A 72,089-nucleotide genomic window follows, 5' to 3' on the forward strand; every position below is an offset into this window, starting at 1 on the left:
TAATACCCCGTATATTAAAAGATATTTAGATTTTTTTAGTTTGGGTTGAAATAAAGATGTTAAAATAAATAAATAAAAGAAAAATACCTCTAGAAGTGGGCCAACATGAGAAGGCCCATAAACCCAGCCCACTAGTCCTCCCCTAAAACCTAGAGAGAGGGGAACCGAATTCCATCTCTCCTTTTGGTGCCACCACCCCTCTCCTTGGCCGTCCTCCAACAGCGCCTCCTTCATCCCCTCCTCCTGTGTTCGCATCTCTCCCCTCTACAGCGAATTGGTCTTCTTAGATCTCCACCTTCATAGCTTGGATCAAGAAGCGAAGTAGAAAAACAGAACGAGGAGAAGGAGAGGAGTAAAAGGAGGGGTTAGATCGGAGTCTCCTCTATTGTCTCCTCACAAGTTCTCTAAAGCAACCCTACGTGAGGCTTATCCCCTTGTTGTATCAGTTGTTCTAGCATGGCTTTAGTGCTTTAATTCGTGGTTAGGGAAGGCTAGAGAAGGAGTTTGGGTAGTTGCGGTTCGGTTTGTTGCAGTTCTGCATGTGGGCAGATTTGCAGTGCTTTAGTTTTTTGATATTTCGGGGCTATAAATGTTATTTTCTGCAAAAGTGTATAACTAGAAAGTTATAGATAATGTTTGGATATATCTTCTGACCGAAGGGTGTGATTTTAGCTCAAGTGGTTTAGGCGATATGAATTTTTGAGTATAACTGTTGTTTTTGCGTCATAATCTGGATGGTAGTAGATTGAACTGTTTTTGGACAGGCTAAGCAGAGGAATCAGCCAGGCAGCCTATGGACAAAGTTGTAGAGGTTTTTCTTAGCTTTCCATATTGGTAAAGTACATCCTGATTGGGCGAGTAGAACTCTAGTTATGGTTGTTTTAGTGTGGACAGTCTAAAATTCTGGATAGATTCTGTAGCCTGCTTTCAAGCGCAAATTAGACCATTTAAATGGTAGAATAAAAATATGATTTCCACATAAGAGTTGTAGGCTTTATACTACAGATTTCCAAAATGTATTTATTTGTGGTCATAGCCATTTCATATTTCAAGATATAAAGGTTTGAAGCAGCAGTCTTGTTTATAGTCCAGGCGGCGTTCCTTGTTTTTGCATTGTGATGGGATGGGGCAGTAGGTTCACCTTTTTCATTGTTTTATACGCATGTTTGAATGTGTTTGCTGAGGTTTGTTTGTGATTAGGTGGTGGTCCATCAGATTGTACATGATACCAATCCTTCGTTGGAGGCAAGTGCATGACGAACAAATTGTGTGATTCATGGATTGTTTACTCTATCAATTTGTTTCTGATATATTTCTACGTGATAATTAACTACTTATGTTCATATTATTGTTCTCGCCATTTAGATTTCAAGTTGATCTTATGTGTACGATGTTATTCTTGTTTTAATATTCTGAATTCTGGTTCTGCTTAAATAATTCATGTTCCCTGCTTGCCATGGATGTTCAATATGGTTTCAATTTGGTTCTTTGATTCCGGTTTCAATTATTCAAGTACCATGCATAGTCATGGGAGTGCAATTTGGTTCTTTATTCAAGTTCCTATGGGTAAGCGCTGATCACGCTTACTCGGCTTTGCCGGCAAATGCTTGGATGTATTCACTATTGTCCGGGATGGAAACTACTATTTCAATTCATGCCTGCCCAGGATGGGAACTACTATCTTATTTGACTTGGTGTTTGAAAATGCGTTTCCTATCAAAGAAAGAAAGCCTTCTTTTCATGTTTTATTGCCAATGTTGTGTATATGTGTTTTCTAGTTCCATATTGTACTTGCTGAGTATTTTTAGACTCACTCTTGTGTTTTATTTGGTTTTAGGTACGCATTGAGACCAACATGCACAGGCGGGAAGTAGCACCCTTATATGCACATTACTTGCACACTATCAAACTATATTGCTTAGGTCCATAATGACACTTAAATTATATCCTAGCTTGGTCTTGTAATAATCTTTTAGATTTCTAATAGTTTCTTCCCCATGGATTATAAGGATGGATCGTATTGTGGGAATGATATTGTTATTAGTTTAACTTATAATTGCCTGTTGTGTATGTCCGTATTTACAGGGGAGACTATGCCGAAATTTCTAATAATTTTAGAAGTTAGTGGTTTGAGTGTTTTTTTGGTGTGGCACTATAGGTACGTGGTTACCTGGGGTGTTACATTTGGTGCGGGTATAATGTTTGCTTATGCAATTACTCTATGTCATGACGATGATATAAGAGTAGTATATAGTAGTTTAGACGTGGTGTCTAGATTACGGGATATCATTATTTAGGTTTATATGCTGCGGATGAGAGGTGGGCCGCTGATGGTGACAGCTCAGTATGGGTATTCCTCCGCGCCTGTATATAGTCCTAAGTTAATTCCCTAGGGAGGGTACTCCTCCGTATTTAGCTCCGGTTGTATGGTCATGACGGGCAATCGTAAGGAACTCGGCAGTCAGGGGTGGCTTCTCGAAGTACCAGGAGGGCATCGGATAGAGGGTATTAGCTAGTATATCGGATAACTAGATTGTATGTATACTATATATACTAGAAGTATAGGAATAGATTATCTTTCTCTTTTCTTTCCACTTAGCTTATATAATTTATTATGAAAATGAGTAGTTACTGCTTGTGTGTATGCATTGCAAGCATAACTAGTTCTCCTCTATTTTAGTGATATTGATGGTCGAAACTGATCGCTAACGACCATCAACAAAAACCCCCCAAGCTTGAACCTTTGCTCGTCCCGAGTGAAGGGCGAAAGGAAACAAAAACTTGGTTGTTGATCAGGAGTTGCTACTATGCTGTATATCTTAAAGGTACAGGTGCAAGGTATATGTATTCTCTCTCAGATTAAATAATCTTTGGCACGGTGGCTTACCCTTACCCCTGATTCCCACGAGACACTGCTTCTCCTTGCCTTGGGCAGTTGAAAGCTAGAACAACAATTAGAACCCCAGTCATCCAATCTTTATTCAACTTTTATTCCGGAAGTTTTTAAATGATTTTGCAAAAGAAAGCCAAGTGCCTCAAATGATTCACTCCGTCTCTCCAGGTTTATTAATATGAATTCCTCACCATTTTTGCCTTTTTAATTCCTACTCTAAGGTTTGATATGTGGAGCTCGGTAGGGATCAAACATGGCGTACTTGCATTCACATTTATTACTACATCACAAACTTAGACTAAAGCAGATGACTAAACATACTCAAGAACAATATCGTGCAAAGTGTGTGTGTGGTGTATGGTGGAAATGATTTATGAAGAAAATAAATAAAATGCTTCTCCTTTGTGCTTACTTTCTTCTCCCAAAAATCCTTCTTTTATTGATTAGGAGAGGTCATGGCTTATTTTTTTTTCAACACCATGCTCATGCTTGTGAGAGCACATTTTTATTTTTTTTTCATATCCATGCCTTTCCCTCCTTCTCTTTTTTTTTGAAAGGATTTTCATTTTAGGAGAAGAAAGCACATGATCGCATGGAGAATTTATTTTGATGGTAATATGAAAATGGAATGGAATGGAATATTGCTAGCTCCTAGTGTAGGAATTTAGCATGTGAAAATATGTGGGTGTATGATCTTGATAATAGAGCATGAGAAGTATCTACACAAGTCATAAGAATTTGACAAAGTTCAATATAATGGCAAGTAATCAAAATGTATATGGTTTATATCATGATGGCATATTTTTGGCTCTGGTAGCAATTTATATCAAATGAGGAACTTTCAAATTTATCATTTTGAAAAAAAAAATCATCCGGAGTTCAAGTCAAACTAGGATCAGGATCATAGCAACTCTTATTTACTATCTCATATCTTGCAACAACTTAGACTCAGATTAGCATGTGCAGCTCGTTTACCTCAGGTTCCCAGATAATTATTAGCTACTTATATTTAACCTTTGAGAGAGCACTTACCTATGAACCCATATATAAGGGATATAAAACAGAGCAACTATTCATCATTTTAACAAAGAGAACTAGTTTGTCATACCTAGCATGACTCAACCTGAAGGTGTACGATGATTAATTAGTAGGGAGCTTGATAAACACTCCTAGAAAAGGCATTTTTATAGGCGGCCAAAAGTAGTTTTTCCAGGCGGGAGAAGGACCATCTGTAGACCAACGACTACGAAAATAGATGATTTTCGTAGGCGGCCCAATGACCCGCCTTGCGAAAAATCATTTTTTATAGGCGGCATCTATTTTCGCAGGCGGTAGATCTACCCGCCTGCGAAATTATTTTCAACTAACAAAAAAACATCCGGCGCCACCACCCAACTCGTCGGCGGTGTCGCCGGCTTCCCCCTCCGGCGGATCCAAGCGAGCCAGATCCAGGCGACGGCGGCGTCGTCGTCGCAGATGGTGGGAGGACACAAGCGTCGGCGTCGCGCTAGTCGTCGTCGTCACGGCCGGCAGCGGAGGGAGACTGAGCTGAGTGAAAGGAGAGGGAGGGGAGTTTGCCGGCGGTGGATCCAAGCAGCGTCGTCCTCATCGTCGCAGTCGGTGCGGGACCCAAGCGGCAGCGGCGTCATCATCGCGGCCGGCGGCAGAGGGAGAGTAGATCTTACGGAGAGGAGAGGGAGGGGAGCTCGGCTCAGCCCTCCGTCTGTGCCGCCGCCTAAACTCCTCGTCATCGCCGCCTCCCCTCCAGCCGCGCCTCTGCCGCCGGCCTCCGCCCGCATTGCCGCCACCGCCCTCCGCCCGCCCTGCTGCCGCCGTCCCTCCCCTCCGGCCGCACCTCTGCCACCGCCCTCCGGTCGCGCCGCCGCTGACCAGACGCCCCTGCCGACGCCAACGCCCGCGCCGCCACCCGGGGGAGGGAGCTCTACCCGCATGAGCCTGAGGGAGATGAGAGAGAGAAGATAAGGAATGAGTGGTGGGGACGATAAGATGGTGGAGGGAGAAGATAAGGATAGGACTTAGATTTTTTTAGGTAGGCATGATTTTTGCAGCCAGACTACGTAAGGTTCCGCCTAGAAAAATCAAAATTTTCAGGCAGACCGCTTAAGAGGTCCGCCTGGAAAAATTGATTTTCGCAGGCGGACGGTGACCTTCACCCCAGTTTATATTTTCGTAGACGGCTATTTGACTCTAAAAGTCATACCCGCCTGGAAAAAAAAGGTCATCACGTCTGCAAAAATGCTTTTTCTAGTAGTGGCATCCCAAAACCAAGACAGCTAATACACCCTGATAGGGAGATTTTTCGGTAGTGACAGCTCCGGTCGCTATTTCGGCATAGAGCAGCTTGCTAGGCCTCCATGAGACCTGAACCGTTGGATCGGGCATGAATTCATGATGACTCTCAACCCTAAGGGTTTTTTTTTCCCTTGCAGCCAAAGGACAGGCAAGCTCTGACTAATGCCCAAGCCATGATTTCTCTTTTAGCATTGGCCAATGAATTGGAAATAATTAACTGTAAACCCGATGCGTTTACTTGACTACATAAGATAGCGGAGATGTTTTCTATGGGTTTTTTTGTCGACTTGGTGGAAGATGTTTTTATAGATTCAGAATACGACCACCAAGCACTGGTGGAGAAACCATCTTTTGTCGGTCAGGCTAATTCCACAATAGTCCCGGTTGCAACAAAAACCGGGACTAAAGATGATCTTTAGTACCGGTTAAAAAGGGTAACGGGCATATTTGATCTTTAGTCCCGGTTGGTAACAACAACCGACCAACCGGGACTAAAGATCATCTTTTGTCCCGGTTCAAATGCTGTCTGGTCTTGGCAGGCCCCCCCGGGATCTTTAGTCCCGGTTGGTAAAGATCGACTTTAGTCCCGGTTGGTGTTACCAACCGGGACTAAAGATCCCGGCGATCTTTAGCCCCGGTTCATAACACCAACCGGGACTAAAGTCCCACCCCTATATATATGTCCTCTTCCTCCTCCAGCCCGAGCAAGCTTCAAAATTTCTTCAAAAAAAGAGGGGAGGTCATGCCAAAATTTCTAGTGAATTTATTTTGGTGATTATATACAAATCGGAGGTGCCTAAAAGGTTAGCAACTTCATCCTCCAATGTTTTTTTTTCATATTACATTTGGAGCTATGTTTTTCACACTTCTTTGTCTCCAAAATTTTGTTGTTAGTTGATGAGAGAGAAAATTTGTTTGGGGAAGAAAGAATATATAGAAATTTAGTTTATTTGCTAGAGAAGGTTTTATAAAATAGTTGAGATGGAAAATATAGTGAAAGTTAATCTTGAATAATAGAAAACAAACTAAAATGAAAAATTAAAATAAGTACAACACATTAATATTAGTTTAAAACTTTATAAATAGTAAATATATAATTATTTGGTGTAATATTTCATAATTTTTGTATGAATAATGATATGTCATTATTGTGTGACTGTTGAAAGAGTTTGTAATTATTTTATAATTACTGTATGACTATCATTATTGTACGAATAATTATGTGTGTACGATTTTTTTTCATGTCATGTAGATGGATCGGCAATGGATGTACGCTGACCGGCGGTCCAAAGAGTTTATTGACGGCGTGCATTATTTTTTGAGAGTGGCCGAAGCTAACAGGCAAAAGGGTTTTATTTGTTGTCCATGCAATAAGTGTAAGAATCAGAAGGAGTATTCTGCATCCAGGACTATTCGTTTCCACTTGTTTGAGTCGGGGTTCATGCCAAGCTATAATTGTTGGACATCCCACGGAGAGCAAGGTGTTGAAATGGAAGAAGATGAAGTGGAAGACGACAATATTCCGGACTTTGCTCAGTACGCTAGATTTGAAGGAAATCAAGCGGGCGAGGAGAAAAGGGATGCTGATGGTAACAACGTTGCGGATGATCTTGGTCAGATGTTGCAGGACGCCAAGGAGGATTGCAAAAGTGAAAAGGGGGCCCATAAATTGGACAAGATGTTAGAGGACCACAGAACGTCGTTGTACCCAGGTTGCGAGCAGGGGCACAAAAAGTTGGATACCACTCTGGAGTTCTTGCAATGGAAGGCAAAAAATAGTGTTAGTGACAAGGCATTTGGCGATTTATTTAAACTCGTCAAGAACATTATTCCGGAGGGAAACAAATTGCCCGAGACAACGTACGAGGCTAAGAAAATAGTCTGCCCTCTAGGAATGGGAGTTCAGAAGATTCACGCATGTCCGAATGATTGTATCCTATATCGCGATGAGGAGTACGAGAACCTAGAAGCATGCCCTGTTTGCAAAGCACTACGATACAAGATTAGACGAGATGATCCAGGAGAAGTTGACGGGCAGCTAACGAAGAAGAGAATTCCTGCTAAGGTGATATGGTATTTCCCTATAATACCACGGCTAAGGCGTTTGTTCAGGAACAAGGGGAATGATAGAATGATGCGATGGCACGCTGAAGAGCGTCAACAGGACGGGATGCTGAGACACCCCGCCGATGGTTCCCAGTGGCGAAACATCGACAGAAAATTTAAAGACTTTGGAAAGGACGCACGAAACATACGGTTTGATTTAAGTACGGATGGCATGAATCCTTTTGGAGAGATGAACAGCGGCCATAGCACTTGGCTCGTTATGATGTGTATCTACAACCTCCCCCAGTGGCTATGCATGAAGAGGAAGTACATAATGATTCCGATTATAATTCAAGGCCCCAAGCAACATGGTAACGACATCGATGTGTACCTAAGACCACTGGTCGAAGATCTTAAACTGTTGTGGAAGAAGGAAGGTGTCCACGTGTGGGATGAGGACAAACAGGAGGAGTTTAACCTACGAGCGCTGCTGTTCGTAACCATCAACGATTGGCCTGCACTAAGCAACCTATCCGGGCAGTCCAACAAGGGGTACAAGGCTTGCACTCAATGTATGGATGAAACAGAAAGTACGTATCTTAAGCACTGTAGGAAGGTTGTGTACATGGGTCATCGTCGATTCCTTGCAGCAAACCACCCGGTACGGAAGAAAGGCAAGCAATTTGAACATAAGGCAGACCACCGTACGAAGCCTAAACATCGCAACGGGAAAACAGTGTTTGCTATGGTTAAAGATCTTAAAGTAGTGTTTGGAAAGGGGCCTGGCAGCTAGCCTATAAAGAGCGAAGATGGTCACGCGGCGATGTGGAAAAACAACTCTATATTTTGGGAGTTACCCTATTGGGAATTCTTGGTCGTCCGCCACACAATCGACGTGATGCACCTCACTAAGAATCTTTGCGTAAACCTTCTTGGCTTCCTAGGTGTATATGGGAAGTCGAAAGATACACTAGAAGCACGTAATGATCTGAAGCATATGGAACAACGCGGTGACCTTCACTCGGAACCAAAGGAGAAAGGAAGCCATTACTTGAGTCCAGCCAACTACACTATTAGCAAGGCAGAGAAAGAAAGTATGTTTGAATGCTTGGAGAGCATCAAGGTACCGTCTGGATACTCCACGAATATAAAGTGAATAATAAGCACGAAGGAGAAGAAGTTCACAAATCTAAAGTCTCATGACTGTCACGTGTTGATGACACGGCTGCTACCAGTTGTAATAAGGGGTATCCTCCCAGACAATGTCCGGGCAACAATAACAAAGCTATATGCTTTCATGAACGCAATTTCGCAGAAGGTCATCGATCCTGATAGATTAGAAGCCCTGCAGAATGATGTGGTGCAATGTCTTGTCAGCTTTGAGTTGATATTTCCACCTTCATTTTTCAATATAATGATGCGTCTGCTTTGTCACCTTGTCAAAGAGATCGGTATTCTCGGTCCTGTGTACCTACACAACATGTTTCCTTTTGAGAGGTACATGGGCGTTCTGAAGAAGTATGTTCGTAACAGTGCTCGTTCAGAGGCAAGCATCGCCAAGGGGTATAGAACAGAGGAGGTCATTGAATTCTGCGTAGAATTTATCGAAGACCTTCGCCCAATCGGGGTACCTGAATCACGCCATGAAGGGAGACTACGGGGAAAGGGGACTCTCGGAAGGAAAGTAATAATGACGGTAGACAACAATTTATTCCGTAAAGCCCATTTCACGGTTCTGCAACAATCTTCATTGGTGGCTCCCTACATCGAGGAGCACTTGGCTCTAGTTCGCGCCAGAAACATTGGTAAGTCCGATGCATGGATTACAAGGCATCACATTGATACTTTCTCCACGTGGCTGCGACAACATCTCATGGGTAACGAGACGATTAACCAACAACTGGCCTTCCTGGCGAGGGGACCATCTGGCTCGATCGCGACATTCCAGGGATATGAAATCAATGGGTATACATTCTACACGAGGGCCCAAGACATAAAGAGCACGAACCAGAACAATGCTGTTCGTATCGATGCCATGGGACACGATGGTACAATTGGCACGTATTACGGTGCCATCGAGGACATATGGGAACTTGACTATGGACCTCTCAAGGTCCCTCTGTTCCGGTGCCAATGGGCTAGGTTGACTGGTGGAGGCGTAATGATTGATGACAGTGGGATGACAACGGTTGACCTTAACAAGGTTGGATACTTGGAAGAACCTTTTGTCCTTGCCAATGATATAACCCAAGTTTTTTACGTCAAGGACATGTCTAGCAAAGGAAAAAAGGGCAAAGGGCCTGACGAGCCGAAGCACCACGTGGTTCTCCCGGAAAAAGAAAAATCGTCGGAGTGGAGGACAAGACTGACGAGGATTACGATCAGTTTGATGGGCAACCCCCTTTCATGGTGACGATTGACCCTAGCATCCTGCTATCAAATGAAAATGAAGACACCCCTTACGTAGAGATCACAAGGAAGGAACAATAGTGAGGAGAAAGTACGTGCGGTGAACCGTCAGCGCCGATGTATTGCCGTAATTGTTCTGTACACAATGTAAACTATGTTGGATGTACTGAATATCCATACAAATCAATTGTTGTATGGCATATGTTAATTATGTATGATTATTAGAATTTTTATCAAATTGAAATCATCCATATGCTAGTTATATATGATTATTAGATTTTTTAAAGGTTTTAAATCATGCACGTGGTATTTACATATGTTAATTAGAATTTTCAACAATTTAATATCATGATATGCTAGTTATATGTGATTATTAGATTTTTTATTAAATCATGCATGTGGTATTTACATATGTTAATTAGAATTTTCAACAATTTAATATCATGATATGCTAATTATATATGATTATTAGATTTTGTATTAATTTTAAATCATGCATGTGCTATTTATATATGTTAATTAGAATTTTTAACAATTTAATATCATGCATATGCTAATTATATATGATTATTAGAATTTTTAACAATTTTAAATCATTCGTGTGCTTATTATATATTATCCATGTATTCTACTACATACAACAATAATTTTTCGAAGGTTTTATCATTAATTGTTCGACTTTAAATAATTGTAATGCATTATTTACTATTTTAGAAACACATATGCAATGAAATTCAAGACACAGCTGCTATTATCTTTAGTCCCGGTTCCTAACCCTAACCGGGTTTAAAAAGAATTTGGAAATAGCGGGAAAAGATCTTTAGTCCCGGTTGGTGAGAACAACCGGGAGTAAAAATATCTTTACTCCCGGTTCATATAAACAACCGTCGCTTGGCGGTCCTCGCCGCCTCTGCCGCAGACGCCGCCGCCGCATCTCTTGGGTGAGAGCCGCCGCTGCCTCTCTCTCTCGATCTCGATCTCGATATCTCTCTCTCTCCACGGCCGACGACCGACTTCGACACGGCCGCCGCCGCCGACGACGCCGTCGCCACTACCACTCTGCCGCCCCCGCCTCGAGCTCGCCACGCCGCCGCACCACGCCGCCAGGCCGCTACGCCACGCCGCCGCGACGCCACGCCGTCGCCACTGCCACTCCGCCGCCACCTCCTCGAGCCCACCACGCCGCCGCGACGCCACGCTGCCGTGCCCCCACGCCACCGCCGCGACGCCACGCCGCCGGGCCGGCCCACGGCGCCCCGACGCCGGCGCCGCGCTGCCACGCCACTGCCGCGCGCGCCAAACATTGCCGAACGTGAACGAACGTGATTGAAACGTGACCGAATGCGAACGAACGTGAACGATACGTGGACGAGCTTTGAACGAACGCTGAACGAACGTCAACGAAACATGCACGAACGCGAACGAACGTAACGAAACGTTAACAAACGCGAACGAACGTGCACGAAACGTTAACGAACGTGAATGAACGTGAACGAAACATTAACGAACACGAACGAGCGTGAACGAAACGCTTACGAACGTGAATGAAACGCTTACGAATGCGAACGAGCGTGAACGAAACGATTACGAAACGCGAACAAACTTGCACGAAACGCTTACGAACGTGAATGCACTTGTACTAAAAGTGTTGAGAACGAACACGTTTATACTAATACATTTTACTGGTAATACATATATGATTATATATGTAACTTGGCCCGTTTAGACTAATATATTTTCCTGGTAATGTTGCAGAGAAGACGTCGTCGTCGTCCCTCAAGCCGAAGTGGTAGCTAGCCATCGAAGGAATTCGCGCAGGCAAGTGATGTAAAGAAGTGATTGTTAAATATTTAATATAAGATTGTTAGACTTAGCATATATGATTATTACAATTTTAATATAAGATTGTTCTCGATTTAATATAAGTTTGTTAGACTTAGCATATATGATTGTTACCGATTTAATATAAGATTGTTAGACTTAGCATATATATATATATGATTATTACAATTTTAATATAACATTAGTAGCGATTTAATATGAGATTAGTAGAGATTTAATATAAGATTAGTAGCGATTTAATATAAGATTGTTATACTTACCATACATATATGATTATTACAATTTTAATATGAGATTGGTAGCGATTTAATATAAGATTGTTAGACTTAGCATATATGATTATTACAATTTTAATATAAGATTATTAGAGATTTAATATAAGATTGTTAGAGATTTAATATAAGATTGTTAGACTTAGCATATATATATGATTATTACAATTTTAATATGAGATTAGTAGCCATTTAATATAAGATTATTAGAGTTTTAATATTACGGTTAGCAAATACATCCTATATACCTAACAAATATTTTTTGTATGCACAGATGGCTGATCGCGATGAGGAACAGATACTATACGATATAATCGCAGAGGGAAGCAGCCAGTACTGGAGTGAAGAAGAGGGGAACGACGATCCAAACTAGTACTTGAACGAGGAGGGGAACGTGGAGACGGATGTGGAGGGGAACGAGGAGGGGAACGATGAGGAGGAGGCTAGTGGAAGTCATCCCTCCGCTGGACAGAAGAGGGCACGCGGACAACGAGGTGCCGCGAAGAAGATAGAGGGTCGGCACATCATAACTGAAGTGGACGAAGACAGCCGACCTAGTGCCCCGGCAGAAGCAGCCAAGAATTTTGTACGCCACAGCGGTTGGGTTGTGAGGGACAACGTGCCTGTCAGCACGGTGTACTGGCGTAGAACAAGGGCACGCGGGGATAATGACAGCTTTGTCCCGGACTCAGAGAAAGAGATGCTGTGGACCACAATGCTCGAGACGTTCACGCTACCCGCGGGTATGGAGAACATAGTGAAACAGTGGACTCTGAAGAAAATGGCAGAACAGTTCCAGAGCTTCAAGGGAGATCTCTACAATAAATTCATCCTGAAGGGACTAACACTGAACTTCGACGTATTTCCAAAGCTAAGGGATCATTGGGACGAGTTCGTTGCTTACAAGACAGGGCAACAAGGGCAAGCGATGATGGCCAGAAACAAAGACAATGCCGCCAAGAAGAAGTACCATCACCACTTGGGGTTAGGCAGATATAGCGTCGCAATGCCGAAGTGGGAGGAGATGGAGGCAAGTTTGATTGAGAGGGGTATCGAACCGGCCACCGCTAAATGGCCGGATCGATCGAAGTTTTGGTACTATGCTCACGGTGGAACGCTTAACCCAGTTGATGGCTCCCTTGTCTTTACCGATCAGATATGCGAGGCTACCAGTCGACTAACGGACGTAGTGGTAGCCTCTTCTCAGGGCACATTCCGACCCGACAGAGAGAAGGATGAGCTGTCACTCGCCCTACAGACTCCCGAGCATCCAGGACGAACACGAGGGAAAGGCGTGATTCCCTGGAAGATTGGATTTAAGGAGGACATCCACACGTACAGGAGTCAGATGAGGAGCAAGAGAGATACCGAGGCGAAGATTGCAGATCTTGAGTACAGGGTATCGAGCTACGAGCTCAACATGCAAGAGGAGGTGGCAAGGAAGGTGGATGAACGTATGGCCGCACATCGGTCCCAGGGTGCCCATCCGTACATTCATCCTGCAATGGTCAGCCCATCAGGCAATCGTAGCAGCTGCGCCTCAACGGGGCAGGTCGGATCACAGAACATGGACGCCATACAAACCCAGGACGAAACCACCTGCCCCGTTGATGAGAACACGCAGCGGACACCATGTGAGCTGCATATTCCCTTCAAGAACTTATCAATCAAGGTATACTCGTAGTTTGATGATTTTTGACTTGTACATTCCGCAAGTTGCTGCTTAGGTTGATTACTAATAGATAACCTCTCATCACGTGAAGGTGGCGTCGGGAATGGCCATCCCAACGGACCCTTCCGGGACTTACCACTGCAGGCCGATTCCAGCAGGATACTCGAGGGTCAAAGTTAAGCTGGTGGAAGCCGCGTACGAGGACCTCGAGTTGGACTACCCAGGAGGACGGTGACACGCATCTACGAGACACAAGCCACGCCATCATACTATGGCGCAAGCGGTACATCATCCTTCCTAGGCAACAAGCGGCGTCTCGTGCACCATCTCCTCCGGCTCTGCCATCTCCTCCTGCACCATCTCCTCCAGTTCCTCCGCCATGTCCTCCTGCACCATCTCCTCCGGCTCCTCCGTCACCTCCTGCTGCACCATCTCCTCCGGCTCCTCCGCCTCTTCCGCCTCCACCGTGTCCGCCTACACCTCCCAAGACAAGGTCTCGCCAAGCTCCACCGCCTACCCGCACAAGGGCAACGAAGAAGGCGAAAGTTGACGCCACCAAAAACAAGGAGCCATCGTACGATTGCAGTCAAGAGGAGCTTGATGCTTATGTGGCAGGAGAGGTGAAGAGGCAACTCAAGCCTCGGAGTCCTAAAAAGAAGATACCTATTGACCCGAGCGTGAAGAACTTCTTCAAGGGAATGTCCACAACAAACAAGGTGGCATTACAGATATCGAACTATGACCGAACACTTCAGAGAGTCTATCACAAGAAGTCCAAACCAGTCCCTCAGCTTGGAGAACAACGAAACCAAGAGGTCGAGCCGTTGGTGACCGGCGAAGATTTTGGCATAACGGAATTCATTTCAGACACCGGTCTAACTATGGATCAGTTGGTTGGAGGCGCACCAATCCCGAAGGCGGAAGTGGCATACAAGTTTGAACTCAGTAAACCGCTTGTCAAACCTGAACAGCTGCAGTCCCTACCGACACAGATGTACAAATTCCATGAACGGTACATGGAAATGAGCGCCAAGGGTAGAGAGATGTTCGGAGCGAGGATCAGAAACGCTGACTTCTTGCAAGGAGAAGATGTTCTCTGGATCCATTTCAAGGATCTCTTCGATCTGTACCAGTTGGACGCCCTCGACGTCTCTCTTCGGAGCGCATGGATTTTGTGAGTATCTTTGAGTTCGATTAGTTTCGTTCAATAATTAGCTCCTGGCATATCTGTAAGCAATAATACTTTCCTTTCATCGTTGTAGAATGGAGATTCAAAGGGCCCGACGGCGGAGGGTCTACGATACTGGGTTCATCGACCCTCGGAAAATCAACACCGAAATGATCGACAAGTATGAGAAAGACACAGAGGATAATCTCGTCCTTCTCCTAACGCAGCAGCATTTCAAGATGTACATACTACTGCCGTACAACACAGAGTGAGTTTTTATTATTGTTCGAACAAATTTCGTTCCCATACATACAGCATGTACATTTTCGATCTTATATATCTCATCTCACGCATATTCCAGATTCCACTGGGTCCTGTTATTCTTCGACTTGGACGCATGCAGAGTCACTGTGTACAACTCAATGAATAAAGAGGAGAAGATTTTTGACAAGGTCTTCAAACTGATAGACAGGTAATATAATGCCATCTATTCCAAAGTCGCGGGGAATCTATTGCTATTATGTTGATCTCAGGTAATAATTAATTAATCATAGCTTGCAACTGCATATGTAGGGCTTGGGATCGGTTCGGTCAATTGGTCCGCGGGACATGGAAAGAAAAACTTGGACGGAGGTTTCATTTTCCAATGAGTACATGCATGATCCAAAATTATATTGAATTGAATCTCTAATTACAGTTAATATAAAGAGTATATTAAATCTCTCATCGTTTCTCATGTAGTGTGCAAAGCAGGACCAGGGAACTAACTTATGCGGCTACTACATATGCGAGTATGCCCACTGCCTATCAAACCAAATATGCACAACACGAGAGCTCGATGTACGTACACATAAAACCATTCAAAATTTCATTGCGTATCGATTTGTTAAGTTGTTTATTAATTTCATATATTGATACATCATTATTTTTCGAACGATAGCGTATTCACATGAGGGATAATCTCCCACACAAGGATTTTAGCACGACTGTTCAAGAACAACTGATGGGATTTAACAACGAAGAAGTCCTTAATCCCGATGGTGAATTCTACTACGACGGATCGACAATTCATAACATCGGTCCTTCCACTTCTGATATAACGCCGGCGTCGAAGTCGTAGCTATAGCTACCGAGCAAATGAATTGTACTATATATGCATGTATATATATATTTATATATGTACACATTTACTTTTGTGTTAATATATATTTTGGTAACATATATATATATATATATATGCACATAAAATGTTAAGTGCTTTAAATTGTACATATGTGTGTGTAATATATGATTTATACATATGCATATATATATATATATATGCCTATATATTATGCATATATATGTATTGAAACATATGTATGTATATATATATATATATATGTATATATATATATATATATATGTATATATATATATGTATATATATATATGTATATATATATATATATAATCAACCATGCAGCAAACAGGCCCATGCAAATAAAAAAAAATGGTGCACCGATCTTTAGTCTCGATTGGTAACACAAACCGGGAATAAAGATGGTTTGGCCGGCCACGTGGCTGATCGATCTTTAGTCCCGGTTGGTAACACGAACCGGGACTAAAGATCGATCTTTAGTCCCGGTTGGTAACACGAACCGTAGTCCCAGTTGGACAATAGGGACTAAAGGGGGGTTATCAACCGGGACTACACCAGTGAAGGAATCCTTGGCAAGGATGGCTCATCAGGATGTCATATATGGGTCAGTCACCTGTCACGCAGCATATATACTACCTCCATCCTGGATTGCTTGACGTTTTGCCTCCTAACATTAACATTAGTTCCTAAATACTTGACGTTTTGGCAGTAAAGTAGTACTAGTATTGCTTGTATAAGTGACACTACTTAATTTTATGCTTAAAATATTCTTGTGTGGCTTGCGTGGCTGGTGCCAGTTGTGCTAATGTCCTGATTGAAATGACCACCTGCAACTAGTACTGGTAATAATTTGGGGTAACTTAGTAATTTTCATCTCCCGCTAACGTAGCTCATCAATCTAAAACGACCAGCATATTGGGACAGAAGGAGTATATAAGTGCCACAGGCATGGTGTCCATGGTGAGCACTAATTGTAGTATTACATATATTGAAAAAACGGATGTAGTACTAGCCTGCCTATGCCTGAACTTCCAAGTCTCCAAGGTTGGCATTGTGTGCCAGTTGTTGTGAAAGAACCAACATAAATGTGGTCTTATACGTACAAATGGTCTAATCGGCACATATTGACCTACTCACTTCATAAAAAAAAAATTCCTAGGTTTCAATCTAGATAGAATATATATATATATATATATATATATATATATATATATATATATGCGCTAAACCGCACCCAGGGTGCGTTATAACTAAACTACTCTCCTCACAGCACCCCCTCCCCCCCCCACCCCCACCGCCCCTCCCCCCCAACCCAGCCATCCTACACAAACACTCCCCCATCCCTCCCTCTCTATAAAAAAATTCTTTCATTAAGTAAATCAATTACTATCACTGCTTTTCTTTCGTTAAGTAAATCAATTACTATCAGTGCTTTTAGTTCAATAAGTAAACAAGTTACTATCAAAAGATTTCCCACACCATCAATCCCACATAACTAGCGCGTACCTTTTTTCTCTCCTTTTTTATTTCCTCCCACACTTCTTTCGTGATTGTCTCCTTAGTAACAAGATTACTGATTCTATCAGCTTATGAGTAAATGAGTTACTAACACTGCTGTACTCCCAAATTGATTCCTTCTCTTAGTAAATGGATTACTCCGAGGTTGTTTTCAGTTCTTCTCAATTTGGTTAATCCTTTCAGTAAATGAATTACTCTCAGGTCGTTCTCAGCTCTTCTCTTAGTAAATAAATTACTTAGGATGGTAGTGCTCCCAATTGGTTCATATACGTTCTCTTAGTAAGTAAATTACTTAGAATTAGCGTATTGGTATTGCCACAAGATTTCTCTTAGTAAATAAATTACTATTACACCAATGGACTCAACATAACATATTGATGTTGCCATAAAATTTCTCTTATTAGAAACCAAGTCACTATTACACTGATGGTTCTCAAACATACTATTAAATCGATGGCTGTCAACATTGCATCTGAAACATACGCAAACACAATGCATATCATGAAAACATTTTAGGCATGTGCATCTCCAGAATAAACATTACAGGCAATAAACATAGTAGCTTGTCAATGAATCCGCTCAAGAAGACCACTTTCCAACTTCCCAATGTTTACTAGAGGCACAAAATCATATAGTTTTAGCCTTTTGAGCAGCAGAGACGAGAGATGCGATGGATGCCTTTCCTCTGCCAGTACCTAGGGCTCTTCTGCATGTACCACCTAAAGGGCAACAAAACAACTCCACACAAATATTAGCATGGGGTTTGCACTAATACAGGAAACAAAAATCATTGAAGCATCACTCAAGCTAAAAATTAAATGTGACATTGTTACATTGTCAAAAATATCTATAGTAAATTGAGAATCAAACACACATAATCATATTGACATGCCATCACCAAAGTAATTAATCCTCACCACTTAATTTATTGTACATACCAATATTTGCAATGTTCTGCTGCACACATATTGTGTTGGTTGTGCAATTGATGGAAATGATGTAATATAAAGCTAGTCATTAGTGTGATGGGAACAACTCTGCCTAACAAACATAGATTCATTTCTCAGAGTTTAGTTCATCAAGCAAAATCAATTTCAGAGTTTGTTCAGTTGACCATAGCAAAACGATTTCAGAATTTTTTTTTACTAAAAAATGATTTCAGATTTACTTACACATCTTTGTTATCCATATTTTTTTTATACAAATACAAGTAAATAGTTACTCTGATCTTGAGAAAGACCCGTGGACGCCGGATAGTGCAAGTGCCACGCATCAATGTCGAGCCCACGCAGTGTTGCAGATTCCTTAATCTTCCCCGCCAACATTTATCCATCAACCATGCCCGGTTGTGATTATTCCTGTTCGATAGGACCTTATATAGTGAGCGATTCAGAGGAAATCAATCGATCAGTTGTATTAGATAGGACCGTATGTAGTGAGCAGTGACCAATTTCAGAGTAAAATTACTTCTAATTGTGATTATTCCTGTTGTGTTCACGGACCCATCAATCCATCATACATGACATAGTATATATAGTGTGTTTATGCTTGCAATGGTTGCTGCTAAAACGATACTGCCATTTTTCATTTCAGTAGGTTGTCCATGGTTGTTAAATTCATTTTAGCAACCATATTATTTAACATTTCCAGGGAACTGACTAGCTAGTGCAATTATAGACTACAGTGGAGGTATTCTCTTGCTTACTATTCCTAATCACAAGGAGAACTGAGTTGTTGGCTGTGAGTATTGTGCACAACGTCACTTAAAATAACGAAAATCATACCGATGGACACAGACCACAAGGTCATCAAAATTCTTCAGTATTTATCAACCACATATCTTTAACCCCACTAATCATTGTCATTAAGTTGCCATGCATGGAAAAAAAAATTCCAAACCTTAACCTCCTATAGTGCTCCACATCAACTGGAGTTACAAAAACATCATCTACATAAGACAAATATCACTTACAGGTAGCTAAGTTTAGGCATGTTCCCAAACTCCAGGGTAATTTCTCACAGTAAGTCTGAACAAAAATGGAGCAATGAAGTAATTAAGTAATGGTGTTTTCTTCTCCGTTGCAATTTGAAGATCTACCAATAAATTTCAGAAATTATAAATCCCTTCAATTGACAATACAAACTACAGGTCTAGAATCAGAAAGATTGAGAAAAAAATGCCATACTTACTGACTCACTGTTGGAACCAAAAGAATTCATACAGGGAGAAGCGCTAGGTTGCTCTGCTCCCATCTGACCACCTAGGCGCCCGGCGCGTTTGCCCCTGCCAGGCTTCCCCCAGAAGCCCAGCTCCTTGCCGCTCCCTGCATGCCGTAGCGCCCCTCGCGTATCGCGACTTCGCTGCTTACTGCCATCGCTGCCGCAACCAAAATCAAGAAAAGATGAACATGAACCAAAATCAAGATCGAAGGAAGGAAGGATGCACTGAATTCATCATCAAAACAACAGTATAGCAGCAGCAGCAGCAGGCCTAACCACAATTATCCATGGTTTTGATCCCTGTGAAAACAACAGGTGTGTAAAAAGAAAGAAAAAAAATGAAGACAACAGGAAAAGGGAGCAGATCCGATGGGTGGTGGAGTTGATGCCGGGTGCACGGAGGAGACGTGGTGAGGTCTCTGGCCGATAACGCAGGTGCACGCGCCACCGGGGATAGATCTGAAGGTGAGTAATTAGCTGCCAATCACGACAAACAAGCGTGGGCGATGATGGCGATCTTGCGGCCGAGCGGACGAAGGCGTAACGGCGGCCGCCGATGAGGACGAAGGACGTTGGCTCCTCCGTATAGCTCGCTAATGCGGAGCAGATCGGCAAGGGCCGGTCGGGAGGGTGTGGGGAGGAGCTCGATGCGGCGGCGGAAGGGAAGCCAGTGGAGGCCGTGGGCGAAAAAGGCAGGCGCCCATCGTCGTGGAGCTTGCTTCCAGATCCGCGGGCGGCATGGTGGCCTCTCGTCGGTGCTTCCTTTTCTTAAATCGCCTCTGGCAACCTCCTCGCTCCAGATCCGGAAGAATAGAAAGAAATTAACGGAAAAAAATGAGTATATGAATGCTATATATATGAGGAAGTTTAGTAGTAACATAATTACTATTATTGTATGGGGTGGGGGAGGAGGTCGAGGGTACAGGGTGGGGGGTAGAGGGTGGGTTGTATTTTAATACAACACAACCCATCTATAGTCTAGTATGTCTATATGTTTATATATATATATATATATATATATATATATATATATATATATATCCAGATTCAAAATTAGGATTGAGTTATTTTTAAGATGGAGGAGTATATGCCTAATCAAGTATTACTTTAGTGGTATCACTGCTGTCTTCGTGATGGTGGCGACAAATCTGACACCTTTGGAACGGTAATGATTAGCCTTCCAGAGATAGTGATGTTCTCTGTCCCAATTCACCTTTATATTAGCAACTTGCATCGGAATTTATCTAATTTGTGAATTGACTGTACCATTATATTTGTTAAAATTAAATCTTAAAAAAACTCAGATGATTATATTTTGATAAATATATATATATATATATGACAAATAAGTGTCACTATAAGTTTTTATTTATTTCATCCATTCCATGTCCCTCCAACCGATTTGTAGAATTAGATTATCCTATCCAACAAAAAAAAAAAAGATTAGATCACTATAACCAACAGGACTATATTTCACGCATAAATGCCTCTGAAGCAGACACACCATCACCATGTGCCCAATTCAGCTTGTTGTATCATGCGCTCTCCCCAGTGACGACGGCCGGCTTCTTTTCCTGTTTCTCGGCCTGTGTGGCCCATTAACTGGATGAACCTTTGGCCCATACACAGCTCTGTATTGTACTCCAACTATTTGATAGGATCACTTATCCCAATCTTTTTTCTTTTCTTTTTATACAAGTTATATTTCAAACTGAAATTTGTTATAGCTATTTTATTTCTAAAAAAACCTTTGGTGCCGGATATTAGTAATACGAACTGATCTTAGAGAACATATATATGAACTCAAGTCATTCAAATCCGGACATAAATCAAATGAAAAGTTTCAACATACTAATCTATCTATCTATCTATTATACTAGCAAAAGTGCCCGTGCGTTGTATCGGGTGATTACAGAGTGTGTATATTAACCAAAAGTGTTGTTTGGTTTAGCAAAAGTGCCTGTGCGTTGCACCGGGAAGTTTACAGATCAGAAAAATATGCAATTAATTAAAATACAAATTCGCTGAAATATTTGGTATTTTTAAGTAGGTATGTGTATAATTAAATAAATTTACGAGTAAAATTCTCCATTCTCCATGGTTAAATAAAATGACATGGTTAAATTTAATTTTATTGAATTCTCCATAATTAGTTACGCTCTTTGGAATTTTATTGGAATTTTCAGAGCTTAATTGCTAATTTTATTAATACAAACATCATTTAACAATTATTTAATTGGAAAAAGAAAGAAAATACTTTCTTTTAGGTTTGCTTCGAAATAAACATATTCAATATAACTATAATTGTAATGCTTCTGAAAAAATGAGCACTAAAAATGAACTTATTCTCTCTTTTTTTCGTCCCGAGAGACCAAAAATAGACTTATTTACGACCCATGCCAGTCCGCCCACGGCCTTTTGCGCACGCGCGGGCGCACTTTTCCTCTCCCAGGCCGCAACCTGGGCTTGGGCCAGAAAAGAGGCCTCACTCTCGATCCCTCTTGGGCCGATTTTGGCCCGGATGACACCGGCCGTCCGATCTCTAGGGTTTTGATCGGACGGCCGAGCGTCGATAGTGGGGAAACAAAACCCCCTCCCTCTCAGCCGTCGAACCCTAGCCCATTTCCGTCCCTCCCATCTCACTTCGCCGCCCTCCCCTCCACGCCCCCGAGCAGCGGCGGCGACGACGTCGCCCCTCCCCCACCACTGACGGCGGCGGCGGCGGCGCCCCCACCACCCATGGCGGCGTCGACGGCTTCCTCCTCCACCATGGCGGCGGATCTAGCGGGAGGGGAGGCGCCCCGCGAGCGGCGGCGGCGGCAGAGTCCTCCCCCACCACTGACGATAGCGGCGGCGGCGTTCCCACCACCCACGGCGGCGTCAGCGGCACCCTCCCCACCACCGGCGGCGGATCTAGCGGGAGGGGAGGCGCCCCGCGAGCGGCGGCGGCGGCGGCGGAGTCCTCCCCCACCACTGACGGCGGCGGCGGCGCTCTCCCCCACCACCGGAGAGTGCCCTCCGCCGCCGCCGGCGGCGGATCTAGTGGGAGGGGAGGCGGCGGCGGCGCTCTCCCCTCCACCGGATCCACATCAACGACGACGGCGACGGTGGTGGTTCGACTACGACGGCGACGGCGACGGCGGTGGTTCGGCAACGACGGCAGCGGCGGCGACCCCCTTCGATCTAATTTTTGGTTTTTATTTGGATATATATGTGTACATGCATCATGATTTGTGTGATTGAACTCCGATTGTGATTGTGATTTTTTTCTGGGGTTTGATTGGATTCGGATTGGGATTTTGGGGGAGGGGGGCGACGAATCAGGACGAAAAACCAGTGTGACGACAGGAAAAATCCAAATATTTATATTAGTCCATTAAACTTTCATAAACGCTCTCAAGCTGTCATGTGGCGTTTCAATAAATTAGAAAAATTCTGAGAAAAAAACAAAATATTTAACCGTCGATTTTCATTTAATCTGGTGGACCCATTATTTTCAACCATCAGATGAAATCTCATACCTTAACATATATACGTACTTCTTCCATCTCCCCTCTCCATACGTATGTACGATCACAGACTCATGGTCCCCTCCAAATTAGTGGATCATTATTTTCGGTCATTAGGTTAATATTCTAAATTTTCTATAATTTATCTCAAGCATAAGATTGAGTACGTATAACTTCAATTTGGTGGGGCCATTACTCCTGCCATCGGATGTAGAAGCATATATATGCTATCTAAAAGATCTCTTTTTAATTTATATCTCTGTTAATTTGTTGAGGATTTCCTACTTAAGCTGGATGAGTTACCCTACTTATTAAGCACGTCATTGTCCATGACATTGTTGATGTTTAAGATCGTGACTACGGTATTTGAATAGTATGGGGATCGTTGGTACCAGGGTATATGCGAGATTGAGGTAAAAGAGATGGAGCAGGGATTTTTATACAGGTTCGGGCCCCTTATCTGCCATGTAATAGCCTACATCCTGTTGGGCGAAGCCGGTGTTGCTCTTTATTTATATGGATCACACAAATACAATATTTGGGATAACCTATCTAGCTGTCGTCGACTTGGCGGCTAGATAACCAACTCCTAGTCGATGACAGCACAGTCTTCCTCCTTGAATCCTTACTCGGTGAGATCAGAGATGGTGCTAGATCCCTCTTGCTGGTCTCCGTAGGAGCCGGATGGGGTATGTCTAGACTAATCTCTGATGTTGATATTTGGCGGCGTATTGGTTTGTATTGGCTTGTGGCTTTGTGGCGTCGTAGATTGTGGTGATTGTCCCCTCTCCTCCTAAGGGGGCTTGTATTTATACCCATAGATGACCCCTTGTCCAAGTAAAATTAGGGAGATAAATATCGATATAATCTGATTAGTCCTTGTCCTTTCCATATAAAACTCTACTCGTCCTTCCTTATCCAGAACTCCTTCTATATACGAGGTTTGTTTCCGTATAAGACATGGTATGTGGTGGGCCCCGCCAAGTTTAGTCGATTACTATTGGGTATGTGGTATCCATAACCATAACAGACATGTTGCAAAGAAAATTTAAACAACTGTACAATTTAAATTATAGCGCTAATATTTTTAATCTGATAATATTTTTTAAATCATCTGTTAATTTGTTGTTAGTTTGCTTAGGATTAAATTACGGGTAAAGTCCCATATCCACTACATTTTGAGTTTCAACATAAATATGTTACTGTTGGGTTATATTTTCTGACTTTTGAGTGGCACTAAAACACTTATAAAAATATAAAAAACTTATAAAAATAAAAATAAAATAATGATGTAGATTTTATCATTATACATAACTTCAGAATAATTAAATCAGATCAAGAATGATAAAAATAAAAATAAATCTTACTACGTGTGGTTCTTATAAATCATACTATTGTGGTATAATAAATTAGAAAAAATATATTAATTTTTCATTAAATCGGTGGATCCATTAATTTGAACTATTAGATCTAAAAATGGGGTAGCCTCACCCTCCACTATACAAACGCAAGTACGTATACGAATACTCCCTCCCTGGCTACCCTCCAACTCTCCCCTTCTCTCTAACTTTTCCTTTTATTTAACTAACATAGATATATCTTAAGATTTTCAAATTACGTTCATCTGAAAAATGAATCACACGTAGAAAATGTCCTATATCTCTTCATGTGGACGTGCACGTACATATGTACGTACCCTCTTTGTTCTTACTTTTTTTCTTTTCTCCCCTTCTTCGTTAGCCGAGATAGAAAATTAATATTCATATATTTTAAGTTGTAAAAATATACTCTAATAAATTAGAAAAAAAATCTGAAAAATGTGAGAAAAAACTAAATATCAAATTGAGACCAATAGATTAAATCTATTAATAATCTCTCTCCTAATCTCACTCAGCGTACCGACGAGAAAAAGGTACGTACGTACGACTTGTAGAAAAGACGAAAATACATACACAACTGTAACGTACAGTTTAAAGTGGGAAAACATATCAATATAAATTACTTATATCATTAAAAACATACATTTGCTTCCTTCTTCTTCTTCCCTCTCTTCTCCACATATAGACGAAATCGTAATTATTATTAGTGATTATAAATTTTAAGAAATTGTAACTTTATAAACATAGATTATATATATCATCATATATATGACTAAATGAGCTCCACAATGTTTGAAAATAAATTTTACAAACTATATTATTTTACCCATGATATTAACAATATAATTTTTTTTACTTAAACCGATGTACCTATTATATCAAACCATTATTTTATATCAATTTTTTAAAAAACACGCTGTTTAAAATAAATGTTACACAATTATATTCTGTACCATTAAATTACCAATTTATGATCTATATTAACTAAAATTAATTTAATTAGTGAACCCACTATTTTATACTTTTTTAGGAAAAATATCTTGCCATCGGTTTTTGGACCTATTAACTAGACCGTCATATTTATCTTTTGAAAAAAAAAGAAAACAGCTTCTAAAGACAGGTGTGCATATTTCCCTTTTGCACGTATGACGAAGCGTCGTACTTGAGGCAGCTAAGGTGATTTACCAAGGTGAACATAACTGTCGATAAGCACTATACATACCAATGAAATTTATATAATTCTGCTCTTATTTCAAACAAACAATGTTTTGAAGAAAACAATCAAACATGCGGAAAAGAAAAAAAGAATAGGTTCAAATAATTGCTGATATTTTGCACTACCCAATGAAGCAATTGTGCAAATGATTTGTGTCCTAGCATAAATTCTTTAAAACTTTGGAAAAGAATATGAAAATTTTGAACTTCTAATGAAGGGAAAAACAATCCAATCGTTAATCTATCCTTCATTTGGTTGTCACTAAATCGTGCGTCTTCCTGAGACGATTCGATCATAATAACATTGAATTCCTTGTATCGTAATTTTTACCTGTAGCAATAGTGTACGGTATGTGTTCAAATGGTATGCATGATATAACCTTGAATGGTTTTTGAGATATGCCTGACCGATTGTTTGGCATTATAAGATAAAATTTCAAAAGAACTGTAATATTATGTTATGATAGTATGGATGTAAAAAATGAAAAGCAGCTAGTTAAACCATATAAAAAAATGAAAAGCATCATGTATTTAAAATCGAGGGAGTAATTAATCAATAGCTATATATTCGAAGGACTTTGTCCTCCTAGCAACACGTGTCAATCACCAAGCTTAAAGCAAGCCATCCTCTTCGTCCCTAACTCACAGTAGCCATCGTTCCCTTTCCAAGATGCGGCGCCGGAATTCCTCCGTCGAGTCTGTCCTCGATACCGACAACCAGCCGTCGTTCACCCTTTGAGGATGAGGATGTACCTCCAACCGCCCATGGTGAGATCCTGAAGGAGTGAAGACATTTCTGGTTGCATGCTGTACTGGCCCGCCACCGGGGGGGGGGGGGGGGAGGCTGTGCCCACGAAGTGAAGGGGCCCAATCCCATATATGCTGTACATAACAGCTTATAGGAATTTGGAAGCCCACTAGCTCAAGAGAGGAAGAGGCACACGTACTGGAAAAAAGTTGCATCGATTTGGCTTTCTTCCGTGATTCCATCCGATCGCTTCGCCTTCGCTCGCAATCGCCTCTTCGCCTATTCAGCTGTTCGCCGCCCTTCAAGGCTCCAGCCACGTCTCAGCTATGCAACGCTATGTTGACAACTGCGTGTGCCTGCGCGTCGACGGCGTCATGCTCCATGCTCGGTGGCAAAACGGCAGCCGACAGCGAGATGCAAATATCTGATCTTTATCTGTTCAGTTCTACGAGACCACGAGGTACCCAATTGCTGTCCCCTTTGATGTATGCTAAGTTTATATGTTTAAATTTTGTGATACATGCGGTGCAGGCGTACCCAATCGCTCTCCCTAAATTTCTGAAATTTTGATTCAGGATTTAGGGATCCATGCGGTGGAGGCGTGCAGCTGTGCAACTAGGGCAGTGAATAGTCATTTTCTCTAGTTCTCATCTTGGTAATTTACCATCACTCATTTTTATTACAACTAGGAAGATAGCCCGTGCGAATGCACGGGCATGCATCGTAGACTATGTTTGAGAACTTATAATGATGAAATATTAATCTGAACTTATAAAAGATCATTTTATTTATTTGGATTATTTGAGCACATTTAGAAAAAAAAACATTAAGTAATTGGACCATTTTCTCTAATTAAAGGAACTCGATGTTTTATGCAGCGGCTCAGACTATTCATATTTTAGTTAGTTATTTTTTTTACGAAGTGTACGTTTAATTTAGCTATACATGTTTCAAAACATAGCATGGTGCGACTCTATGTTGTTGAGTTATTTCTTTTTCTTTTGGCAAATTAAATATGAAAATTTTATTCTGGTACTAGTGATTTAATTTAGCTATGCATGTTTGTAGAATTTTTCATAATGACAAAATATTTGTTGTCAAAATTTTAAGGTATTTAGATGTGGTGAAAAGTGCATGGGTGGACTGTGCCCAAATGATATAATTCTTATACAGCAAAATATATGCATATATAAATATTACATTGTTAGTTTAATTATAAATAGAGAATAATTAGATAGAAATCAGACATGTATAGCTTATAAAAAAATTGGAGTTGTTTTAACATTGATTGTTTCTTGTCTAGGTTAGTAGCTAAAAATATAAGAAATGGGAGGGCAGTGTTCTCTACATGTGAGATGGAGGAGGAGGAGGAAGGATTTTAGTAAAAACCGATGAGAGATGTTTCTTTTTTCTCAGCATTTCTTTTATTGTTTTTATAACTGGTAAGACATGACACGTGTTGTCTTATGTTTTTTTTTTCTAAAAATAGATGACATGTCTACGTATGGTTCTTTCAAAAATAGATCTAATTCATGAAAATAATGAAATCCATTGGATCGTTTTCTATTTTTTGAGACATGTATCGATACATGGTTACTTACAAGTGCAATATGGGACGTTTAATCAAATTATATCAAGTAGACTGATTTAATATAACATAATGCATATAGTCAAACTTTTCGAAATGTCTCATTCCTATTTGGTTTCCATGCAAAACAGAGGTGCCAATGTTCAAATGATGTATTTAAATTTATAATAAAAATATGGATAACATGGAACTTGAATTATTTATTTAGTTATAAATAAAACAACAATTGAAACTAACTAAAAATAAGATAAAACTTTTAAAATTATAATCATTAATCTTTCTAATTGTTGTTTTTTTACATAATGTTGTCCATTGAAAAAAAGAGAGGATGTGAAGGGAGAGAAGCAGAGATAATGTACGTATGGAGACGTCACTTGAACACATACGTGACATGTGAATGGGTGGGAAGTGGGTCTTTTCCGTTTTTATATTGTTAAGATGGCATTAGAAAATAATAGGTACACCATGTTTAAGTTAAAATAATCGATGGTTAGGTGTATTATGTAATTTCTTTAGAATTTCTAGGATTTATTGTACACTACTAGAGAAAACATCTTTGGTCGGTTAGCCAAAAACTACAATAGTCCTAGTTCGAATAGAAACCGGGACTAAAGATTATTTTTAGTCCCGGTTAAAAACTTTTTGATCTTTAGTCCCAGTTGATGTTTCCAACCGGGACTAAAGATCATTTTTAGTCCCGGTTCAAAGAAGTTATTGGGACAAGTTAGGCCCCAATTATCTTAGATCTTTAGTTCCGGTTCTTTATACCAACCGGGACCAAAAATCCTTCCGAGCGCACGTCGAGTCCTCTCTTATCGATAAGACCGATAAAAACCATATGCACTTCCTCTCTCATTAAAAACCATCTCCACTCTCCAGCCTCCTCGATCCCATCTCAATCTCAGGCGTTCTCCTTCTCGATCGGCCTCCTCTGTCCGATCCCCCTCTCCTCTCCCCTTCCTCCCACTTCCCCTCTCCTCCCCCTCCCCGCCTCCTCCTCCTACCACGGCCTCTCTGGGTCAGCGGTGGCCGGTCGAGGTCGGCGGCGGCGGCGGCCAGCTGGCCGGGCTGGGGAGGCGCGCACAACAGCCTTCGGAATTGATTTTCTTGTTTTGAGGATTTGTGATGATTGTTTTTGAGAATTAGTTATGTGATTAAATGTGGGAAAAAAACAATTACACAGTTTGCGTGTAAATTGCGAGATAAATCTTTTAAGCCTAATTGTGCCTTTTTTGATAATGTGGTACTACAGTAAACATTTGCTAATGATGGATTAATTAGGATTAATAAATTCGTCTCGCAGTTTCCTGGCGGAATCTATAATTTGTTTTGTTACTAGACAACGTTTAATACTTCAAATGTGTGTCTGTATATCCGATGTGACACCCCAAAACAAAATTTTTTTGAACTAAACCAGGCCTTAGTAGAGTTCTTTGTGGAGGTTCAGTATTCTTTTATCTTTATTAATTTATAATCGGATGAATTCATATTGTTTTAATTTACTTAATACTATCGTTCTAATTTATTTGTGATGGTTTTTCAAAATTTGTGATGTAAATTTTTTTAGAATTTATGATGAATTTGATATGTGATTTGGGGATTTCTCTTTTACGGGATGTAATGATTAGTGAAATCCATATGAAAAAAAAATTAAAAAAAAACTGCCAACCACCGGTGCTGGCTCTAGCATTTTTAGTGTCGGTTAGTAATACCAACCGGGACTAAAAAATGATTTTTTTTTTGTCCCGGTTATTTCACCGGGGACTAAAGATTCATACTCCCGGTTGCAAAACCGGGAGTATAGGGGGTTATAAACCGGGAGGAAAGACCATTTCTCCACCAGTGGTAGTGTCACATGGTGGCTTAGGTGTGTTCATAGGAGTCCCGCGTGGGGGTTTGAGAGTATTTTGTGGGAATTTTAGTTAACTTTTAGCATATAATAGATAGATATGGCATGCAAGTTGTCGAAATGTGCCTAATATATATCTACATGTTTCTTAAGGGAATATATTTCTACAACTAAAATTATACTGGTGTAAACTACATTTTTCTGACATTGTAGAACTATTTTAGTTACATGCCAGTGAAGTTATTATATAGCATGAAACAATATAATAATGGTCACTTTCTTCTCATAATTTTTACAAGCTAAATTATAGTTAAGAGGTGTATTAAATTCTAATTTGTGATTTTAGTCATAATAATGACACAATAGAGCATGTAATTTCATCCGATAGCAAAAAAAAAAAAAAACTTCCTTAAAAGAGAAACGGAGAGGAGTTATGTACATGCGTATACACAGGAAGAGGGGATGCCTCTTTGTAAGAAATAGAAAAATCAATCTAATCTAAGTATCCAACGGCTTGGAGTGATGGGCCTATTAATATTAATTTTAGTGAAATTAAAGGCTAGGTTTTTTTTCTCAGATTTTTACTAATTTATTGGAGCGCCACGTGGCATTATAGGAGCATTTATATAAGCATCATGTGACAGCTTAGAAGCATTTATAAAATTTTTCACGGACTTTTACTATATAATAGATAGATTGAATATCATCGATATAATTTAGCGAAACATATTTGTAGAATTATTTAAGGTGACGTATAATATGCCAACTGGAGATGAGGGGAGAGAGGGAGTACGTACGTACAGAAGGGGCAGGAGAGAAGGCCAGGAGGGGAACGTACAGGTGGTGGGGACCGGTGTGGAGAGGAGGATTTTATTTATTTTATTTGATCTAATGGTTAAAAATGTTGGACCCACCAATTTAAAGGAAAATCAACGGTTAGATTTTTAGGTTGCCACTTGGCGTCTTAGGAGCATTTGTTGGAGAACACGTGGCAGCTTAGGAGCGTTTGTAGGAAGTTTAATGGACTTTTAGTATATAATAGATAGATGTTGAATTGAATCTAGTATGACATAATTTTCATAAATTACTTACTTATTTCTAAATTTACATTGAAATCATGTTGCCAAAAAGCACGCATCTGGAAGTGAGAAAAGAAAAAAAGAAGAGAAGGATGAAGGACTTGATACAAGCACAAAAAGGAGCTATTAATAATTTTTTTAAGAGTAATACAAGCACTTCAATAAATACAGATGAGTGGGCAATAGTTGCTGTGGAGGAACAAACTATGCATCCAGCAGATCAAGGCCCTATAGAGGATAATGTCAGAATATTGATGGCATCGTCGATGACTTCACATCAGTACATGTTAAGAAGATATTTTAAGGTAAGATATATAACTTGTTTAATAAGAATTTTTTTATGCATTAAATTTATTAGAAACATCGTTATATTATTATAGTTGTATTAAAGGGCCTATTTTTCTAGCTTCGCTCTACGCCACCAAATTGACAGGACCGGGCCTGTGCTGGAGCAAAATGGACCACTTCTGTTGTCTTTCTCTAAATCTCCTTGCTGATGCAAAGTTGAGTCCAGCCATGGCGAGGTCCCGGCCGGGCACACCGGCCTAGATTTGCGTCGCGATTGCGCTGGTCGTCATGGGCATGGTAGCAATATAGCAGGTCCTGGGGCGGAAGCAAATTAACCGGAGCTGTGTGCTTCCACCCGTCCCAGGCTAGACACCGTGACCTCGTCGGAGACATCATCCTCTCGGACGCTACAAGAACGCGTCGTTTGGTCGGAAGTAAGGAAAACAGAGCAGACGATTTGTTGGAGATAGACATGTTGCTTTGAGATTTGTATTAGACAGGTGTCGCACAAGGACGCAAAGTCTTACAGATGAGTAAAGGACTCAAGTCCTGTGTAATTTTCTTCCTCGAAGGTAGTACTGCACACTTCATGGTCGACACGCATACATCCAAATCAAAATAGAAGTCTACATCTGGAGAAAACAACTTAATTTCAAATAATCATGACTAATCCGTGACAAAATGGTATAATCACACAAAATTAATGATAGGACAAACATAAGATGACACTAGCTTAATTTGGGAAATTCCAAGCTTAGAACAGCAGCAGCGAGGCAACGAGAGGCACGAGCATCATCGTCATCTGCGACATAGCCGCCGCCGCCGCCGCCGCCGTCTCGAACGTCAGCCGCCCGGCGTCGACGTCGTAGATCATGTTGGTGCCCGTCTGCAGCAGCGTTCCCAGCACCGAGCCGCCCTGCGACGGCAGCATGGTGAGGCACTCCAGCCCGGTGTCGTTGTCGATGTAGAAGTAGTTCGCCGCCGAGAGGTCCATCTCGGCGCCGCCGTCGAACACCAGCGTCAGCTTCGGCACCTTCACCTTCGCCATGGACGACGCGTTGTAGCACAGGTCGAGCTCCAGCGCCGCCGAGCCGTTGACGGCCGGCAGGTCGATCCTGCTCGCCACCGCCGCCCTCACGACGCCGTACGCCGCCTCCTCGAGGTACGTCACCGGCGTCGTGCTGCTGAGGATCACCCCGCCGGTGCCGTTCGCCCTCAGGTCGAACGTCCCCGCCGGAATGGCGTCCAGCCTGTTGCCGTCGACGCGTACGCCGGTGAGGTTGACGTAGTAGAAGTCCGGGAACAAGGTGCTCGACAGCAGCGGCGTCGACCGGCCGCGCTTCGTCTTCGGCACGGCGTCGTCGCCGAACCGGATGACGCTGTCGGCGCTGCCGTCGTCGGTGGCTTCCGGCGCCAGCAGCTGGTACGAGAACTTGCCGAACTGGAGCTGCGAGATCAGGGACAGGTTGCCTCTCCCGATGCCGATGACGCCCGACGCACCGGCGAAGTCGCCGTAGCTGGCGTCGCTGCAGCCGAACACCACGCCGGGCACGGCCGTCGCGCCGAACGTGAACGTGTCGGTGGCGAGGTAGCCCGACGTGTTCGCCGCCGACCCGCCGTACGTCAAGCTGTAGCTGTCGCAGCGAGCGCCGGCAGTGGCGTTGGCCGCCGCGCCGGCGCGGCCGCACGTCTCCCTCAGGACGGGGAGGCACATGTCGCTGGAGCAGGGGAGCGGCGAGAACGTGGCGGAGCCGTTGGGCCGGAACGCGGTCGCCGGCGGTGGGAGGCACCCGGCGGCGGCGGCGGCGCACGGCGCGCACTGCGCCCACACGAAATAGCTCGTGATGTCGACGAGGCCGGAGACGGTCTGCGCGACGGGCGTCCCGACGGTGATGTTGATGACGAGCGGCGGCGCGGCGCCGGACGCCGCCTCGCCGCCGAGCTGCTGCTGCTGCTTGTTGCCCCTGTTGCGCAGCTGCTTCTTGAGGAATCCGGCGACCAGCTTGGACACCCATGGCCGGCTTTTGGCGGAGTAGCCGCCGACCTTTGGTCTGGCGCGGACGGCGGCGGCGGAGGCCACCGGCGGCGGGTGGAGTAGTTGCAGGCTGAGGAGAGAGGCAGCTGCTAGTAGCAGCAACGTCGACATGGCCATGCTCCTGGCCATGTTTGAATTTTATGTGTTTGCCTGTCAAGCTAGCTAGCTTGCTGTTTGTATGATAATTATGTAAACTTAGCTGGGATGTTTGATGAACAAGGCTAGTTAAATGAGTATATATAGGGTTTCTGGTCGTCCTGCCATGCATAGCTAGCCACTGGCAGAATTTAGAATATTATATTGCTCGATTGTGTTAACATTAATTTTATTTCATCGTGCTGAACTATATATATTGAACAGCAACATATGTGATGTAACGAAACAGAGTAATACTTTGCGTAAAAAAAAAACAGAGTAACACGCAGTTTCTGAATGCATGACGTTAGATCCTAAATGGTCGAACTTATTATTAGTCACCTAATTTTTTTGTAGCTATGATGATTGTTTTAATCTCTTTGTCACCTAGACGTGTCAACTAAACAAATACAAGGTGTACAGTTTAAACAACATCTCCAGTAGACGCAGTCGTACGTCCTGGCCTCCCACCCCCTCGCACCCACCGCGTATAAAGTCAAATACTTTCGTGAAAACCTACTTCCGCTCCATATTTTAATGTATGACGTACTTTTTAATTAACGTTTGACCACTCGTTTTATTTAAAATTTTTATGCAAATATAAAAATACTTATGTCATGCTTAAAGAACATTTGATGATAAATCAAATCACAATAAAATAAATTATAATTACATATAATTTTTGAAAATAAGACGAAAGATCAAATATTTGTCAAAAAGTCAACGGCGTCATATATTAAAATACGGAGGGAGTACGACCCACCTCTCCTATCCATACCACCCGTCCCAAAATTAACAACCTATTAAACCATGCAGAAAAAAAATATCAACCCTATAAAACCATTATACTCTATTATTTCAAATACTAGAATAAAATTATGGCATTTCCTCAAAGAGTTGCAGTTAATTATTACATAAATCCACTCAACAGCGAGGGCACACCAACGAGTCAGTAATAGCACACCCAAAAACATAAAGCAAATCATAAACTAATGACCACCAAAACTAGACAAAGAGCACACAATTATTAAAACCTATTTGTGTATCTCAATCTGTACTTGGCGAGAATCTGTATAACCTTTGTCTCAAGGTTATGCATAAGTTTGATGTCCTTATCACACGTTTGTAGTTGGGCTCAAAACTGAAGCGAGTACGTTGCACTAAAAAATACCTATATATATAAGATTTAGATGATAATTTGTCAAAAACTATATCATTTCTGCTAAGCCATAGAACCCAATATATAGTAGATGGTCCTACCAGAATAAGTTTCTTTGTTTTTTTATCAATACCCACAAGCCAATTCTTAAAAATATATACTATATGGATGATATAAACCAAAAGAGATTTGTACTGATCTCCAGTGAAATCTGGCAAAATGATAATCTAAAAATAAATGATATATCATTTCATTTTTCATAAAACAAACAACATATCACACTAACATTCCAATTCCTACTAACCAAATTATCCTTAGTTAGCACTACTCCTTAAGCAGATACCACATAAAAATCTTAATCTTAAGAGGCATCTCAAGATTCCATATAATCTTATATATTCCTCTCAATATAACCTTTTTAATCCAAGCTAAATGCATAGAACGAACCGAGAATTGACTATTTTGATGAAAATTTTATTTAGATATGTCATTTCCTTCTGTTAAACGAAAATGCACAATTGAAACACATAAATTATGCCAATTGATCAAGTTCTAGTCTACTAATGCTCTTCTAAAAGAAACATTTGTATCTATCCTAAAAGTATGTATTTTCTATCCAATTATCCTCATAGAATCCTAGTTGTTCACATTGTTAACTAACAAGGAACCCAAATTCAAAATTCTACTCTTGACTTTTATAACTCCCGACCAATAATGAGAATCCTCTTGTTTCCTCTCAACTTAGTTAAATGATTTATTCTTGAAGTATTTTCTTTTTAATAATTCTTACCAAAGACCTTACTCATTTATTAATTTAAACAACCATTTGCATAATAAACATTGGTTTTGAATTTCAAAATCTTCAAAATACATATACATAGTACGGTGGCGTAAATTAGTTTGTTTAACTCATATGCTGTATAGATATTCGACGCTCTACTAAATTTGTAACACTAATTCAAGGAGGTGCAAAAAGTTATAAATTCTCACGTTAATAAAAAATCTTAATCACTAATTTAACTGAGAGAATCTATTATATTTCATTGAGTTTATCATAGGACTACGATTTGCCACTGACTTTTTCACGTTTTACAATATGCTATCGAATTTTGCTTAATTTATACTCCCTCCGTTTCTAAATATTTTACACCATTGACTTTTTTAAATATGTTTGACCCACTACACCATGGCCTAGTGTTTATAGCAATACAACTGCCCTTAAAAATAGTTTGTATGGCAATTCATCTGCCGGTAAAAGGCTTTCCTGGCACTTACTAACTGCCCTACAAAGACCTGTAGGGAATGCTCTTAGCCGGCAGATAACAAGTTCCCGACATTTAACTGCCGTAGTTGCAATTCGATTTCCCCGGTAGATGTTCAGATTACCAGCAATTAAATGCCCTAAATGTTTGAAACATCCTCACCACATCATTCAAGCATCATTCAAGCATCCCTGGCACTGGCAGTTATATGTGTTTGCTGGCATGATTTTTGCACAAGGCATGCATGCACCAAATCAATTGTACGATTTGTAAAATAGATAAAAATTCAGATTGTAGACATTAATTCACCATGCATTCAATAGTTCAGGTTAAACATACATCCATCAATACTGTATAAAACATTCCACTGTAGAATTCCAAATCAGAACTTCAGAAAAAACAAATTCATAAGTAACAATTCTGTTGCATCTAGGATAGCAATATATACATGCATCTGCATAGAGCATATGCATACAAGAGTACAGACAACTCTTAGCATTCATTAAATTTAAGTCATAACTTCACAACAAAGTTTATCGAATTACTCTACATTGAAGTGGCATCTCTTCTAGATAATATAAATACAGAGAGAACTTCATTGGACAAGTGACATCTTAAGCAGGTCTTTATTGGACACGTGATATCTTTAGCGGGTCTCCATTCATAAATAACTTTAGCAAAAAAATCTTCAATGGACAATTTCTGGGACAAGTGACATCTTTAGCAGAACAATTTCAGTAACCCTTTCGATTTTGACCTAAAAATAATAGTTTGAAATCTGTGAGCAATATTGCAATCATAATATAAATACATTCTTGATCACAAACTGACAAGACACCATGCAAACTGGCCAGGATCAAAGAAACAAAATAGCTACATATGCAATCAATGTATATTATTGAGGTCACTCGATCATGCAGCACCAATAGGGAGCACTTCAGACTGTCCAGGTTAACAGTCTATCCAGACAACATAATATCACAAGGATAGTGTGAGATATGAAATCACATCAGACCATGAATGGTTCTAGCTCCATATGCCCTTCTCACTGTAGCACATGATCAACAACATAACCTCCCAAAAGGTTTCATGTGGATAAAATGTTCTAGGTGCGGTCAATTTGACAAACAATCATAGGCTGCGGTCCTAAAATTATCAGGTAGAATTGTATCTAGGAAGGTCCATCCATCTCTTATCCATATAGCTGATATTGACAATCAAATTTCACAGTTCACCTAAATTATTCTGTGTTTCAGTGGTGTTTTCTGTGCACGCGTACAAACCATTGTGCTCATGGGAAAAATAATAAAAAGACTTTGCACAAGACAAACATAACACATAGATATAACATTTCAGCCTTTAAGCACAGTACTAATGGCAAGTTGGATGATACTAATCGTGGTACGATGTTTTTTTAGATCTCCTGCTCTGTAGATGCTCAACAACGTAGGTCGATTGTAGCAAAATCGATAGTGGCAAACTAAATTGCACCATAAATCCAAATAGTTCACATTTAGAAACATATTGTAACACTGACTTAAAATTAAATGCTTGCGTTAATAATTTCAAGGAACTCCCAAGGTATCAATCATGGTACAGAGTGCTAGAACATTTAAGTGGTTGCCCATTTCCAGATCAATATAACATTTAACGAAATCGTTACGTAGGAGTACAATAGGTTACCTTCCTATAAGCTATGCTCATTACATGACTGACTTTATTGAAACAAATCAACTTCCTATAAAAAACTATATTCATCATTGAGCATAGCTTATAAACAAATGAAATTGATCGATGAAGACAACCAAATTACCAACATGTTATATGCAGGGCATAGATATAACAAACAGATTTGTAGCTTGCATATAAGGTGCTTTATACTTATATGTAGACATACAAGACAGAGGGTTCCTCATGTGTGTAATATTGGCTAACACAAGTATTTAGCCCTAACGCGTCAGGAGTCATTGCTGCCATGATGCACATATTCAGGGAGTGAATATGAAATCTCCAAATTCTAAAGGTATCAAAATTCAGGTGAAAACTACAAGAACATAGATGGCTCTGAAAAAATTCAGGTGAAATCTTTGTACTACTATATCTCTGAATTATGTTCATGTATGTAGCTACATATTCAGAGTTACAAGCTGCCAAAAAGCATTCCATGGTTCACTGTTTCGTATCAAGACATGTGCTAAAATTAGTGAGCTGGTAGCCCAATCTGGCTGGTGCAGTGTACTTACATGCAGACTAATTCAGGTAAATCACGGGCTAACCAGGCCTATCAGTCAACAAGTATGAAATATGTCAGGTAAAAAACATGCAGTGCTAAGGGATTACTGTACATTAGCTCAAACAACACCATGGTTATCTCGTTGATCTAAGATTCATGGTTACCTCCCTTGTCATTCTCCCAATTCTAACACCTGAAACAAATTCTGATTGCAATCGATGCTAAATTCGTTAAAGTACAGAACAAGCAACCAGGTCAATCAGTTACCCTCGACTTCTAAGCAACTAATGGCTACAAGTTCCCCTCCAAATCCATCATGCAAGCACCAATATTAGACAAATTGAGTAAATCACATGGCAGACATACAGCTTATAGGCAAAGGTTTTAAAAGAAAAATACATATAACCAAGAGATTTGATTTTTAACTGAATAAGGGGACTTCCTTGATGACAGAAGAGGAGGTGGAGGCAGGCACCGGAGGTGGAGGCGATGAGGAGGCGGTGGAGGAGGTCGGGAAGAGGGTGGAGTCAACTGCAGCGATGGGAAGGCGTTGGGCGGAGGAGGAGCCGACAACGGAAGCTGGTGTGTGGGTCGAGTCGGAGGTGGGGAGGAGGGGAGGGTTTGGGTGGAGTTAGAGGTAGGGAGTAGCGGCGGCCGGCTGGTGGAGTCGACGGGCGGCGTGTGGCGGTGTGGGTGTGGTGGAGGCGGGGCGTGGTGGGAGAAGAGCAAGCAGGCAGCGGGCGCTGGATTTGGAGGAGGAGGAGGGGCCCGTGGTGGATGGGGTGCGGCGGTGTGGGTGAGGCGGAGGGGGCTGCGTGGTGGAGAGAGGAGGAGGGGCGGCGCGCTGTGGATGGAAAGAGAGGTGCGCGCGTGGTGGATTTAGTAGAGGAGGTGCGCGCGGTGGAAGGTGGCGGCGCCTAGGGTTTTTTTGGCGTCGATTTTCTTTTTGGCGTGGATTTTTTTTTGTTGTAGGCGCCAAAATATTTTTAGTCCGCCAAATCCCGGTAACAAAATTCCCGGCATATTACGTGTTGTCTTAAATTATCTACGGCAGATCAATTGACCTGTTATATTAGTTCATTGCCAGCACTTAATTTGCTGCCCTATTTTTTTAATTCCCGGCAAATGAGATGATGTCCAAGATTATTTCCGGCACTTGATATATTCCCGGCAAATAGTTCGCCACTAACTTCATTTTATTGCCGGCAATTAAGTGCCATGAATACTTGGTCATGGTGTAGTGACCGTTCGTCTTATTCAAAAAATTTAAGTAATTATTAATACTTTTCCAATCATTTGATTCATTGTTAAATAAACTTATATGTATACATATAGTTTTATATATTTCACAAAAGTTTTGAATAAGACTGTCGACGAGTGATACACGCGGACCGGAAGAATAGGGTATTGGGGTACGTTGGAACAGGGATCTACGTAGTACGACATCAAAACAGACAAAAGACAAGGATTATACTGGTTCAGGCCCCTTATCAGGTAATAGCCCTAGTCTAGTTTATATGGGATTGATGATGATGAGAACAAATTACAAAGAGAGTAACCGAACAGGCGATACCAATGAGATCGTAGTCGACGGATTCGACGAGACCTCCCGGCGAGTTGGCTCCGTGGATTCCGGCCTCATAAACTTTGGTGGGTGTGTTGGCGATAAGGTGCAATGCCCTTATCCTCTCCCTAGGGGTCCCTTTTATACCGTGGGATACCTTGACCCTCAAGTAAGACTTGGAGATTATGTAAATCGACACGATATACTAGAGATCTTACCCTTTCCGAGTAGGACTTTGGCAATTCCTTAACTCGTAGAGATATCTCCCATAATTTGAGGTCAGTTTCTAACGGCGTATACGGAAACCAACCGTATACGTGAAGGTATACCTTATCAGTATATTCCATAAGTCGTAGGACAGACGGTATGCCTTATCCGTAACCCTGACAGTAGCCATAATCGACTCCTCGTCCGGAAACCAAGAAACCGATCAGCTTCCATGATGGTACTCCGAACGTACATTTCTCTGGGATGAGCTTCATTTGGTATCTTCGGAGGTTGTCGAACATTTCCCTGAGGTCGTCGATCAATGAGTCGCTCTTCTTAGTTTTGACGACAATGTCGTCCACGTATGCCTCGACGTTTTGTCCAAGCTAAGTACTGAGTGCTCCCTGGATGCCGCGCTGATATGTGTTGCCTGCGCTTATCAATCCAAAGGGCTTCTTGGTATAACAGAATACACCAAAAGGCGTGATGAACGCTGTCTTCTCCTTGTCCTCTTTTGCCATGCTGATTTGGTGGTAGCCAGAGTAAGCGTCAAGGAAACTTAACAGCTCACAACCAGCCGTTGAGTCTACCAATTGGTCTATTCGAGGAAGAGGGAAGTGGTCCTTGGGGCAGGCCTTGTTGAGGTTGGTGAAGTCGACGCACATCCTCCACTTCCCGTTGGCTTTGCGTACCATTACTGGCTTTGCGAGCCACTCTGGATGGAGGACTTCTCTTATGAAGCCAGCTTTGACAAGTTTGTCGAGTTCTTCTCGTATGGCTTGTTTTCGGTTGGGTGCGAATCTCTACAGTTTTTGCTTAACTGGCTTGACATCGGGTCGCACCATTAGTTTGTGCTCAATCACTTCCCTAGGTACTCCCGGCATGTCTGATGGTTGACAAGCGAACACGTCCGCATTGTCTCGGAGGAAGGTGATGAGCGCGATTTCCTATTTGTCATCCAGCGATGCCCCGATCATAACGGTTTTGTCGGGGTTGGCGCTAGACAACGGAATGATCTTGATAGCGCCATCTGGTTTTGGCGTCTTCTTGGGCTTGCTCACTTTCTTTGGGTTCTCGGTTGTGGCGGGCGGGTTGGGAGTATGTTCGACAATGTCGAGGCTCCGCTTGTCGCACTGCACCGCCAACTTGGCGTTCCCCTGGATAGTGATTGTTCCTTTCGGTCCTGGCATCTTGAGCACTTGGTATGCATAATGCGAGGCCACCATAAACATCGCGAGTGCAGTTCTCCCAATGATTACATTGTACGCGGTGTCAAACTCTGCGACATCAAAGGTGATCTGCTCTGTTCGGAAGTTCTCGGCGTGTCCGAAGGTAACATGTAGCGTGATCTTTCCCAACGGTTTAGACGACGACTCCGGGGTAATTCCATGGAAGGGCTGATCTGTCGGCGTCAGCTCGCTTCGAGGTATTCCCATTGCATCTAAACTGCTGGTGAAGAGTAGATTGATCGAGCTCCCGCCGTCGATGAGGACTGTTGAAACCTTGATATTCCAAATAGTGGGTTCAACCATGATCGGATATCTGTCAGGTGTAGTCGCGGTCTTGGGGTGGTCCGCTTCCGAGAACTCAATCTTGTGCTGGGACCATTTCATCTTGGCGGTGGTTGCCTGCGAAGTGGAGCGAACTTCGCGTTCGTCTTTCTTGTACTCGCTCTTAGAGGTGTACGAAGTGGATCCACCGAAGATGTGGGAAACATGCAAATCGTACTCTGGGAAGGCGGAGTTAGAGTTGTCGGTGGTGGCTTCTTCTACCGTCTCGACAACTCGTACTCGCTTTCCTCTTTCGATTGCTAGTTGTTTTGCGAGCTCCTTTTTGATGACGTAGCAATCTTTCAAAGCATGATTGCTCGTCTTGTGGATTGGGCACCATGGCTTGCGGGAGTCGTCGCCCTAGGGTTTGGAGCGTCTGGATGGTTCCGCTTGCTCTGTGGCAAGGACCTCTCCAGAAGACTTCCGCTTCCCGCTTTTGTGACTTCTCTTCTTGCTTGACTCTGGTGCATCTTTATCAGTCGACTTCTTCTTCTCGTCTCCCACTTTACTCTTTCCCTCCTTGCGTCTCAGAGCGTCGTCTGCGTGGGCGCACCTATCGATGATCTCGAATAGTTTTCGGGCGGATGTGATCCAGCGTGTTGCCAACTCCTGGGTGGTGTATCGATCTCAGACGCCAGACTTAAATGCTCGAATGACAGAAGTGTCGGTGATCTCGGGGATCGTGTTTCTGCACTCATTGAAACGCCGAATATAGTCCCGCAATGATTCGCCCGGGTTCTGGGTTAGAGCATGTAGGTCGTCCTCGATCGCGTGGTGCTTGTAAGTCCCTTGGAAGTTGGCGACGAATTGCTGCCACAAATCTTCCCACGAAGAGATTGAGTTTGGCGGGAGATGGATGAACCATGACCGAGCAGAAGCTTCCAGCATGGCCGGCAAATAATTTGCCAGGGTATTGTCGTTTGCGTCGGCGGCATAGAGAACTGTGGATTAGACTTGCAGAAATTTGATGGTCACGTCCGCGATCTCGACTCGGATGAGGAGATTAGTAGTTTCGATCTCGCTGGTTGCCATCGTCCCTTTCTTGTCTCCGGGGATTGTCCTCTTGATCCCGGTCGTTGTCATTGTCGCGTCGGTTATCACGGGGTCGATGGTAGCGATTCTCGTTGGGGATGTTCCTTCGGCCATTGTCCCGCTCTCGTCATGATGGAGAGCGATGACGATGCTGTCGGTGCGGATCGCCATCTTGATGACGAGGAGGAGAACGATGTCGGTGATGGTCGTTCTCGTTGCGTTCCCTCCTATTATGCCGATGTCCGTTTAGATGTTCGCGGAGGTCGCCATCTTCACGGCGTGGTGGTGTAGGGTCACGTCTTGGAGGGGAGCGGTCGCCGGTGGTCCTTCCATCGGGGTTTTCATCCTCCGCATCTCCGGTAGGCTGTTCTCCATCTCTGTTCGGCTTTGGGCCGCCTGCGGCTTCAGCAAACACGGTGTTGAGGTTGGTCACAGTCTCCCGTAGTCACTCTGCCCATCGGCTGGCGTCTGGGTTTGTTACCGGATCAAAAGGGCTTTCCCTCAATATCGCGTCTAGGTTCGCAATTGATGAGCCAGTGTTCTCGCAACAGCGGACGTGCTCGTCTCAGTGTTGTCGACCACGTTTACATCTCTAGGTGACTGCGAGGAGGACTTGTAGCCTTCTAAGAGGTGTAACACGGATGGCTCGTTTGCGCCGACAAATCCCACAAACCGATCTTGGACCGGGGCCGCATCTGGTTGCTTGGCAACGCACGGGGTTTGAACTCGTGGTTGCTGGACACGATGATGCGCCGGTTTGAGGGTCCTGAAGAAGATTCTGCAGTTGGTGAGATCATGCACTCTATATCTATGGATCGGACAGTAGGTGGTACTCGTTGGTGAAGTGCGTTGTATTCCCCGTTTCCAACAGGCGTAGAGTTCAGCTTGCACGTGGAGTATCACCGGGCAGTCCTCGAGAGCATGCTTGGTTGTCTTATGCACGGGACACCAAGTTTTCGGTTTTAGGGTGGTTGTCCTTGTCGGCTTTGATTTTTCACACGGAGGGTGAAACTCAGCCGCTTGAGGGTTCCTCGCAGGTGTTGGGGCCGTCGACGTTCCGTTCTCCACCAGAGTGGGAGGAATTGTCGGTGGGGCGTCGTTTCTCTCAGTCGTCGCCGTACCCTTCTCATTCCTGATGACGATCGGGCCAGTCGAGATTGGTGTAACGGTGTAGACCGGAAAGACAATAGATCCAACTTGAGTCCACACCAGTGGTGTCGAGGTAGAAGCTCCTTGATTGGCGCTAGTGATGGGACTGTTGTCGGGGAGCCTTGAAGTCATACCGGTGGATCCTTGAGCACCAAGTCCCCCTACCTGGCGTGCCACTGTCGATGACTGATACTCGCGGACCGGAAGAATAGGGTATTGGGGTACGTTGGAACAGGGATCTACGTAGTACGACATCAAAACAGACAAAAGACAAGGATTATACTGGTTTAGACCCCTTATCAAGTAATAGCCCTAGTCCAGTTTACATGGGATTGATGATGATGAGAACAAATTACAAAGATAGTAACCAAATAGGCGATACCGATGAGATCGTAGTCGAGGGATTCAACGAGACCTCCCGGCGAGTTGGCTCCGTAAACTTTGGTGGGTGTGTTGGCGATAAGGTGCGATGCCCTTAGCCTCTCCCTAGGGGTCCCTTTTATACCGTGGGATACCTTGACCCTCAAGTAAGACTTGGAGAGTATGTAAACCAACACGATATACTAGAGATCTTACCCTTTCCGAGTAGGACTTCGGCAATTCCTTAACTCGTAGAGATATCTCCCATAATTTGAGGTCAGTTTCTAACGGCGTATACGGAAACCAACCGTATACGTGAAGGTATACCTTATCGGTATATTCTATAAGTCGTAGGACAGAGGGTATGCCTTATCCATAACCCTGACAAAGACGAACGGTCAAACATGTGCTAAAAAGTCAATGGTGCCAAATATTTAAAAACAGAGGGGGTATGATTTACAATCGCCATCCAGTTAGCCTCCGTTAGTACTCTACAATTTTGACCACATAACCAAAATACCCCTGGGACCAAAATTTCTAAAATTTGGAAAAAAATTCTAAAATATCATATTATAAACATAAGATTGAAAACATCCAAAATTTGGCCAGAAACTTCAAATATGATATTTTGAAATTTTTGTCCAAATTTTAGATGTTTTTGTCCCAGGGGTATTTTGGTTATTTGGACAAAATTGTACAGTACTAACGAAAACTAATGGAACGGTAATGGTAAATCGTAGAAGTTAAGGAAATGTTGATGTCATATTATATAATATATTACAAAATAATGGTTCTCAAAATTTAATTTAATTATTGCATGTACAGAGGTGGATCAAATATAATTGCCTACATGTACGTGCTGATGTCATATGTATACATCATGAAATAGTTTTTGTATTCATAGTAGACAAATTTGTATTTGGCAATATTTATAGGTGTGAAATGGAACTTCCATTACGGAAGTATCTACTGCGCCATTCACATATCAGCTGTCGTCGTCAAATTGCAAAAGATTCAGAAATAACTGTAAAGGATGTCCCGAGACACATGTGATATATATGTTTTGTTTATATGCTATATATAGTTATATATATATATCAATAACCACTAGTTGAATAATGCCAACTTTTAGGCTCTTATATCAGCGAGTAGAGAAGACGACAATAAGAACAAAATATACGATCGTCCAAGTCTGCGTGCGTGCACTAGTAAAAAAAACATCAAAGGTGCCGGTTCCCAACTGCTATAGGTGCCGGTTGGAAAACCGGCACCTATTGGTCGGCACCATAAAAGAAACCAGCCCCTACAAAAAATAGACCAGCACATGTAGGTTTGCACGAGCTCAAAAAAAAAAAAAAAAAGAGCCGGCTCGAATCGAGCTGAACTCACAAGCCTTCACTGCCGCAATGCCCTGGCCAGTTCCCCACATCCCCAAAGCCCCAGTTCACAATCGCCGTTTGAAATCCCCAGATCCCCATATCACGGATCACACATCACACATCAAAACATATTCATCAACAAAATCATCCACAAATCACAAAAACATCTTTAAAAAATCTAAAATCATCAAAAAAAAAAAGTTTCATCGGGCGCCGCCACTTGCCACCACCGCCCCTCGCACCAGATCCGACGGAGGGCCGCCGGACCGCTGCCCGGCCGTCCCCGAGGGCGCGGCTGCCGCCAGCCGCTGTTCCCGCCTCCGCCGATCCACCGCCGAGGTCCGCCGCCTCCCCTCCGGCCGGATCTGGTAGAGGGGAGGGTGCGGCCGCCGCCAGCCGCTGTTCCCGCCTCCGCTGGTCCACCGCCGAGGTCCGCCGCCTCCCCTCCGGTCGGATCTGGCGGAGGGGAGGGCGCGGCCACCGCCAGCCGCTGTTCCCGCCTCCGCCGGGCCATCGCCAAGGTCCGCCGCCTCCCCTCCGCCAGCCCTGCCGCCTTAGCTTGGCGACCGCTCCCGCTTCCGCCGGGCCGCCGCCACTCCCGCTTCCACTGGGCCGCCGTCGAGCTGCCGCCGAGATGAGAGAGTGCAATAGAGGGAGGCGTAAGAGAGAGACGGAGAGAGCGAGAGAGACGGAGAGAGACATGGATGTTGATAAGGTTGCTTTTAGATAAGGACGGGCGGACCGAGAGATGGATAAGGCTGGCTCAGCGGCTCGGCTCGGCTAAGGATAGGTGCCGGTTTTTTAAGAAAATCGGCTCGGCTCAGTATATGTGCCGGTTTGTTAATAAAACCGACACATATAATAAATTATAGCCTATAATTTATTAAAAAACCGACACCGTTAGTATAGGTGCCGGTTTCTTTTTAAAACCGACACCTATAATGATACCATTAAAGGTGTCTATTTATGTGTTTTCATTCTGCGGGAGAGGGTAAAACACTATAGGTGCCGGTTCCAGGTGCCGGTTTTAATTGTTCCGGCACCTATAATACCAATCTCTATCAGCTTCTTTTAAGTAGTGGTGTGGTCTTCCGGCACCCTAAAATTAAGTCAATCGCGTCGACGTCGTTAATTAAAGATATATGACAGAGAGTAGATGACCATGCATGCATGCTGACTCTGTCTAATACGTTCCTCTCAGTGTCACCTTCCGTAAATTAAAGCTGTGTGACCACTGACCACGTTTTGAAGAGTGAGTGGGTTATACTAATTCATATCGCTTCATGTATTTTTTAACCCAATATCAATTGCTATATTTTTTTTTAGAAAAGATGATATATAATACAATGACAACTCCCTTCGTTTTTCGTTTTATTACAAGTTGTTTTGAATTTTTTCTTAGTCAATTTTTTTTTACGTTTTGACCTAATTTATAAAAAAATATACACCATTTTTAGCATAAAATAAACATATTATCGAAATATATTAAAAATTAGTTTTATTGAAATTAATTTTGTTTTCAAAATGTTGCTAAATTAAATTATGTATAAATTTGGTCAAACTATTTTTAGCAAAAAATTGAAACGACTTATAATATAATAAAATAGAACGAGTAACATTTAAGTTCAATATCTTGAGTTCCTAAATTTTTGTGGTGTGGATATATGCGTAATGAATGTTATCAATCTTTTTATGAATTATTTACATGGATTTATATAAACGAAGGATATTAACTCGAGGGATAAAATTAAATAGCTAGTTTCCCATCGCAGAAAACTACATCTTCTTCTGACCAGGTTCCTCCGTGGCATTATTTGGGCAAACATGCATGCAAGTATCTGGCCTACGGCGACACGACGTCGTCCTCGTCTAGCCTGCAGCGTGCTTATCTGGTTGGATCATCTATCGTTCGTCCAGCGGCGCCGCTGTTTTTGAGAGGTGATGGGTGACCGTGGGTGTATAGTCAGCAATTTGGCGCTGTTTAACTTGTTTAAATTGATTGACCGGGTGAAGATGCATGTGTGCTTTCATCCTGTGTGAAAAAGGAAAGCAAGCATGGATCAGTAAGTCAATCAGCACCAACTCTATCCTATAATATAAGAGAGAATTTATTACATACCACTAACTTTGTCACACGTCTATGATTTACCATTGACTTTGTCACGTTCTACGATATGCCATTGACTTTTGCTTAATTTCTACGATTTACCATCGCCGTCCGGTTAGCCTCCGTTAGTACTGTACAAATTTGTTGAAATTACCAAAATACCTCTGGAATAAAAACTTCCAAAATTTGGATAAAATAATCAAAATATCATATTATAAACATAAGATCGTAAACATCCAAATTTTGGCCAAACACTTGAAATCTGATATTTCGGTTATTTTATCCAAATTTTCGAACACATCATTTTGTTTAAAATATAGCTACTTCTAAGATTATCTTCTCCTCAACGAATTACGACAAGTATTATTATTGTTATTATTGATATTATTGTTATATTGTTATTATTGTTATTATGAATATTGAAATTTTAATCATATGTTAAATGTGTTGGTTATTAATTTGTTGCAGTCGACATTGTGAGGGTTACGGGTAAGGTATACCCTCTACCCTTCGATATACGTCACATATCGATATGGTATGCTTGCGCACATATGGACGTTCTCAACATAAGTTAAGGAAGTCCATCATGGAGTCTACAGATGGAAAGAGTCCTACTCGGATAGAACTGGGTCGCCATTGTATCGTACCGAGTCCGATGTCTCCGAGTCCTACTTGGAGACCAGCTGACCTGCGGTATAAAAGGGACCCCCCGGAGAACCTAAGGCCTCGAATCTGACCGCCAACACATCCACCATAGCCTACGAAGCCGGAGCTTACAGGAGCCAAATCACCGGGTGATCTAGTCGAATCAAGTCGACTACGATCTCGTCGGTATCGTTGAGTTCCACTATTCCCTTTGTAATCTGTGGTTTCCATCATATAATCCCATATCAACTAGATTAGGGCTATTACCTATCAAGGTGCCTGAACCAGTATAATCTTTGTTTTCTGCTTGCTCGATGTCGTATTACATAGATCCTCGTACCAGCGTACCCCAATACCCTCTATATCCGGTCTACCTGTATCCCTCGTCGACAGTGGCGTGCCAGGTAGGGGAACTTGGTGCTCAAGGTTCTACTACTATGACATCCAGCTTCGTCGACAACAGCGTCAACACCAACTTCAACCAAGGAGTTCCTACTTCAACAACGCTGGTGTGGACTCAAGTCGGCGAAATCGCCTTCCCGGTTTACACCACAGTGCCAATCTCAGCTGGTCCGCCAATGGCCGAAAACGAGAACGCAGTGGCTACAACCCAGGATGACCCCATGTCGAAGGATCCTCCCGCCGAAGCGCAGATCGGAACGTTGACGACATTCGAGCCCGAGAAGGATCCTAGTACGGCCAAGCCTTGTCTTTCCGACAAGAATCACGAGCCGACGAGGATGACTTTCGAGGTGACAAGGTCCTGGTGTCCTATCCACAAAACCAGAAAACACACCTTGCAAGCCTGCTGGGTTTTTCTCAACATCCATGCTGAAATTCGTGCCTGCAAAGAGCGTGGAATTCAATGTACTTCTCCAACTCGTGATGTCTATTGTCCTATTCACAAGACAAAGAATCACGACCTCTCGAGCTGCAAGGTCTTTCTCAGCGCCATGAAGACGCCACCTCCTAAGGTCCAGCTGTCACGCGTCCCCCTCAGGGATGAGGACAAGGAACAAGGAGCGATGCCGATTTCAGATCGATTTGTTGGGGTAATCGACATCGATCCCCACGAACCATCAGTCTTGCACCTGCTCGAAGACTATGGTTCATCGACAACGAGTACGCCGCGCGAGGTATTGGCTATCGACGATGTCGGCACGTCAGCGCACGCCAATGCGGAAGCGGTGAATCAAGTGACTACACTGGCCCAGCACATCAGAGCTGTCAACACAATACTGAGGGAAACCCCCTATAATCCTGTTCTGAACGACGATCTCGCGCGATGGACAGAGCGGTTACAGGAATCGGTGACCAACCTCAGCAACGCGTTCGAAGAGGCCGCTGCTGCAGTGCACCCGGAACAACCACCAACTGGCGATGCTAATGGTGAAAACCCTGAACAGCGGAGCGGGAATCGCCTCATCGAGCCACCCCTCCACCTCGCGGCACCGGCGATCTCCGCGATCACCTGAATGGCCGCTGAGAGGCGCGACGCACACGCGACAACGAGAACCGTTCTTGTCATCGTATCTCTTCACGGCGTCGCGATAACGAAGATCGAGGAGGCCGTTCGAGCGAAGACCGAGACCATGGTAACCGCCACAACCGCCGCGATCACGACGATCGCGAACGACGAGCGCCGGGCGATACGGGTCGAGGACGTCGCCATGATGACGACGATGATGGAGATCGGCGACGACGACAAGGTTCTCGAGAACCTAGCCGACGCCCTCGTAACCGCATGCCGGAACCAAGTGACCCATCGTCATCATCATCATCTTCTTCATCCTCATCATCTGATAGACATCCGCGAAGGGTGTACAATCGCCGACAACCCACCACCCGCAGCGCTGGGTGTAGAGCTTTCGGTCGTTCACTTCGAGATGTCCGATGGCCTGAAAGAGTCCGGCCTGGAGCAATAGAGAAATACGATGGGAGTATCGACCTAGAAGAATTCCTTCATGTTTACTCCACGGTACTCTATGCTGCCGGAGTGGACGACAACGCATTGGCGAATTACTTGCCAACGGCATTGAAAGGATCTGCACGTTCATGGCTGATGCATCTCCCCCCTACTCGATTTCTTCGTGGGCAGACCTGTGGCAGCAGTTCGTCGCCAACTTCCAAGGAATTTACAAGCGCCACGCGATCGAAGACGACCTATATGCGTTGACACAGAACCCGGATGAATCCTTGAGGGATTATGTTCGGCGCTTTAACGAGTGCAGAAATACAATCCCCGAAATCACCGATGCTTATGTAATTCGCGCCTTCAAGTCCGGTGTCAGACATCGCTATACTACTCAGGAGTTGGCAACGAGGCGCGTCACGACTACTCGGAGATTATTCGAAATTGTTGATCGATGCGCTCATGCGGACGACGCACTGAGACGCAAGAATAATAAACCGAAGACCAGAGGAGAGAAGAAACCAGCCAAGGACGCACCTGAATCAAGCAAGAAGAAAAATCGCAAAAGTGTGAAAACGAAAGCTCAAGCAGAAGTTCTCGCAACAGAATACGCGGACCCCCCCAAGCGCCCAGACCCACAAGGCAGCGACGCGAAGAAAGTATGGTGCCCTATACACAAGCCAGACATACACTCTCTAGAAGATTGCCTCATCTTCAAAAAGTCGCTTGCAAAACACATGGCATTGGAAAAAGGCAAGCGAGTACGTGTGGTCAAGAAGGACGCTGAGGCGGTTACTCAGGAATCAGACTCAGCATATCCAGACTCCGATCTCCATGTCTCGCACATCTTCGGAGGTTCCATGGCATACTCCTCAAAGTGAGAATACAAGAAGGTGGAACGTGAAGTCTGTTCGATGTGGCAGGGGGCTGCGCCCAAGATGAAGCGGTCCGAACAAAAGATAGATTTCTCGGAAGAGGTCCACCCCAAGACTATTGTCATCCCAGGGCGATATCCGATCGTGGTCGAACCCACTATTCGGAATATCAAGGTCGCACGAGTTCTGATCGACGGTGGCAGCTCAATCAACCTTCTCTTCGCTAGTGCTTTGGACACGAAGGGGATCCCACGAAGCGAGTTGACACCCACCGATCAACCCTTCCATGGAATCACTCCTCAGTCGTCGTCCAAACCATTGGGCAAAATTACGTTGCCCGTGACTTTCGGCCAAGCAAATAACTTACGAATGGAACAGATCACCTTTGATGTCGCTGAATTCGATACAGCATACAATGCCATCATTGGGAGAACTGCACTCGCGAAGTTCATGGCCGCATCTCACTACGTGTATCAAGTGCTCAAGATGCCGGGACTGAAGGGAACAATCACTATTCAAGGGAATGCTAAGCTGGCAGTGCAATGCGACAAGCGGAGCCTCGACATGGTCGAGCACACGCCCAGCCCACCCGACACAGCTGAGCCACCCTAGAAAGTAAGCAAAATAAACAAGATGCCAAAACCGGACGGCGCAATCAAGATCGTTCCACTCTCCAGTGCCAACCCCGACAAGACCGTCAAGATCGGGGCATCACTAGGCGAGAAACAGGAACTCGCGCTCATCACCTTCCTCTGCGACAATGCTGACGTGTTCGGTTGGCAGCCGTCCGACATGCCGGGGGTACCCAGGGAGGTAATTGAGCATAAACTCATGGTGCGACCCGATGCCAAGCCAGTAAAGCAAAAACTGCGGAGATTTGCACCAGATCGAAAACAAGCCATACGAGAAGAACTCGACAAGCTTCTCAAAGCCGGTTTCATCAGAGAGGTACTTCATCCAAAGTGGCTAGCCAACCCTGTCATGGTGCAGAAGGCCAACGGGAAATGGAGAATGTGCGTCGATTTCACCGACCTCAACAAGGCGTGTCCCAAGGATCACTTCCCTCTTCCTCGAATAGACCAACTGGTGGATTCAACAGCCGGTTGTGAGTTGTTAAGCTTTCTCGATGCTTACTCCGGCTACCACCAAATCAGCATGGCGAAAGAGGACGAGGAGAAGACAGCATTCATCACGCCGTTCGGGGTATTCTGCTATGTTAAGATGCCGTTCGTACTAATAACCGCAGGAAACACTTTCCAGCGTACGGTCCAAGGTGCACTTAGCAACCAACTCGGAAACAATGTCGAGGCCTACGTCGATGACATTGTTGTCAAGACAAAGACAAGCGACTCATTGACTGACGATATGCGGGAAACGTTCGACAACCTCCGGAAATATCGCCTCATGCTCAATCCAGAGAAGTGCACGTTCGGAGTACCATCGGGCAAGCTGCTCGGTTTCCTCGTCTCTGGAAGAGGAATAGAAGCAAATCCCGAGAAGATCAAGGAAATCGAGAACATGAAGTCGCCTACAAGACTCAAGGAAGTACAGAAGTTAACCGGATGCATGGTGGCACTAAGCAGGTTCGTCGCTAGGATGGGAGAGCGAGGACAACCTTTCTTCGCCGTGCTAAAGAAGTAGGACAAATTTGTATGGACACAGGAAGCCGAAAAGGCATTCATTGCACTCAAGCGCTACCTATCAAATCCTCCTATATTTGTTGCCGCCAACCTAATGAAGAATTATTTCTCTATATTGCCGCCACGCCATATTCCGTTAGCACTATTATTGTTGTTGAGAGAGAGAAGGTGTAACGACCAGTCTACTACATCAGCGAAGCTCTCCACGACGCAAAGACAAGATATCCACAGATCCAGAAACTGCTCTATGCGGTAATCATGACATTAAGAAAGCTAAGCCACTACTTCCAAGCCCACAGGGTCACAGTTGTATCCTCCTTCCCTCTCGGTGAAGTAGTGAGAAACAAAGACGTTGTCGGCCGCATCGCGAAGTGGGTAGTCGAGCTAAGCCAATTTGATGTCCGCTTTATGCCACGAACAGCCATCAAGTCCCAGGTACTTGCCGATTTTGTAGCCGATTGCACTATTCCTGATAACAGGTCAGACAACCAAGTCAATAACGAACGTGGACAATAGCGTTCGACGGCGCGCTCAACAGCTAAGGAGCAGGGGCATGATTCATCTTGACATCACCTTTGGGAGATCAATTCAAGCATGCAATTCACCTCAACTTCAGGGCGGCCAATAACACAGCCGAGTACGAAGGACTACTTGCCGGGATAAGAGCTGCAGCTGCACTTGGAGTTAGGCGACTAATCGTGAAAGGGGATTCCGAACTAGTCGCGAACCAGGTGCATAAAGATTACAAGTGCTCTAGCCCTGAGTTATCCGAGTATCTCGCAGAAGTCAGGAAGCTGGAAAAAAGGTTCGATGTGATCGAAGTCCGACATGTATACCGCAAAGACAACATCGAACCAGATGATCTAGCACAGCGTGCATCCAGACGAGAGCCACTTGAATCGGGCACCTTTCTGGACGTCTTGACCAGGCCATCAATGAAAGAGGCAAGCGGCGAAGATAGCCCGGTCGCCCCCAACCTCAGCTCGGGGGCTACAGAGGCAGAGCGCGCCGTTGCCGACATCGAGACCTCAGAGGACTGGCACACCCCACTCATTAAATTCATAGGCAGCGAAGAGTTGCTCAAGGACGACGCAGAAGCTAAGAAAATATCCCGTAAAGCAAAAGTCTACTGTATGATCGGCAACGATCTATACAAGAAGGCACCAAACGGGGTACTCTTAAAATGCATCTTGTCCGATGACGGCAGACACCTCCTCCTCGACATACATGAAGGGATCTATGGGTGACACACCGCCAGTCGCACATTAGTCAGAAAATCTTTTTGACAAGGGTTTTTCTGGCCAACCGCCCTCAAAGACGCCTGCGACATGGTTCAGCGGTGTGAAGCCTGTCAATTTCACAGTAAACACAAGGTTACCAGCGCAAGCACTGCAGACTATCCCTCTCACTTGGCCGTTCTCGTGCTGGGGGCTAGATATACTCGGGCCATTCCCACGAGGACTGGGCGGCTACAGGTTCCTATTCATGGCGATCGACAAATTCACTAAGTGGGATGAAGCGACACCCACAGGGGAAATCAGGGCCGACAACACCATCAAATTCATCAAGGGGATATTCTGCAGATTCGGATTGCCCCACCGTATCATAACGGACAACGGCTCCCAGTTCATCAGTGCCGATTTCCATGATTACTGCATCAGCCTGGGAGTCAAGATCTGCTTCGCTTCGGTCTCTCACCCTCAGAGCAATGGACAAGTCGAGAGGGCAAACGGCACAGTACTACAAGGAATCAAAACCCGCGTCTACGACATGCTCATGTCACACGACAAGAAGTGGGTCGAAGAACTTCCATCAGTACTATGGGCCGTGCGTACCACACCGACAACATCCAACAAGGAGACTTCCTTCTTCCTCGTGTACGCCTCAGAAGCCGTGCTCCCCACCGAGCTACGACATCAAAGTACACGAGTATAGAAGTATTCCGATGAGGATCAGGAGGAGCACCGCAACGACGATGTAAATCTACTCGAGGAACATCGCGAACGAGTTGCCGTTCGAGCAGCCAGCTACTTGATCGGCAACTACGACCTCTGACGGGTTCAAAGCCAAGTAGGGCGAAACAAGCTCTCACCCATATGGGAAGGACCGTACACGATCACACAAGTTCTACGCCCAGGCGCATTCAAAATTGTAGATGGCGATGGTCGCGAGTTGGCAAATTCCTGGAACATTGATCAATTACGTAAATTCTATGTATAAGTCAATAGTATCCATACTTGTAAGACATCTTACAGCTTCAATAAATCCTATTTTCAGGTCCAGACCACAATCAAAGCGTTCCTTCCCGATGATCCCTTATCCAGATGACACCTAGCGTTGAAACCTATCCTAATGTCCCTTTACGCCGTCTTGACAAGGCCTCCGAGGAACCTAAGGGAACTTCGGCTAGGGACGCCCAGAGCCGATAAGGCCTTGTCGGATCCTGTAGAGACGAAAGACCATGTAAGATCTGGTCGTGTAAGAGTTCTTGCCGTGCGTATTAACCAAGCCGTGTAATCGGCAATAAACTTTCCAACTTCACGGTTGGGGGCTAGGGTCAGTGCTTGTTCAACCGAGGCAGGTCAAAGGTCCAAGAGCCTTATCTTCCGAGAAGAATTCTCCGATGACAAGGCTGGGGACTAGGGAGAGTGTATAACTCAAATGACTGATCAAAGTCGCGAAGTGAGAAGACACTCATACACGCTACATCCAGAGTAAGAAAGCTTAGTTAGATAGATTTCTTTTCTATTTCACAAGTCCTTCTTACAATTCCATCAAAATCCAAAAGTATATTGCACTCTTTCCCTAAGACATTTGTCACAGGACACGGAGACTACCAGGAAGGCCAACGCCAGTCCATCGACTGGAAGACCTTCTCCGCCAGTGTCGCCATCGACTTCGCCAGGCCATCTATCTCCGTAGGAGTTCTCCGAGAACGAGAAAACCCTTCATGGAGGAACTCGAGGTGCAGCTGCGGACGATGATCTCGTATGCAAGCCGACACATGCCCCCCGGCATATCGGCTTGACCGACGACACTCCTGCTTCAAGGCTTCGTCGATACGTTGATCGATGCCTTCGAGCTGGGTAAAGGCGCCATTCAGCCACGAGATATATCCGGCCGCCGATTCCTCGGGATCCCCACGGGGTACTCGGAGCTCTCTACAGACTCTGGACATGGACGTGTAGCAACTCTTTAGATATGAGTTCAACCACACCTCACGACCCCGGAGTGTCTCTACGGCCTGGTCCTTCTTCACTTCCAGCATAGTCCTCTCGAGTTCTGCGACCTCATATTTCGTCCTCCAATACTGGATGCGACGATCCTGACCATTGAGCGCACTCTCGAGGTCTGCGCAGCATGCAAAACGATTAAGTCAAGCTGCTCTTCTCTCCCGAGAATACAACAAATCAAGTCGACCCAGACGAAAGCGTAAAGGAAATGACAACAAAGACAACCAACCTAAGGGAGTCGCTGCCATGCTCGTGTCCACGGCTGAATTTTGAGCTGCATCACCCTCCGGCACATGTGGTTCGAACGCAAGTAACGGAACGACCACTAGCAACTCAGGCTGCCCGCGCTGCTGGACATCCTCGACATCAACATCTCTACAAACGACAACAAAGTACTCGAGATCAAAATGCTAAAAAAAAAAGCTTAGGCGATGACTGTACACACAAAGGCGGTTGGAACCAATAAAAGTTTTACAAAGCATGGCCAAAAAGTACAAGAGAGCTAAGACCCTACTCTTCAAAAAGCGGGAGGACGGACTCTCCTAGGTCGCCGACCTCCACCATCACATCCTTGCGCACATCGCTGGCTACCCCCTGATCCAAGATCTTCCGCAGATCGAGTTCAGGATGCGCCTGCCTCATACACGCAAGGACATGGCACGCCCCGGTATAGATCCCGTTGAACGTCTCCTCTCCGACCCTGGCCGCGTGCTTGGAGGGGATTGCCTCCATCGCCGTCGCTAGTTCCGCAAGCGAAGACGTCAACGAGAGCTCGTCGGGGTTCGCCGGGATGGTGGCCTTGACGCCGCACTCCCCGGCGAGCTGGTGCAGGCCGGTGTAGGTGACCCGCAGGGAGCCGCTGCCGTTGTTGCTCATTTCCAGCCACCAGCTCCCGCATCTTCTGGAGGTCCTCGCGAACCTCCGCTAAGTCGCGCGCCAGCCGGTCGGCACGCTCATTCGCCGACGACGCTGCCGCCGCCCTTGCCTCCACGATCTCGCAGCCAATGCCGCGAGCACCAGGCTCGAGGAGGCACCCCATCTCGACCTGGAGGTCCTCCCAGGTGAGAACGGCAGCTGGCGGACCCCGACCAGCTGCCAGATCGCTGGCTGGGCCGGTAGGTGTCGCCTCGCGGCTCCTGGGCGCGACCATGACATCCGTCGAGGCCACGGCAGGAGACGCACTGGAGGTCCATCCAGACCCGTCTTGCGCCGCCTTCGCACGCGCCGCCCTGTGACAAGGTGCAACTGAGACAGGCTGCAACAGTTTGATGAAGTGACAAGATCTCAAAATTATTCACTTACTTCTCGCCAAACATCACTAGCCGCTGCCGTCGCGGAGGCGGGGGAGACGCGTCCGAGGCCTGGAGTACAACCGATGCAATGTGAGGTGCAAGTTTTCCGACTACGTAATGAAAGAACAGGAGAACTTACCGAGGGGGTGGGTGTTTTCCGACGATGTCTGACCACAGAGGAGAATTTCCTCCCCTTTTTCGGAACGTTGCCGCCACTCGTTGTGGCAGCGGCAGCAGCAGCGTCAGACGCCTCCTTGTCAACTTTCTCCTTCAGCGACGCCGCCACCTGATGGTCCACGAGCGGCCCGATGATATCAGTCAGAGGGAGAGCCTACGCTTCATGAAGTCATAATGCGATCCCGGAAGAAAAATGCAAAATGACCGCTGATTACACTTACATTGATGGCAGCGTCGCGCTCGGCCACCCCTTTCTCGCAAAGGGGGACGGGGACGTTGCTCGCTGTTGTCGGGCCACTGATCATCAGTTGGCCGACGCGGTGGTCCACGGTTGCATTGTCCAAGCCTATAGATCGAGACCAGAATCTGATAAGTCAGGAAGACCACGCGCATAAGGGAGTCAATTTAACTAAAAAGGAAAATACCCCGTGGAGAAACCGGGTCGCGTCCTCCGGCCCAGAATAATCAAAGGCTGGATGGGCCCGAGCCTGAAGCGGCTGGATCCGCCTACCAATGAAGTCGGCAGCGACTTCATACCCCAACAACCCCGTTCTCGGAGGTCATCAATGATATCGATGAAAGATTGGAGGGGTGGGGTCAAGGCGGGTTTGGTGGTCCAGGATGGAATCTTGTCTGGTTGCTCGTCAGGAACAACGAAGACCGGATCTGAATCCTCTATCTGAAGATAGAACCACCTCCCCCGCCATTTGCTGTGAGATGAGGGGCACTGGAAGGGGATGTATCGCGACTTCAGGCCATCCCGAAGTCGGAAACCAACACACCCGGACAGCTTTTTGGGTTCCATCCAGCGCAACTCATAGTAAAAGCGGAAAAGGTCAAGAAACAGCTGTACCCCAATGTAAGCCTCACAAAGATGCGAAAAGATACTCAGGAAGGCGATGGAATTGGGGTTCGAATGGAGCAAGGAAAGACCATAGAAATTCAAGACCAAGAGAAGAAATTCAGAAGGCGGAGGGAGAAAACCACAGAGAATAAAGTCCTCGATCGCAACCATGCGACCTAGGATAGGCTGGGGTTCAGTACCTCCTACTTCTCTCTCCGCGGTCCCGCGACCGGGAAGAGCGCAATCCTCCTGCAGTTTCTTCAGCGGCGCGCTGGTGGAGGTTGACTTGTCGAGATCCATTACCGCCGGGGATTGCCGGAGAAAGGATCAAGATTAGCTAGCTAGGGTTTTTTGCTGGAGCGAAGAAGACGAGGGACGCTTGGAAGCTGGAGAGTTTTTTCAACAGGCGGACTTCAAATGGGATCCCCAAAACTCCCTTAAATAGACGTACTTCCAACGGTGAGATGGCCGCCGGAAATTTCAGGGTCCGTTACGCGCGACAGTTTTTCGGACTTCAATTTAAATTCACTCATGACCGTTGAGCTTCATCCGACGTTGTCGATCACTCCTTTTCTCTCGGTCTTCACATCGAGAACGACGATAACATCAGAAGTCGCGATTGGTCTCACGAGTTCATTTAAGTAGAAGTCAGGGGCTACTGTCAGGGTTACAGGTAAGGTATACCCTCTACCCTTCGATATACATCACATATCAATATGGTATGCTTGGGCGCATATGGACGTTCTCAACATAAGTTAAGGAAGTCCATCATGGAGTCTACAGATGGAAAGAGTCCTACTCGGATAGAACTGGGTCGTCATTGTATCGTACCGAGTTCGATGTCTTCGAGTCCTACTTGGAGACCAGCTAAAGACTGCTGCTTAATTATGAGAACCAAAACCTCAGTAATGTTGAACCTCTCATGATCAATTACTAGCTTAAGTTTGGACTTAGACATAGATGCTACTTGCCTCCTATTTTTTGAAATTTTCATCAGGAACTCCTCCATGTGTGCCAATTTAGAAACCCTCCAAAACACATGGTGTGATCTGAATGATCTTTTAAGATGAATTGATGGTTTCTAGATCGTCAGCTCACATGAAAAAAGAAGTTTATAATGAATTTACATAATGTTCGATTGAGAAACATATAAACTGCAAGTCAAACAAGCAATTAGAAATAGTTATGTAGTCTGATTCCTGAAAGTTGACAACTCCAATTTCTTACTAGTTAGTGAAGTATAGAGGCCTGATCAGCCTTGTGACACTAAATACATGTGTTTTCTGCTATTAAGACCACATAGAAAAACATTTGACATATATATGTACAATATTTGCAATTTTAAGAATTATGGATCACTGATTAATGCATGGTTTCTAATTTTGACAAAGGGATGTCTTTCAAGAGGAATGGAAAGAGAATATGGACCAAACTGGCAAGTTGAGAAGCCTGACTTAGATGCCAATGTTATTTACAACAGTACAGGTCGAATGCCACATGGTAGGCTAGCCATTGCTAATGAGGCAATTAGCAATAAAGATAAGGATGCAATTAAGTCAAGGAAGAGGGCTGTGACACCGCCACCATCACGTGTCTCTGCAAGAGAAATTTATCAACAAAAGAAGATTAAATGTTTGGAAAGAGAAAATGCTTCTTACCGTGGCTTGGAGTGTGTTGTGTGGGTATGATTTGTTCTTTATAAATTGGATACAAAAACAAGCATTTACTTAATTTTTATTAGAACCATGGCCTTGATTTTGTAACTTTGCAGGCATTGGCTGCTAAAGGTGGACTTGACTATGATACCCTTGTGAGACAATATGCTCCTGAGTTGGTTAGTTCACTCTCTCGATAATATGTAATAGTTTTTCATTCCTGTTTTAGTAACTAACTATATTTAAATAATGCCATGATATCGATAGTATACATGAGAGCAACTAAAAGTGGTTTACTCATCTTGACTTCTGTTTCAAATGATGTTAGTGTCTTGTGTTTCTAAACACTCGTAGCATAATATATAGATGTTGCTAGCTTCAAAATTGTAGGCTTCCTCAACTAAAGATGTTGGGTCTGCTCCAGATCATCATGAGGCTGAATATCAACATGACCAGGTAGGAAATAAGTTTCTTTCAAAATATTCTTGTGATAGCGAATAAAAATTTGCTCTAGTGCAATACCTAGCATTATCTAAATAAAGTGCAGTACCTAATGTTTAAGATACAATCATATATGCATAGCGAATAAAAATTTGCTCTAGTGCAATACCTAACATTATCTAAATAAAGTGCAGTGCCTAATGTTTAAGATACAATCATATATGCAGAGTGATGTTGATCAAGAGGGAGGAAATGATATTGGTGAAGATGAGGGCAATGATTTTGATCTTGAGGAAGGAAATGAGATTCTTGAATATGAGGGCAATGATTTTGATCTTGGGGAAGGAAATGAGATTCCTGAAGGAGAGGGCAATGGTGATGACACTGATAGGGATTATGGAATGTCTGAAAGCGACCATGAAGATATTGATTTATGGATTATCTAAAAGCGAACATGGAGACCATGAATTCTATGAAGCTTACTTTTTCTTATGTAGAAGATGGACCACCCTTGCAGTTTAGAGAATTTTCTCTGTCTATCTTATTTTAAATGTTACAGACTTGTTTCAATTAAAGTCTTTCATGCAAGACATGTCAGGAATTACTTAGTTTTGCTATGGTGATGGATGATTAATATTTTTGAACAATTTGGTTATATATCTATGGTTGAACTTTCCGTGGATCTGTTTATGGATTAATTAAGCTGAAATTTGTTTTGATGTGACTATGCGCAGTAAGTTACTTTTATAAGATTAATTAAAAATGGGTACAATTTAAATTTGCATTTTTTTAGAAAATATCAAATCACCGAGGGTTTGATTTTCTTTTTCAAGTAACCTAAATAACCTCTCGGCAATACTATTTCCGAGGGTAACGAATGGATGACGGTATATAAAAACCTATGGCAAATACTATTGCCGAAGGCGTGTAGAACCATCGGTTACTAAATTGCCGAGGGTAATCACAATTTGACGGGAAAATAAACCTCTCGGTGAGAATAAGGCCGCGGTATATTATACTGTCACTCAATAAATAACCAACGCTCGGGAAATGTGGTCGGCAAGAAAGAACCATGCGTGGTCTCTGAAAAAAGGACCGACCGTAAACCCTCGGGACGAAACCCTCGCGTACATAGTTACCGAGGGTACCTCGGCAATAAGTTCAATTACCGACCACATGTGGCTGAGGGGAAGTTGCCGACGGTATACACTCAGTAATATGTATGGCCGACAGTTTTAATTGGTGGCCGACGGTTTAAACACCCTTGGTAAAAGTTAGGAATCTTGTAGGCACCTCACGAATCCATTTATGGGAGGCATGTCTTATTCTAGACAATAATAGGTTCTAATAAGAAATAATTGTTAAGCTAAGCAAGATAACAAAGATCAAACAAAATTTATCAAGAATTAGAAAATAAAAGTTAATAATTGCAGAGCTACGAGATTTTCGTTCCGTAGCAACGTTAGGAATGCCCCAAAGATCGATTGAGTTATCACATATGTGTTTTAATCTTATTGGTTAAATGTTCTATTAATCATAAATTGCATTTATATTGAATAAGACGAATTAGAAACTAGTTTTTAAATGCTAAAGCACATATCAACTATGCAAATATTAAAATAGTTTTACCCGATCAATTGGTTGCAATCGTAAATAATGTAATCATCGTGTTTAAATTCTGGCATAAACACTCCTACTGCTCAATAGGTCTTTCTGTCACCCAATTTGTTTGTTATCTTCCCATTTGGTTTTCTCATATGTATTGATCAATTACATGTATTTCTAATCTTCTCAGGTATGATTTGGCTGAAAATGATAAATCTAGGCAGCTTCCATGTGACTAATTAATTTCGTAGGCTGTTTGTCTGGAATATATTAGCGAAATCATCTAAAAAATTATTGTAAATTTTAAACATAGATATCAAATGATATATTGTTATATCATTTTATCTATTCATATGAAAATGAGTTATCAAAATTTAATTGCAAAGTTGAATATTTAAAATTCGCAGCAAAATAATTAAAATTTATTAACAATTCAAAAAATTGAAATTTATTAATTAAAAATATGTACTCCTGATAATATGTGAATTTATTATTTAAGATTGTATGCGGAAGCATATTAAAATAAATAAAAATGAAGAAAAGCAACAATCCTGATTTACTTGCAACATTGACTAAGTAAGGTAAACTCCTGGTCGCCTGATTTGCATATGCGCAGCTATACACTCTTCCATGATCGACCATCTTGTCGCTAAACTCTGCTTAAGTCTGTTTTATGCATGGCCATGTCCTCAAGTTCCAAAGAAGAGCGGCACACATGCATGGAGCACCTCTCATAAACACAAATAGAGATGGCCCGTTTTTTCTTTTTCTTTTTGTGAAGGATGGGTTTGTTGTGGATTTCCAATGTCATAAAAAAGAAAAAGGAGCCCATTTTTATCAACTTAAGAGAAGATCATCACGTTGATAAGATCATTATTAATCCCTCCGTTTCATATCATAAGTAGTTTGATTTTTTTTCTAATCAAACTTTGTTAAATTTGACCGAGTTTATAGAAAAAATTAGCAACATATAATATATTAAACTGGTTTCATTAAATCTAATATTGTTGAATATGTTTAATAATATGTTGTGTTGAAAATATTATTATATTTTTCTGTAAACTTAGTTAAACATGAAAATGTTTAACCAGAAAAAAATCAAACGAGTTATAATATGGAAGGGATGGACTATTGTTTACCTGCCGTTAATTTTTTCACCATAACATCACTGACACAGACATCACTCCTTCGGATATACACAACAATCGTCCATTGGTCATTCAAGGTCAAATCACAAGAGCTCGTGCACGACATTGAATTTAAAGTTTATCTTCTTAGCTTTCTATTCATATAAAGAACGCTCCAATCCAAGCACTATGCAACCTGGGCACCCGTTTCAGTGCAGGCTGGTCCTAGACTCCAAAACAGACTCGTAGTCGACTTGGTTTGGGCCTCGACCTTGACTTACGTCCTCGCTGATCCTCCACGACTCTGAGTCCCTCTCTAAGTGTCTCATTGTCCTCTCTATTGTTCCTAATCATAATATAATCATTAGGTAGCAAAATCACATAAAGAAGAACTTAGGAACGAGCTTACCTCTAAATTTAATTGTCGTGCGTGAATTCTTGTGATTGGACCTTGAGTGACCAATGGAGAATTGTTATGTATATCGGAAGGAGTGATGCCCATATCAATCACCAGCCAAGCATCTGTATTGAAGTAGAAAAAAAGAGGGTCTTTCACAGCGCTAGCTAGTAAAGCCTCCCGCCCACCATTCTGATGCAAAAAGAAATATATGCATGGATGTCTACGTGAACATAAAAACAATCGGATTAGAATCCGATTAACCGATCTTGACATGGGCGGCTTGCCTTCGCTAGCTTTTCGTTCTCGAATTTATCGTGCATGCATGAGATGGAATGTTAATTATTATTTTTAATTATTTGTGTAATAGTATTTGCGTCTACGTGAATTGAGCGTAGCTCAACTCCCTCTGGTGGAACCAACTTAATTGGGTTCAAGTTCTAGCTTAACACTCCAACTGTAATTTTTGATAAAAGTATTGTGTAAGTAAATATGTATTAGTTATTTTATTTAAAATATGATATTACAGTCCTATATAACTAAAATTGCATTTGTAAATTTTATTGATATGATATGATATGTAAGTGCACTGCAGTTTTAATAAAAATATTGTGTAAGTAAATATGTATCTGTGTACTCCGTTGGATGTAAATCTAAGGATAGAAAAAATTTGGATGTTCTATTTTATTTATTTTAGAAATCACCTAACAAATGGATAGGCAGTTCCACTTATCAATGGCTAGATTATTCTGATTATTGTAGGAGATCGTAGAAAATGTTCGATTAATATATGGATGTAATAAATTCAATTAGCTTTTCTGAGGCCCATAAAATTAAATCAACATATATATTAATGTACTCCTAAGATGATACGATAAATGGTCAAATTGTTTTATTAATGTGGCAGCTTGTAGAAAGTATCCATTTATAGTATGTCTAGGTGTTGATAGATTTTTCCATATAATTTGTACACTTGCTTTGTTTTTTCAGTCAATTACAACCTTCTACCAATCATTTTCACATATTGTTTTAATACTTATGCCCACGTATAAACTTGCATTTTGGACGGAAGGTAGTACTTACATGTCGATTGCATGCATGCACGTGCTGTACAAATGCATTAGGTACGTTCGTGGTTCCAAACTGACAGTATATGCCGGCCGTTTCAAATTAATTGTGGTTTTACATTTGTGTTAAGATATGCATTTTAAATAACCATCAAAATTTTAAACTCATATGATTTAACATCACAATATTTTATATTTTTTATTTATCATGTGAAATACACAACTAGAAAAATGGTTTTTTCAGGCAGCCAAAAAAACCATTTTGCTTGGAAGCAAACGACTGCAAAAATTGATTTTCGCAGGCGGCCCAGTTGTTAACAGTCGTTAGCGATCAGTCATTTTGCCTGGAAGCAAACGACTACGAAAATCATCAATTTTCGCAGGCGGCCCGATCTTTAGCGATCAGTTTCGACCGTCAATATTACTAAAATAGAGGAGAACTAGTTATGCTTGCGATGTATATTCATGTTAGAATAATAATATTCCACTAGTATTGGGATTACTAAACTTCAAAATTTGTATTTAGGATTTTTGAATTTTGAGGAAGTTCTTTTAAATGAATTTTTCAGAGCAAACCAAAATAAATTCTCAATGAAAATTCACTGTGGCATGACCACACTGACCGTTGGAATCCAACGGTCAAAAGTGGGGCCAGTCGGGGCCCACCAGGGGTTTGGCCGCCAACCAGGCAACGGCTAGCGGGTCCCACATGTCATTTTTGACCATTGTGGGTACCCTATATAAGCCAGCCGGCTGGGAGAGGGAAATCCACCCTATTTCAACATATTTTCATTCCCTCTCCAAACTTTGCTCTCAAATTCATTCAATCTTTGATAGTTTCCCTCAAATTCAAATATTTAGTTGCATACATATAAGTTGCTTTGGTGAAACTAACCGACAGGTGAAATTCTTGCTATTCTAACACCCACCGAGTTAGTCCGCTCTTGCTCCATTGTGTAGAATGAGCAGGCGATTGTCTTGTCTATTCAAGGGATCCGGTTCTTCATCAAGTCATCATGACGAGTCCTGTGCTCGTTCATCAGCTGACGTCTCGATGGTGGATGCTGATGTTCCGCAACGTCTCTTTAGCAACGCCGACCTCGACCTTGCTGACGATCGGGAAAGGCAAGCCTACTACATGCTGAGAGACCGGAGTATGCTCACACGTCAGAATACTCTCCGGAGCTGCTGAAAAAGATAGGTATGGATACTGACTTTCGTGCTATTTGGAAAATTGTTGGTTGGCAGAGATTTGTTGTGGTAGATTAGTCTGGTTCTCGTTTGCTTACTTTGCAATTTCTGTGCACTTTGAAAGAAACAGAAGATGGAATTTCCTTTCGTTTTTTCCATAAGGAATACACACTTTCATGGAAAGGATTAAGTACACTTCTTGGTTTTCACGATCCCTGTAAAATCGATCTTCAAAAAGGAATTTCTGGTTTCGAGAAAAATAGGTTTTGGGAAGATATTTCAGGTGCTCCAATTTACAAGAAACATAGGACAATGATATACATAATCTTACACTTAGGCTTATGCACAAATGGTTTGCTATGACTTTGTTTCCTAAAGGTGACCTTAGACCATGAATTAATTATCATGTTTGCCACGGTTAGAAAGATCAAAGTTGCTCTTGTGAAATGTATGATAAGGCAATGGTTAGAAAGTATAAGATTTTCTGCTCTTGTTGAGTGCACTTCCTTGATTACTCAGATAGCAAAGGGGCTAGGGGTCATCAATGACCAGATTACCTATATCTCCGCCGCTCGTCCCTGTATTGATGAGAATTATCTAGTGCAAGGGCACATTCTTAAAAATGGAGTAGATGGATGTTTGATTTACTTTTTCCCCGGTTGTACAAATGAAATCCCGTTGCCATGAAGTAACCATTCCCTTGTAAACCATAAAAGAATCTTGTGTAGGTGGAACATATAGGGAGACACGCAACATGGCAAGGAATGAATGAGAATGTTCATAATCCTCAACACCCCGTGCAAATGTATGAGGTAGGTTGGGAGCCAATAGGGGATGCACCCGGATGGACCCAGGCTCCACGCCACAGCATCGGAGCCTCAAGCTGGGGAAGTGCCAGTGAGGACCGGTGGCGTGCGCCTCATGACATACAATGGGGAGACATGAGCAATCAGCTCCCCAGATCGAGTGGTATGCCTCCATCTCCAGGTGAATGGCGCTCAAGTTCCTCTCATTAGGACTTGGGTGAAATCATCAGGAGAATGGATACCCTTGATATGCAGATGGGAGAGATCCAATACAACCTCGAGGAACACATAGCGCAGACGCAAGAATGGCAACATACTGCTGATGCTCAGCTCACCAACATCAACAACCTGATGCAACAACAGCATGATGACCTTCAGGTGTACTTCCGCTTTCAGTGGTTCAATCCTTACCAAGGACCCTGAGCGAAAGCCAAGCTTGGAGGGAGACATCTCTCCCCCCGCTGAGGTAACTTGTATCACATTGCATATTTTCCTTTCCAATTGCATGTTTGCTTTCCAATTGCATTTTATAAACCTGAAAACAACATAAAAATTTGCAAAATAGAAAATACCTTAAAGATAGGTTAGGTTTTGCCATGCTAGGTAAGACAAACTAGTTCTCTTTGTTGAAATGATGAATAGTTGCTCTGTTTTATGTCTCTGATATATTGGTTCATAGGTAAGTGCTGTCTCAAAAATTAAATATGAGTAGCCAACAATTATCTGTGAGCCTGAGGTAAATGAGCTGCATTTGCTAATCTGAGTCTAAGTTGTTGCGAGATATGAGATAGTAAATAAGAGTTGCTACGATCCTAGTCCAAGTTTGACTTAAATTCCGGATGCTTTTTTTCAAAATGATAAATTTAAAAAGTTCCTCATTTGATACAAATTCCTACCAGAGCCAAAAAATGTTCCATCATAATTTAAACCATATACATTTTGGGTTACTTGCCATTCCATTGAACTTTGTCAAATTATTGTGACTTATGTAGATACTTCTCATATTCTATGATCAAGATCGTACACCCACATATATGCACATGCTAAACTCCTATACTGAGAGCTAGCAATTATCCATTCTATTCCATTTCCATACTACCACCAAAATAAATACTCCATAATTTTATGAGCTTTCTTCTCCTAAAAAGAAAATCCTTTATGAAAAAAAGAAAAAGATGAAAGGAGGGAAAGGCATGGTTATGAAAAAAAAATAAAGTTATGCTCTCTTAAGCATAAGCATGATAAAAGAAAAGAGAATGTAGCCATGCCCTCTCCTTATTAATAAAAGAAGGATTTTTGGGAGAAGGAGGTAAGCACAAAGGAGAAGCATTTTCTTTATTTTCTTCATATTCTGTTTCCACCATATGTCACACACACATTTTACATGATCTTGATCTTGAGTATGATTAGTCATCTATTTTAGTCTAAATTTTTGACTTAGTAATAAATGTGAATGCAAGTATGCCATGTTTGATCCCTACCAAGCTCAAGATATCAAACCTTAGAGTAAGGAACCAAAAAAAATGGTGAGGAATTTATATTAATGCATTTGGAGAGAATGAGTGAATCATTTGAGGAACTTGGCTTTCTTTTGTAAAAATCATTTGAAAACTTCCGGAATGAAAGTTGAATAAAGATTGGGTGATTAGTGCTCTAATTGTTGTTCTGTCTTTCAACCGCCCAAAGCAAATAGAAGCAGTGTCGTGTGGGAATCAGGGGTAAGGGTAAGCCACCGTGCCAAAGATTATTTAATTTGAGAGAGAGTACATATACCTTGTGCCTTTATCTTTGAGATATACAGCATAGTAGCAACTCTTGATCAACAACCAAGTCTTTGTTTCCTTTCGTCCTTCACTCGGAACGAGCAAAGGTTCAAGCTTGGGGAGTTAGCGATCAGTTTTGACTGTCAATATTACCAAAATAGAGGAGAACTAGTTATGCTTGCAACGCATATAGTGATTACTAACATTTTGCAGAGAATAACCATAAATGGAGGAGAATCGACATCAAATCAGACGATAAATCAATCGGACGATGTCGAGAATCAGACTTATGTATGAATGGGCCAAGAACTCAGAATTGACACGATTAACTAGGCCAAAAATTCACAAGTCTGCGTATGGGAGCAATAGAGGAGGCCACTTGCAGATTTTGAGCCAGGCCGGCCCAGCCCATGGTTCGCCCGAACCCACCGTGGCGCCATTCGATCCAGGGTTCTCCAGGACGGCTAGGAATAACTCCCTATGGCAGTTGGAGGGTATTTTTGACCATTCCAACTGCCACAACCGTTATTCTCAAGCTATAAAAGGAGCTCTCATCCTCACTTCACTCACACACTCCAAGCAAAGATCTCTCATATATTCTCTCAAGTTTAGTTTAGTGTTTTTAAGCTAGTGGAGTAGGAATAGAATAGAAATCAGAGTCCAGAAGTCTTCGGAAGAGTTCGGGTATGGCTCTAGTAGCTTTCCTTTCCTCTTTTGTAAGCTTTGCACTTTTATTAGAATACTCTTCTTTATACATTTATGGTATTGAAATACTTTCCGAGTATATGAATGCCAACTTTACTTTATGTTCATGTTATATTGATTATACTGCTAGCTTATCTGGGTGATGCATAGGTACAGGTATTCCTCCGTGCGTGTATATAGTTCTAAGTTAATGTCCTGGGGCGGATACTCGTCTATATTTAGCCCTGGTTGTATGGTCATGACGGGTTGTCGTAAGGAACTCGGCAGTCAAGGGTGGCTTCTCGAAGTAGAGGGCATCGGAAAGAGGATATTAGCTAGTTAATCATATAACTAGAATGTATATATACCATGTATAATAGAAGTATAGGAATGAATTCTCTTTCAATTTTCTTTCTACTTAGCTTAGATATTTTAGTATGAGAATGGGTAGCTCCCTACTTGTGTGTCACTCTACCCTTGATTTATCTTAACCCCTGCTCAGACTATAATTATTGCAAGTAACATATAAATTATTAGTCCGGTTCTGTCTACTATAATCTTCCCACGGGATTAAATAAATACGATACCCTTGAAATACTCTCGGTTGAAATGCTACAATGGTATATCCGTGCTCTTGCGGATGAACTCTGTAACCATAATATACCAGGAGTATTTCTGAGCAATTTAAGGAATTATATTTCTAGTAATGTCATTAAGAAATACCAACACCAGTCACCCGCCTGCGAAAATCATCGCTGCTAACAAAAGAAAAATTCGCCGCCGCCGCCGCCCTTCCCCGGCCTCCCTCCGGGCAGATCTGGGAGGGAGGGAGCCACTGCTGCTGCCACCGCCCTCCGCCGGCCTCCCTCCGGCCGGATGTGGGAAGGGAGGGAGCCACTGCTGCTACGCCGGGGGCGCCCTCCCCCGGCCTCCCTCCGGCTGGATCTGGGAGGGAGGGAACCGTTGCCGCCGCCACCGTCCTCCACTGCCCTCCCTCCGGCCGGATCTGGGAGTGAGGGAATCGCGGCCGCCGCCAACGCGCTCCACCACCCTCCCTCCGGCCAGATCTGCAGGGAGGTAACTGCCACGCCCTCCCCTGCCCTCCCTCCGGCCGGATCTAGGAGGGAGAGAACCGTGGCCGCCGCCAACACGCTCCACCACCCTCCCCCCGATCGGATTTGGGAGGGCGGGAACCGCCACCGGCCTCCCCCGCCCTCCCTCCGGTCGGATCTGGGAGGGAGGGAACCGCCACTGCCACCACCGCCCTCCCCCGCCCTCCCTCCGGCCGGATCTAGGAGGGAGGGAAACGCTGCCGCCGCCACCGCCTCCACCGCCCTCCCTCCGGCTAGATCTAGGAGGGAGGGAATCGCTGCCGCCGCCACCGCCACCGCCCACCCCCGCCCTTCCTTCGGCCGGATCTGGGACGTTGGGAACCGCTGCGCCGGGGGGCGCCCTTCCCCGGCCTCCCTCCGGCCATGTCTGGGAGGGAGGGAACTGCGGCCGCCGCCAACGCGCTCCACCACCCTCCCTCCAGCCGGATCTGGCAGGGAGGGAACCGCCACCGCCCTCCCCCACCCTCCCTCCGGCCGGATCTTGGAGGGAGGGAACCATGGCCGCCGCCAACGCGCTCCACCACCCTCCCTCCGTCTGGATCTGGGAGGGAGGTTACCGCCACCGTCCTCCCCCGCCCTCCCCAACCCTCCCTCCGGCCGGATCTGGGAGGGAGGGAACCACCACTGCCGCCACCGCCCTCCCCCGCCCTCCCTCAGGCCGGATCTAGGAGGGAGGGAACCGTTGCCGCCGCCACCGCCCTCCCTCCGGCCGGATCTGGGAGGGAGGGAGTCGCCGCTGCCACCACCGCTCTCCCTCAGGCCAGATCTAGGAGGGAGGGAACCGCTGCTGCCGCCACCGCCCTCCCCCGCCCTGCCTCCTGCCGGATCTAGGACGTTGGGAACCGCCGCCGCCTTCTCCTCTTCTCCCCCTCCCCCTTCGGCCTGATCTGGGAGGGAGGGTGTGCGCCGCCGCTGCCAACCCCGTGCCTCGCCGACCCCACGTCGTCGCCAGTTCCCGCAGCCCACGCCGCCGGTTGCTGAGAGGAGAGGTGAGGGAGAGAGGAGAGCTGAGGGATGAGGGAATGAGGAGAGCTGGGAGGGGCTTAGAGAAAAAATCTGGGCTGCCGTTGTGTCATTTTATATCCAAGCCAATTTTTGTAGGCGGACCACATAAGAGGTCCGCCTGCAAAAATAACAGCGAGTTTCAACCCAATTTATATTTTTGCGGGTGTCCATTTGGCTCCGATGACCATACCCGCCTGCGAAAAAAAATACCCAACGTTAGTAAAAATGGTTTTTCTAGTAGTGATATTTTCATGCATGATTAAATATAATTCACATATCAACGATAATATTATAGACATGTTTAATTTTGAATAAAACTAAACGATAAGTACTTTATTCTGAAGGTGACGAGCGGTGTCGTACACTCGTCATGGTTGCCGGTTTACGATTCTACATCGTAACATGAATTCCCTTGGATACTATTATGTGACGTGCGATTCTAACAAGAACTTAGTGAAATCGTCATATATACTCTCTAAAGGTAGGAACTTAATTACCACTGTCTTATATAATATGTCTTTAATAGCACGTGTTATAGAAATGCATAGCTCGCGGGGTGTACATGCATGATATTAAACACAAATAAATTAATAATGACCGTAACTTGTTGGCTGATCTCACTTCTGACCAGGCCGCCATTCAAATGCGTGTGGAGTGTTATAATTTTACCGTGTTGCAAAGCTCAAATTCAGTGTTCTCCACAAAGATATATATATGAAGTCAAAATAAGTCCTTGAATTCTGGCACAAATTAACAAACCAGTGCAGACAAGTTAACAGAAAGATGCTGATTTAAAAGTAAGCAAGCTACGCCTTTGGAAGATTCCCCATGGTTCCTAACAATTTTAATATATATCACTGTACGGCTCGGACAATATATATCTGGCATTTTCTAGAAATAGATATCAATGATCAAAGCTTAATTACATTATAGTAAAGATAATTAAGCAATATGTTATAATACGTAGCTCGACCGATAAACCGTGGGCCACCTAGATCATGTTGAACCAACTCCACCACAGATCCAACTGAAGCCACAATTAGGTGCTAAGCCTACACAACCCAAAACACTAGTCCGATGGGTGAGAATTGCCCCCACCTTTCTCCAACAATATCAATTACCGATGTGCGATTAACCAATTAATCCCCCCTCCCCCAATTGACAAATTTAACAATATACCACTCCATAGAGATAGGTTTAACAGGATGCCACCCTCTACGATGTCGTTATAAACCATCGAGAAATTTAACAATATGCCACTCCATAGAGGTGGCTTTAACATGAGCCACCCTCTAGG

At 43.5% G+C, this 72,089-nt stretch overlaps 1 protein-coding gene and 1 pseudogene across 1 annotated transcript; both read right to left on the bottom strand.

Moving 5' to 3' along the window:
- Positions 1 to 19,143: 19,143 nt before the first annotated feature.
- LOC127756569 (uncharacterized) lies at positions 19,144 to 20,377 on the bottom strand (annotated as a pseudogene).
- Positions 20,378 to 31,679: 11,302 nt separating this feature from the next.
- LOC127757879 (aspartic proteinase nepenthesin-1-like) lies at positions 31,680 to 33,378 on the bottom strand. Its single transcript, XM_052283469.1, has one exon. The coding sequence runs from the start codon at positions 33,311 to 33,313 to the stop codon at positions 31,904 to 31,906; it is 1,410 nt and encodes a 469-aa protein (XP_052139429.1). The 5' UTR covers positions 33,314 to 33,378; the 3' UTR covers positions 31,680 to 31,903.
- Between the last annotated feature and the right edge of the window lie 38,711 nt (positions 33,379 to 72,089).

Source organism: Oryza glaberrima, chromosome 12 (genome assembly GCF_000147395.1).
Source record: "Oryza glaberrima chromosome 12, OglaRS2, whole genome shotgun sequence".
NCBI classification, from domain to species: Eukaryota; Viridiplantae; Streptophyta; class Magnoliopsida; order Poales; family Poaceae; genus Oryza; species Oryza glaberrima.

Bases quoted from the DNA above. Each gene is read 5' to 3' on its own strand.
- LOC127757879 (XM_052283469.1), bottom strand. From the start codon at position 33,313: ATGGCCAGGAGCATGGCCATGTCGACGTTGCTGCTACTAGCAGCTGCC.